Source organism: Adiantum capillus-veneris, chromosome 15 (assembly GCF_014529385.1).
Source record: "Adiantum capillus-veneris isolate H3 chromosome 15, ASM1452938v2, whole genome shotgun sequence".
NCBI classification, from domain to species: Eukaryota; Viridiplantae; Streptophyta; class Polypodiopsida; order Polypodiales; family Pteridaceae; genus Adiantum; species Adiantum capillus-veneris.
Window position 1 is genome coordinate 121,034,285 of NC_140945.1, and position 72,089 is coordinate 121,106,373.

The window sequence follows — 72,089 nt, forward strand, 5'->3', positions numbered from 1 at the left end:
CTTGGTTAGAGGGATGTGTCGTGCTTTATAGTCTCCGATTCGGTTACTTAAAGCCCTCAAAATCCTAAAAAAGATCTTTATATAATCGAGAAGAATGCTAAAATTAGTAAGTTCAAGGGGTAAATGTGAAGGGAAGGGTAGAGGACTTGAAGGACGTGTCTCACGTGCCCTCCCTTCACTTGAAGTGCTAGTCTTTAGTGTATATACTATATCATAAGACTGAGGATTGAGGTCTGGGACTGGGCTTGGGCTTGGGGGAAGATCCCAATCCCTTCCTTTTAAAATAATATTTCTTTCTTTTTCTCTTTTTTTCTTTTTTTCTTTTGTTTTTTTAATTTCGTTTTGGTCTCAGATTTTTCGGGCGTTTCGTTTTTTCACAAAAAAACTTTTTTGTGGATAATGTTTTACTGTGTGGCTTCGAGCTCGCGCATGCACACAGCTACACCTGGCATCTCTGTCTAACCTATCTACAGCTAACAAAACTAATTAACACTAATTAGCACTGCACACACACTGTCTAACACAGCAAAGTGCACACTGACAGAATCTTCAACCTGCTCACTGTCTAGGGTAAATGTCCCAATAAGCACACATGTCCCGATTTGAGGACAAAGATGAAGAACGTCAGGGCTCAACTTGGAGGACATCAAGTGTTGAGTGGTAGGACGGTTTACATGAGATGGCATCAATTGATTCGTCGTATGTTGGGTTCAAATATCGCATGCTGTTGTCCTTTTTCCTTATAGTGGGTATGTCCGCCTATGGAGGCATCATTTTTTTACATGGGATAGCGAAACAAGATATCGCGTTGCTTCTGTGCTGCACCGAATGCAAAAACGCCTACATCACCAGAGAGCAAATGTCCTCAGCTATCAGATGCATCCGCAAACAACACATTTAATGAGTCGTAACTCAGATGAGAGAGATTCCCAATTCAGTGTCCTTAACTTGGGACATTTACCCTACTTCTCATTGTCTACTTCTCACTGCAGAACTACACTAGCTAACAGACCTGCTAACACCTGCACATTACAGAACTTAGCAGATCTAACAAAAACCTGCACATTTTAATACTAACAGGTTCTAACAAATCCTACTAAACCTGCACATTACAGCCACTAACAGATCTAACACAAACTCGGACAAAAGCTGAAAACAAATGAAAGAATGGCTTCAAGAGGTAGCACTGAGTGCTCCTCAAGCTTAGTGCAAGGCAGTCCCCGGCAACGGCGTCAAAAATGTGCGCTTTTACTGCATGTGTCGGAGGTTGAGAACTTACCAAACATTGTGTGTGAGCCACGAATGGCTGCAAGCACACAACTAAATTGTCCTAGCAAGCTCAAAGGGGCAATGGTATGTCACTCACCGTTCAATGCTTTCCGTCGTGAAGGATCCTGTGCCGCGAAGAAGAAGGAGCCACCACCTCGCCACAATGCTCTCTCTCTCTCTCTCTCTCTCTCTCTCTCTCTCTCTCTCTCTCTCTCTCTCTCAAGCATGCATACACACACAGACACGCATCCGTGAGCACACACAGGAGAAGAAGATAGAGATAGAGCAAGAGCACTTTCTTAGCATGCACCTCAAAGAATGAGGATTTTAGGTCAAAATGAACCTTTTATATGAATTCGTCACATTCACACATGGACGCCCACAGTGGTCGGTCATTGCAAAAATACTGTAAAAATAAGATAAGTGGTGCGCACCTCTCTTCTATGATCACCTACGCACCTATTGGACCGACAAGCCCGTCCATGACAAATATTCGTCGAAGGTGATACGGTGTACGTAAGGGTTAACAGTTTTTCATAGCATTAATTTTTTGCAAGAAATTACACTATAATTTTTTTGAATGAGCTTAAATTACAAGATTCCTATGAGTTTGAAACCTTGAAAAATGCTTAGTTGGTGGTATTGGCCTGAAATAACATAATAGACCTTAAGTTTTGTCCCATAACCTCATCATGTTAATGAAAGAGGCCTTGAAACACCAAAATTTTCCTCTTTGTTAGCGTTTTCAAGATTTGGGTTTTTTTATTATAGCAAAAATCTAATCTCATACTAAGTTATGAAGCTCAATTTCTTGCTATAATAAGTTTTTCCCTGTCTATACACCTTTAAATCTATGCAAAATCTTTGATAAGAAGCTATATTCAATTTATGGAAATTTTATTAAAACTACAAATTACATCATTTCATGCGCTATTTTATGACCATATTAGACATACACATTTCCCATACAAATCTTATGTAACCTCCTACAAATTGCACTCCTGATGTCCTTTGATGTACTCACATCTTGGCATCATCAACATATTTGCAAGCTTGATCTTAATATTAAAACTGAGGTACATTAGCGGTGTAGACTTTATTTACTCGAGCACAAAATTTCTTACCCTTACAAGCATCCGACCGTTGTTTTTTAAGGTCTTCTACAAAATAGAGGTACATGTAGATTTCACAACAAATGTACCAGATGTAGGACAAGTCATTCAAAATATAGCCCTTTCATACTTTCATCTTGTTCAAAGAGAGCACATTTATATGTAAGATAATTTACAAACTATTATTTACAATGACAGAAAGCAAAATATTTTTATTTGAATAATTTAAATCCATTTGTTAGGGCTATAGTTCTATGTGATGAATCCCATCCATACATCCATAGTTTTAGCTTACTTTTATATTATTGAAAGAAAACACTTATCTTTGCATGTGTGGCATTCTTTCTTGTTAACAATTAATGGTATTGCATTATATTTGTTATTTTTGTTACTTCTTTAACTCCTTTTTGTTGAAGATGATGAAACAGGAAACAGAAGAAAGATAGCAACTCATAGTAGAAAGAAGATGGAGAAGGAGAAGACACAGAGCTTGCGTACGAGATCCTAAGAGATAAGGTGTTCTTTCACACCAGATGTCCAGGGGGAAAAACCCAGTGGGAGAAAAGTGCCCCTGGTGAAGCGCGTATACACACTAACACTACTACATGTCTACAAATCCCCCCTGTAGTGATAGTGTGAATCCGTACAAGGTAGCAGATCATCATGTGTATGAGAGTAAGCCCGAAGCTTTTTGAAAAGCTTCAAACTTTTCTCGTGATAACGCCTTCGTAAATAGATCTGCAATGTTATCCTGTGTAGGACAGTAAGTTAGTGTGATCTCCCCTGCATGTAGCCTTTCCCTGACATAGTGGTAGTGAACCTCTATGTGCTTTGTTCTTGCATGAAATACTAGATTCCTTGCAACTGCCATAGCACTCTGACTGTCAGTGAAAATGGTAGTGGGTGCCTGTTGACACTCACAAAGATCTGCCAATAACCTGCGTATCCATACACAATCAACTGTTGCCATGAAAGCTGTCCTGTACTCAGCTTCACAAGTTGATGTAGCCACTGTAGGTTGCTTCTTGCTTAGCCAAGATATACATGCATTTCCCAAGAAAAAACAATTCCCACTTGTGGAATGTCGTGTGTCAAAATCACCGGCCCAATATGAATCGTTGTAACCAAGAAGCTGCATAGAACTGTGCTTTCCATACATATCCCCCCTTGGAAAGAACATGGAAAGATTAGGAGTACCTGAAAGGTAACGAAGTATGCGCTTCACAGCCTGCCAATGATGCATACCTAGGCTGTGCATAAATCTGCTTGCTTGTGAAACCCCAAGTTGAATGTCTAGACGAGTGTTGCCTGCCAAATATATCAAGCAACCAACTATTGCTGCATAAGTATGTACATCAAAAGGTTCTCCAGCATTGTGCATGCTCAACTTTGATCCAGTTTCTACAGGTGTAGAGATTGGTTTACAATTTTGCATACCAAACTTGTCCAAAACTTTATGCAAATATTTTGCCTGCAACATGTATATGCCATCCTCTGATTGCACAAACTGAATACCCAAGTAATAATGTAGCAAACCAAGATCATACATCTCAAAGGTTTTTCTCAAAGCATCTTTAAACACTTCAATTTCATCTGCAGTATTGCCTGTAAGAAGCATATCATCCACATAAAGTGTTAGCATAATGAGAACTCCATCTCTCTTTTTGACATACAAAGTACTTTCTGTTGGACTATTCTGAAATCCCTGGCCAATCAAATAAGTATGTATCTTCTCATACCATGCTCTTGGAGCCTGTTTGAGACCATACAAAGCTTTACGCAATCTACATACCTTTTGCTCTTGACCTTTTACAACAAAACCACTTGGTTGACTTACATAAACTTCTTCCTGCAAATCACCATTCAAAAAAGCAGTTTTGATATCCAACTGATGCACTTTCCAACCATGATGAGCAGCAATTGCAACTAGTGATCTAACTGTGGACGCACGAGAAGTAGGAGCAAAGGTTTCATCATAATCTATGCCTTTCTGTTGCGCATAGCCTTTTGCCACAAGCCTTGCTTTGTACCTGTCAACAGTACCATCTTGTTTCCTTTTTACCTTAAAAACCCACTTTGTACCAATAGGCTTTTTACCTGTAGGCAAGTCCACTAGATCCCATGTATGATTCTTATGAATAGAATCAATTTCTTGCTGCATAGCATCTTTCCACTGAACACACTCTAAAGCTTGTTCAAATGAATCAGGCTCATCTGCATCACAAAGAGTGCTAAAGCAAGCCAAATCTACTTGCTCTCTGCCAAAAGTAGTACCAGCACGTGTTTTTCGTGGCAACGGTGCATCCAACTTGCTATCCTGCAAAGTTTTCTGGACCCATTTAGGCAAGGTTCTTTCTTCCCTGAGAACTTCTTGCTCTTCACGCACAATTTCCTCTACATCATGAGATGTCACATGCTGATCAAAAGATTGATCAAGATTATCAACCTGTTGTGATTCTTGATTCTCCACAAAAGAAGGAAGCAAACCTTCAAATACATCATGTGTCTACATATGAGGTACATCAAAAGCAACCATAGGTTGAGCAGTAGTTTCTGCAAAAATTACATCACGACTTTCAAAAATCTTGTTTGTAGCAGGATTGTAAAGTCTATAACCTTTACTTCCACTACTGTACCCCACAAATATACATTTGATTGCCTTATCATCAAGCTTCCCACGTAACTGCTGAGGGATGTGAGCATAAGCAACACAACCAAAAACACGAAGATAACTGACTAAAGGTTTTCTGTCATACCAAGCTTCATATGGAGTAATGGTCTTCAAGGCACGAGTAGGACACATGTTCAAAACATGTGTTGCACAAGCAACTGCCTCCATCCATAGCTTATGAGGCAAACTCTTAGCCTTGAGCATACATCTAGCCGTCTCCATTAAAGACCTGTTCTTCCTTTATGCAACACCATTCTGTTGTGGTGTGTATGGCATAGTGCATTGGTGTTTAATGCCTTTCTTTCCCAAAAAATCCTTAAATGCACCTGACATGTATTCACCTCCTCGATCGGTACGAAGAGTCTGTACTTTGCAACCTGCTTCATTTTCAACCATGGCGACATAATGTTGAAAAACTGCAAACACATCTGACTTTGCTTTGAGTGGATACACCCAACAAAACCTGGAAAAGTCATCAATGAAGGTCACAAAATAAAGGTTGTTTCCTATAGATGGCGTCCTCATAGGACCACATACATCACTGTGTACAAGCTGCAACTTTCGTGTCCCTTTACCTGAACCATCCTGCAAAAATGCAAATCTGTGCATCTTTCCAAGAACGCAACCTTCACATACATGTCTTGGTGGCATCTCCAATAAAGACAAATCATGCACCATATTATGACGTTGTAAAGTCATCAAACTGCCATAACTAACATGCCCAAATCTAGCATGCCACAACTCAGCATCCTGCATGGCTTGAGTCTTTGTTTCTGCAATACATACCTGAATCTGCTTTTCATAACGATCTAGCACAAATAGTCCATTTTCCAGCTTACCTGTAGTGATAAGAGAATAACCATTCTCTCAATCTCGTACAACACATCTGTCATCCTCAAAAATGACTCGAAGACCATTTTTTGCAAGAGAGGATACAGACAACAAATTCTTCTTGATCCTATAAGACATCTGGCAAGCATAAATCTGAACCATCTGAAATGGTAATCAAAATCTTACCAACGCCTTTGATTGGATAAAAAGCATTATTTGCACATGTCACCTTCTTTCCTGGTGGAGTTGTATCCAATGAAAAAAACAAATTCCTTCCTTGAAGTAATATGCCTGGATGCACCACTATCAAAGTACCAAATCATTTGTGTCTCGTCAACACTGTAAGCAGAAAAATGTGAATATACTAAGAAAGCATAAGAATCCTGCACAAAGTTTGCAGACTCTTCTTTAGCTGTAGAAGAATCACCAGAAGCTGAAACAACCAAACTTGACTCTTTCTTCTTTTCTTTAGCAATTCTCTTTTTACACTCACAAATGTAGTGATCAGGTTTCTTGCAGTAGTGACATTTACCTTTCTTCTTGGACTTGTCGGAATCACCTTTAGACTTCTCTGAAGACTGTCCTGCATCAGACTTAGAGTAATGAGCACTCTCTTTACCCTTGTTTTTGTTATGTACAACAAGATCATGATCCATACCATCCACCTGTAAAGACTTGTTCTTACGTGATTGATCCTCCTGCAATAGCAAAGCCACTAACTCTTCAAAATGAAGAGGCTCAGGATTAGCTCGCAAAGACAGAGTCAAAGAAGTCTGAAAAGTCAAATAAGATGGTGGTAGTGAATTGAGTGTTTTGGAAACCAAGTCCTTCTCTGGAATCACTTCATCAATGCTAAGCAATTGCTCTTTAAGATCCCTGATTTTTGTAAGATGCTCGACGATATCGTCACCTTCGTCCATCTGTATTTTGTCAAGTTGTTTCTTCAAAAACTCTATTCTGGCAGCGTTTCTTCCTCCAAGCATAGCTTGCAGAGTGTTCCAAGCATCCTCAGAAGTTCTGCAAGATCTGATATGTGGTGTGATTGTCCTCTTTATGGTTAAGGCAATCACAGCCATAGCTTGTGCATCTTTAGTATACCATCTCTTTTGCTCTGGAGTGACTTGTGAGGGTCCTGCACCAACAGCTGCACCACGACCAGGCGTGGCAGGTGCAATGCTACCTGGACGAACTTCATCTCCAGATACATAATCCCACAATCCTTTACCAACCAAAACATTTTTTGCCATAAAAGACCAAAGAGAATAGTTGGTACCATCCAATTTGTCTTCGGATGCAAACGCACCAAAAATCTCTTTCTCTGTAGATTGAGCCATATTGTGGATGCACACAAGAGAGCAAAAGAACCTCCAAGAGATTCACAAATCTCCTCTCCAATGCAAGCAAAACTCTACACAAAATCTCAGCACAAAGCTAAGACAAGCTGCTTCCCAAAAGAACTGTTTACCTGAAGAAAATCTGTCAAAAAGCACACCCTTTTGATCTAAACGCCTCCGAAAAGTAACTTCTGCTACGCTGCTCAGAACAAAATTCTGAGGGCTCGAACGACTTCAAAAGGGGGGTAAAACCACAAGTCACCTACTCAGAATACTCCCGGAACGTCGAGGATGCTCCCACGAACAAATTTTCCGAAAACTGCCTGAAAACTGCGATTGCGCACGCGGACGTAAAAACGCAAGTAGAGGCTCTGGAAATCACCTTGCTCTGATACCAATTGTTAAAGATGATGAAATAGGAAACAGAAGGAAGATAGCAACTCAGAGTAGAAAGAAGTTGGAGAAGGAGAAGACACAGAGCTTGCGTACGAGATCCTAAGAGATAAGGTGTCCTTTCACACCAGATGTCCAGGGCGAAAAACCCAGTGGGAGAAAAGTGCCCCTGGTGAAGCGCGTATACACACTAACACTACTACATGTCTACACTTTTGCCTTGAGACTTGACCACTTCCTAGAATAACTTTATGTTTGCACGAAACTCTTTGCAATTTTGATGCTAAGTTTTTCTCTTTCGACCACCATCATTGAAAAGGCATCTGGAAAACCACATTGAAGCTCTACCCAACGAGCTTCTTCAAGAGGCTAGTCTTGCTCTCTACATATTAAACACATTGCCATGTCTAATGAAACAGGGATACTCCTAAGCCCAATCTCCATAGGGTCCTAGCCTCTAATCTTACTCGTATGCCCTATGTCACGACATTACTTCTCTCTTAAAGAGTCTATGGGAAGAGGACGAAGTAATGTCAAGGAGGAGAGTTCGCATTTCTGTTTTCGAGGACAAGAACTACTCTTGGCCTCTAGGCTCTTAGCTATAGGGTATATGTCCTATATATCGTAGCAGTATTGTTCCATTGAAGAAGCATTTTTTAATTATGAAAACAATAGCGAGGATCTTTGCTTAAGAGCACTAATGTTTTCCAAGCCTCTAGGATCCTAGCCTCTAATAAGGTCCTAGCCTTATTTGTAGGCCCTATGTCATGGCATTACTACTCTCTTAAAGAATAGTTCTCATCCTCAAAAATAGAAGTGCGAACTCTCCTCCTTGACATTACCTCGTCCTCTTCCAATAGACTCTTAGCCTCTAGGCTCTTAGCTATAGGGTCTATGTCCTATATCATAGCAGTACTCTTCCGTTGAAAAAGTATTTTTTATTTTTTTAAACAATAGCGAGTATCTTTGCTTAAGAGCACTAATGTTTTCCAAGTGTAACATTCCTCAACTTTTTGCTTCCCCTTGCTAGTCCTGTGTATAGAGAATCAACTTAAAATCTCGAGATTGCAATCAAACTAAGAACTCCAAGATAAAGTCCATAGAGAATTTAGCAAGAATATTTTCCTAAGACCACTAATGTTTCTCAATTTGAACATTCCTCAACTCTGCGGTTCCCCTTGCTGATAGTCATGTGCCAAGATTGCAATCAAATTGAGAACTCTAAGACGCTTTGCCTTTTGTTGTAAGGGATATCATGTGAATAGATCTGACCCGCTTTTGAGGTGCTCCATCTAAGCAAAACTTACTATCCCAAATCCTCATTAGAAAGAGAATGGAATCTAGGATGACCTCTTTACTTGGTAGTTTAAGGAGTCAAACCTTTAGCAGTAAGAAAATAAACAAAGCAAAATTCTTGATTTCAAAATGGCAAAAGCGGCTAGTTATTTTAATTCAAATTTCCCTTCAAAATGAAAATTGAAATCTAGCGATGTCTATATTAACAGATCTACAGATAGAGCTTGGCATGTAGAGTTTAGATCTACAATCTATGCTCACATGGAAGATTTATGTAAAGTTATAGAAGGCTGAAAATCATAAAAATTTCCACCTCCCTAACATTCTTGCACACAAGGCGTACACCCATTTGTCAAAATTGTAATCACCTTTTTTAATCCCATGGCAGCTCAAGATGCCCTCCTAGACCCAATTTTCTTTTTAATGAAGCAAAATGGTTATACCCAATTCCACCCGCGGAAATTGCGTTCGATTCTTTCTTGTGAAATTAACCTTTTATCGGTGTGGACCATTCCTTGGAATGATAACTTTTACGCTTAGCTTGTTATAGACAACTTTTTCAATAACAAGTTCTTTTTCTCTAGAGTTAAGCCCCAATCCAATATGGTAAACATTGATAAATAATGTGCAAACTAAAGTCTCTTAGCAAAGGTGGAATCTGTTAGTTGTAAGTGATGAGACAAAGTCAAGAGCAATACAAAATGTATGTAAGTAGGCCCACACTTGTGTTGCTATTGATAGCAGAGTCTTCATAGACATTCTTCTTCTCTATCAAATCTCTTCTCCGATTGCCTCAAGACCTCTTAAGAGTCTACCAAGCACAATCATGGCGTCTTATATAGCTAATAACAAACAAATTTTAACTTTCCATGGTCCTTGGTTCCACTTTGTTTGGAGACTTTCAGCGACGAGAAGGTTGGTTGGCAACTTAATAGCTCGGAGATCATCATTGTTTCATACCCATCAATTGCATGACCCAAGTTTTCAAGCATAAACATTTATGATTACCCAGAACAACTGCAAACAGCGAAAAAACAAAATCTCATTGCAATACCAATGATACTTCAATAAATGGCACTTGAGTTTCATTGTTGCAACCACGACGTACACACATGCATAGCAGACTTTCAACCTTAATAGACGCAGTACTAGCGTATCTCTTTGTATGCTCTTTATTTAGTTGGAGGCTCATCATATCGTTAGGGGACAAGAGATACGGTGCCTACAATGGTTTCAACTTCCCCACTTGCGGTGGGGAAGTTCCAGGGAGAGGGGTCAGAATACAAGTTGAGTTTTTTGACAAGCCACGACGTACACACGTCATTGTTGCAACCACGACGTACACACATGCATAGCAGACTTTCAACCTTAATAGACACAGTACTAGCGTATCTTTGTATGCTCTTTATTTAGTTGGAGGCTCATCATATCGTTAGGGGACAGGAGAAACGGTGCCTACAATGGTTTCAACTTCCCCATGCGGTGGGGAAGTTCCAGGGAGAGGGGTCAGAATACAAGTTGAGTTTTTTGACAAGCCTCCAGCCATGGAGCTCCGACTATTAACAAGCAAAGGAATCAAAACAACGGTGCGAATTCATCTCTATATGCAAATAGCATTTTCAACGTGCGATACCACATAGCTTCGACCCCCCAGTAAATGGAATTCCACATACAAATCCCATCCATTGGAAACCTCATCCTGTACTTGGCATAAGGCACATGAAGCTGTAACGGAAGTTGCCAAACACGACATCGTAATGATAGAAAAACAGGCTCCTCTAGTAGATATCTTGTATTGCAGAAACTAATGACCATAGAAACTAAACCGAGTCCACGGAAGTCCACTCCATGTCCTCTCAAAAAACAATAAAAGAATAGAGAGGAGGCCCATCATGTGCATAGCTTGTGCACAGAGAGAGAGAGAGAGAGAGAGAGAGAGAGAGAGAGAGAGAGAGAGCGCATCACTTTCTGACTGAATAGCATAAATACATTGCAAAAATCCGCTCCCAACAACGAGACAGTGAGCAACAAATAAAGTGCAGCACCAAGTGACAAACAGCGGTTCAATTTACAGTAGTGCCTGGATGGGATAAAATTGCCAGCGGCACTCGACAAAAAGGAACATTGAAGATACATTGAATACTTGAAGAGATTGCAAACCTTTACAAAGTGCCGCTCGGAAGGGCAGCTTACAAAGTGCTGCTCGGAAGGGCAGCACCCCTCGGCTCGTGCTTGTTTCCCTTCTTTGGGTGGGGAGGGACCTTTTTTTGTGTGTGAGTGTGTTTGAGGGAGGGGAAGGGGCACAAACCATTGACGAGATTGAAGGCACTCGTGGCACTCGTTAGGCCACAAATTAGCACAATGAGAGGCCCCCTTGTTGATCTGTTTCTTTCAGCTGCCATGTTCCTATAGCCTGCCTGAGGGGGCCTCCGTAAACCTTCGCCTTCCTCCAGTGGCTACGGGAGCATCCACCTTTTTGAGAACTGCGTCTTCATGACGAGCCCTCCCTGTGCTTTCAGACGAATAGCCACCGCTAAAAGCATTACCTACGACCTGTGAGCTGAAACCTGTTACATCTTTTGAACGTATGACACCTTCCAGCTTCTTTGCTGATATTGCACCCCCGAAACCACCCATTTCATCTCTGGAGTGTATCACACCTTCAAATTTCTTGGCCATGCCCATTCCACCCAGCTCATCTCTTGAACGTATGACCCCTTCCAGTTTCTTAGTTGCCGCCGGTGTCCCAAATCCACTTGTTTTCGCAGGAGTATAGGATGCCAGCAGAGCTTCCTCTGGTGCTGCTTTGTTGACTGTCTGTTTGGTATGTATCACACCTTGGATTTTCTTCGGGACTGCTGTCGGAGTGATAGAAGCACCTGATGCTATGGTAGCGGCGGCGGCTTTGGTGGGAGTACTCTTTGATTTTTCATCATTCAAGGATGTCTTCGACGTACTTTGATCAAGCTGTGTGCCCTCCTTATTTTGCTTCCACATTGCAGCCATCCCACCAATCTTTGTCTTACTCGATGGCAAAAGAGCCTTCCGTGATTTTTCTTTCTTCATGGAGGCATTGGCAGCAGTGGCAGCTGCTTTCACCGCTTCTGCAAGTCCACCCTTTGCATCGTGCTCCACAGAAGTGGTTGAAGGGGGAGCCGAAATGACAGCCTTTCGGATTGTGGTTGCATCTTTAGACTTAACAGTTGTATTCGCTTTAAAGCTTGCGGATTGCTGATTAGTAGCAGCATCTTTAGTCCTTGCTGTCACGTGTGTGTTACTGGCGTCCACCTCTTGTCCTGCATACGGTTCATACTGTTGTGTCTCCTGGTTGTATGTATACCATACGCCATGGTTCCCATCATAGTACAAGCCTTCAGAAAAGCAGAATGGCAGTGTTATGCAAACTCGAACAAACCTAGGGGTTGGACTTTCCTACACAACTCTTACCACGATGGCCATCATAATAAAACCCCGAAGCAGCATCATAGTAATAACCCGAAGCTTCATCCCACACAAAACCAGCTTGTGGTGCAGCATTGGTTTCAGCCACGCCACCCTCGGTTGCTCCACCATCCTTTGATTGGTCAGGGTTGTACTCCTTAGGTGCCCACCCCACAGCATCATACTAAAAGCGGTTCTGTTACGTTAATAGCAATCCAAAAGAACAGAAAGGAGCAGAAAAGGTTCACTTTTCAGACCTGTTGAGCAAAAGTGGCAGCTTCAATGGCAGCCGCAGCAAGGCTGTTGCTAGCTTGCATATTTGAAGAGGAAGACAAGCCGGGTCCATACGTACTCTTAGCATAAGCCACCCTTAAGGGCTGGCCATTCTTATCCAATGTAGTTCCATTGCTTGCTTCTAATGCTTTTGTTGCATCTTCCACCTTCAAAAGAGCACGGAGGATGTTGATCATAACAGCAAAATCAGGAGTTTCCAAGTGGGCTCAATGCTCATTTAGGTCTCTGTTCCTTCTAAAGGAAGACTATTTTTCATCATCTTAGGCATACCGAATGAAAGTGAGCAAATGCAAAACCCTTTGAAATGTGTGTAAATTTATCTCTAACAAGCCGGAGGTCCTGCAGTACACACAAGTAGGTAAGCATTGGATTTTCCTTGATGCTATTAACCACATCACCATTTATTAGCCACCTTCAGTGGAGCATATTTAGAGAACTCATAATGTAGAATCTCCTCATTGACATTTTCATCCAGCCCCCGAACAACCAGTACATGAGTAGGCCCTACAACGAAAATAAGCACATTTGAGTAGGTTCAAATTTTTATGATAACACATTGGAGAAGCAGCTGGCATATACAAACCTGCTTCTGATCCCTTCTTCCCTAATGCAGAAGGTACAACTGTTGAAACATCTGCAGGAGGAGCATCATCGGTTCGCCCTTCATTGCACTATACGCCAGAATTGAAAGCAAACCCTTTAAATACAATCCTCCACATTTAATTGAACCCACCTGCAACTAGACTACTGATAGCCTTGTAGGCACCTACGAACCCCTCAATCATAGCAATTAATCTGACCTCAGCTTAGTGATGGTAGGCTTAGCTGGGACCAAAAAACCCCTTGAAGTGGTGGCAATTGATCTAAACTCAAACTTGGCATCTGGCTCGACTCAAAGCTAAGAACCCAGTGTTCAAAAATGCTGCCTCCCTCATGCTGGCACAGCACCCTATCTTCCCAATGCAATAAAATGATAATCAATGCCGTCCCCATCAGCTGGGGCCAGTGTTACCTGAAAGCATGAAGTTCTTCTTGCAAAATTCACACAGCCACAGACTAAGCACATCCAATCTACTGCAGATGCGGTAATGCTGCCATTGGTAGCGCCCACATCAGCTTGAGGCCCTCCAACCCCACCAGTTGGCTTGCTACTGATAAGTGCAAACACGAGAATCAAAACAACAATGTAAGTTATCCACTGTTGTACCTGCCCAAAATTTTGCTGAAAACTAAACCTTCCAACACCTACCTTTGCAAGTGGCTACGTGCGTGCGTGCGTGCGTGTGTGTGTGTGTGTGGAGAGAGAGAGAGAGAGAGGCAGGGGCCTACTTGGCTGACAATAAAAGAAGATTGGCATGGTGAAATCAAAACAGAGACTCATTTTGAAAAACCAGTAGTGGTTATCTGAAGCAAAAGTGCAAGAAGGTCCCAGCATACACGGTATAAAGCAAAGCCAAAGGAAGTCAAAGTACCACCAAATCACATCCTATTTAGGGAATTAAAACAGGTCAAACCATTCTCAGCAAGATTAAGCAGGCCTAAAAGGCTTTCCCTAATTTCACTTTACTAAATGCTTGAGTATAGCATAGTTAGAAATTCAAAGCCAGACACAAATGACAATGTTAAATCTCATGCATAGCATCCATTTCCTCACAGCCATGTAATCCTTCAAAGGCCCAGACAGTTAAGGAAGTCAAACCAGCACCTATGCAACAGTCTAACAGGCCATCAAGGCATTGCCAGGACCAAAAATTATTGCAAGGTTCAAAAGAGAAGATGTCCTGTGAAGATAATGGAGTAATCCACTAGAATAGACTTGCTTTAAAAGAGCCAAAAGACCAGTAGTGCAGAGAGGTAGAACCTCTAGAAAAGGAGTCCCAAAAAAAGGAAACCTCTTTTTATTCCTAAGTAAGGCTACAAAGTAAGGATGCCGTTCTTTTTTTAAAGTTAAAAACCATGAACAGAGTCACCAGAAAAGATCAGAAAAAAAGGTCAAAGTTTAGATAAGACAACCAATATCTTCTTTTATTTTGAGAGTGAGAGCAGTAGCTTTCACACAATTTTAATTTGTCAAGAGCTCCAAATGTCACAAACTGGTGACGTGGCTGGTCCCTGGACACGCTTTGAGTGGGGCAGCAGATACACACACACACACCCACCCCGGCTGGCAGCACCGAGAAACGCGGGAAGGATGCTGACGTGGCGATTCCAGGTTTCACGTCGTGATTCCCACTGACAGGCTGACATTGTATGCGTACGGAAATTCCGTGATTTGCGGGCAGCTGTATGGAAAATGCTTTTATGCAAGCTAATTGAGAAGCTTTTGCGAATAAATGCTTTATTTTACAAGCTTTTAAAGTTGGCAGCTTTTGGGGCTCTGCTTTTGGGCATCCCTTGTAACCTTTAAATACGTGGGCAAGGCCCTCACCACTCAGAGCATCTGGACGCAGAGTCTGAGAGTGAGAACCCTCCCACTCTCTTGTACTTTGAACATAGATTAATACAAAAAGAAATAGCGAAAGGGGCGCCAATCTTTGGGGCCAATATCTCTAGGCACGGAACTCCGCCGGGCCGTGTTGAATCAATTGTGAACTGTGAACTGTTTTGAAGTGAATCTCTGCTGTGTCGCGGTAGAATCTTGACTTGGGAGTGTCCAAGTTTGTTACAGTGGTATCATAGCGCGGTTGATTTCTCTTCTACCGGGAAATCCGACCCTTTTCTCGCGGCACTTATGGATTCCAACAACAAACAATCGACTTCCTCTATATCTAGTGATGCGGGAGGAGATCACGAAGAAGATTCTCACAAAGAGTACGGCCCGCCTCGGTCTACTCAGATGGAAATTGAAGAGATGGAACGTCAACAATTGGTTGACGATGTGACCAAGATGATGATCAATCTTGCGAAGGATCCGAAATTTGCAAAATTTTTGATTCAAACATCCTTTGACGAAGTGCACTCCCAGTGGCAGAAGGCCACAGAGCCACCCCTCAAACCGGCACTCAAGAAACCTCCTATTCCGAGGATGTTTATAGAGCGAGCATTGGAAGAGGTGGTTGATACACGGATTACTCAGCTTTTTTACACGAACAATAAAGCTAAAAAGCACGACAAAAAGCAGAAGAAAGGAATTGACTTCCCAATTATTTGGGTCGTCAATCTACTTTTGCCTCAGCAAGAAAGCAGAAGAAGCGTGTCAGATTTGAAGGAGTATCCACTTCTTCTTCTTCTTACAATTCTTCTAGCTCTTCTGACTCGGGCGAAGAAGACAGAAAAGAGAAAAAGCAAAGCTTTGGAAAGGGCGGGCAAAGAAGCCTAAATTTCGCCCAATTTCTAACGGTTCTATAGAGGACTCGTCTTCAGATAGTTCGGACTCCGACGATCACAAATTTTACGCCAAAAAGAAGCATTTTTATAAAGCCAACCAATATGACTTCGTCGAGGATAAAAGCAAGAAAGTTCAAGAATTTAAAGAAGGTGGACAGTCAATTAAGTTTGACACTTTCTCTGGATTCCGAGATGCTTCAAGGGCTTTAGCCCTTCATACAGCAGTTTGATATAGCTTTCTCTGGAGGGCATTACTCAGAGCACTCCAAGATTCGGAGGGCTACTTCTTTCTTCAAGGGAAATGCTCGAACATGGTGGTCCCACCTTCTATTGAACAAGAAAGCGCCAGTTAAATGGCTGAAATTTAAAAGGCTTTTTATTTGTTCTTGGCTGACTCGGGAGTAGAACGAGATATACGAACTGCTTGGAATCATCTACAGATGACCAAGAGAGATTCTTTGGACGCATATTGCGAGAGAATTTGGAGCTCTTTTCTACCAGCCTCTTCATTTAAGAAGATCTCGTTTAAAGAACAGATTGAGCGGTTTTGCTGCGGACTTCCTACGGAGATCCGAGATCACTGCTTAGAGCAAAAGTCAGATTCTATTCAAGAATCGATGGGGTTTTGCCATACATTCAAGCAGTCTGACTTACCCCACTGAAGAGATCATGACTCAAAAAACCGAACAGACTTCTAATAATGGAAGTAGACAGAAGAAGAGCCCCCAAGACAAGAAAGATAAGGATGCACGACCCCGGCTCACTCTTCGGGAGAAGGGCCAGCTACATCAAAGAGGGGAAGTGTTTTGGATGCGGGGAACATGGGCACATCTGCGCAAAGTGTCCTAAAAAGGCACAGAAAGAACAAGATGAAGAAAGGCCAGAGAGTTCGAAAGCAGTTGAGGAACGTGGACGAAAAGGCAAGATGAAAGCAGGCTTGGTTCCAGATTGCATGGATACTGACCCAAGCACGATTTATGAAAGTACAGAACTTTGCCGAGCTTGCGGCAAAGTGAAAGATCAAGAAGCCCAGATTTTCTTTGATGGAGGAGCCAAGGCCAACTTCATTTCACCTGAATTGGCGACGCGGCTCAAGATTACACCCGATCGGATGGGAGCACAAGCAGAGGTAGTTCTAGCGGCACCAGGCAGGGACGTGGCCATTACACCTGTCATTGGCAAACTTCGGTTGCATTGCCAGGGGTATTTGGGGCAAGAGGACTTCTACATAATGCCCTTGGAAGGTTGTGATGTTCTCCTTGGTACCATAAGAACAACGCCGTGGTCGATTATCGTGCAAAAAAAGCAAAATTGACTACTGAAAAGGGCCAAACAATTGTACTTGATGTGAAAGTTAAGGACGAGTCTGTCCCTATTGTATCGGCTTCGGCCGTTTCCAAATTAATGAAATCCAATCTATTTGTTTACTCCATCTTTTTGAAAGAGTTAAATGATGATCATAGGACAAATATGTCTGAACTTGATAAAGAACGCCAAGATTTTCTCCACACTCATGCCAATTGCTTTCTTGAGGGCTTGCTAGGCGAGTTGTCACCAACTCGTCCTGAGGATCATACCATTGATCTGATACCTGGAATCACACCACCGAACCGGCCACCTTACCGAGTGAGCCGAGCCTAGAATGAAGAGATTATGAACCAAGTGAAAGACCTCTTGGAAAAGGGTCTTATCCAGCCGAGTACTTCACCTTACTGCTCTCCAGTGTTGTTGGTTTTGAAGAAAGACGGATCTTGGAGAATGTGCATTGACTATAGAGCTCTCAACAAAATCACCATCAAGAACAGATTTCCGATTCCTAGGATCGATGATATACTAGACCAACTACACGGATCCTCTTGTTTCAACACGATCGATTTGACCTTTGAAGAGCGGATATTATCAGATCCGAATCACGCCGGGGGATGTCTACAAGGCTGATTTTCGGACGACCTTCGGTTTATTTGAATTTTTGGTGATGCCTTTTGACCTTACCAATGCTCTAGCGACCTTTAACCGAATGATGGACAGGATTTTCAGAGAGTACAGATCTTTTGTCGGCACTCTCTTTGATGACATTATTGTCTTCTCCAAGGATGAGGCAGAGCATAGAGAATATCTGCTACAGGTCTTTCAGGCACTACGAGATCACAAGGTGGTGATTAATGCAAAGAAGAGTGATTTTTTCCTACCAAAGATACACTTTTTGGGACACATCGTCTCAGCAGCAGGGGTGCAGATGGACCCGGCCAAGATTGAGACAATACGTGATTGGCCCGATTTGAAGAATGTCCATGAAGTTAGAAGCTTCTTGGGCTTATGTTCTTACTACCAGCGGTTCGTTTGCAGAGGTTGCTTCCCCTTTGCATTTGTTGACACAGAAAGGAGTCCCTTTATCGTGGGGACCCACAAAGGTGACTGCCTTTCAGACATTGAAAGAGAGATTGACTACAAGACCAGTTTTGACTTTGCCGGATTTGCAGAAGTCATTCGAAGTATATTGTGATACTTGTGGTCGTAGTCTGGGTGGTCTTAATCCAAGAAGGCCATGTCATTGCCTATGAGAGCCGATTGTTTTCAAGGTCGGAATTGAAAACGATGTTGTGCGTTACAGAGCCGTTGAGGGACAAGGTTCTAACTGAATGTCACTGTCCACCATTTACGGGTCACCGCGGCATTGATACCACCTTGAAAGGTGTGGAGAGATACTTCTTTTGGCCCAGACTCGAGAAGGACGTGGACGATTTTGTACGCAGTTGCTTGGTATGCCAGAAGGTCAAGTTTGACAGGCATAAAGCACAGGAATTGTTACAACCTTTACCCATTCCCAACCGCCGGGCGGAACGTATTGCAATGGATTTCATTTTTGATCTCCCAAGACTAACAGTGAGCACGATGGTATCTGGACTATTATTGACAGATTTAGCAAGCAAGCTCATTTCATTCCAGTGAAGGAGACAGTCAAGCCGGATCACTTATTAAGATTACATGGCATGCCTGAGACAATTGTCTCTGACAGAGATCCCCGATTCACGAGTTTGTTTTGGAAGGCTATTGTCACGTGCACATCTAACCCTATGTGTACGTGGACAAGCTACTTCATGACATGGGTTCAGTTCAATTCAATCAACCTAGATTAGGAAGTGTTCTGGCACTTTTGTGAGTCTGTTCGTAGACCGTGCATGCCCAGACACTTAGAGTAGATGCATATCCTCTAGTTGCACACAGCATGATCATCAGAACCCATCAGGAGCATTTTTACAATGCATAGACCTATTTTCCCTATTTTGGCCAATTTTCACTTATTATTTTTAGATGACTTTTGTTGGGAACTAGGTTGGGCAATTTTGACAAGAAAGTATATAAAGAAACTTAGCGCTAGCACTTTCTTACACAAGAGGTAGCAGGAGCACTTGCTCAACAGGCACCTTCTCAGCAAGACCCCCAACAAATGAACCCTAGCTTTTTGCATGACAAACAAGACCTATTGTTTTTGCATGACAAACCAAGCCTAGCGTTTTTCAACATTACAGAGCTTCCAACGTTTTGAATACTGATCAACCACGGCGACAGCAGTACAGTAGACCCTACCGTTTGCAGATTCTCCCCACAGAACCTCAAATCAGCCTAGCGTTTTTGGATCAGTCAGATCTTCGCAACAGAACCACAAGAGGAACCAGCGTTTTCAGTTTGTAGCAGTCAGACATCGCAAAAGAAGTCCCGAACCTCGCAGATCTCACCTTCCCGCAGCAGATCCTCGCCGCACGGTTAGATCCATTGAAGTTTGCAGATTCAGCCCGGAAATCGCAGATTTCAGCATCTGCGTTTTCAGCGCGTCGTCGCTGCATCGTCGTCATCGCCGTCATCACCGACATGGAGTCACAATTCAGCAGATAAAGATTTTTAGATTTCAGCCATTAGCATTTTCAGATTTCAGCCCGTCTCGTCGTCGTCGACACCGTCGGCTAAGTCCAAGCATTGTAGAGATTTATGCAATCAATAGTAGACCGCTCTCGCCATAGAGAGTGGGGCCTTCGGAGGAGGGTTTGACAACATTCTAGTGTCATATTCTTCTCTCTCTATCTCTCAGTCTCATGCACCTTCATTCACAGTGTTCACCACTTTGTTTGTATCCATTGCACTCTCTCACTAAAGGAAAGGAAGGCTCTCCCTTCCATAAGTAAAAGGAACCTTGAGCACAGTTCGGAGAACTCATCTTGAGCAAAGTTCAACATTCACTTCCGCTGCACCTTACAGCTATTTGGGAGAATATTGGCACATGGCTACAGTTCTCGTCATCTTTCCACCCGCAGACAAATGGGCAATTTGAGATTGCAAATTCAGTCGTACTAGATTTATTGAAGTCCTACATCTCAGATCTAGAGATTCAATGGGAACAGTATTTGCCCTTGGTGGAATTTGCCTACAATAACACGATTCACTCTTCGACGGGGAAGGCGCCATTCGAGATTATTGAAGGTGCTCCGAAGGTTCCACCCTTCTTAAGCATGAAAGATAAGATTTTTGAAGCCGACCAATACACGAGGGACTTGGACACAGCTTTTGCCAAGGTCCAAGAGGCTTTACAGAAATCTCAGGAAAGACACAAAAAGGCAGCAAATCGACATCGTCGCGATTTGAAATTAAAGGAGAACGATTGGGTGCTCTTACGTTTTGAGAAAGCACGCCTGAGAAAGAAAAAGGGAAAGGAGCGGCTTTTTCCAAAGCTTAGCATGAGATACTATGGACCTTTCCAGATAAAAGAAAAGATAAATGATGTCTCCTTTAGATAGAAGTTGCCCAGTACTTGGAGGATTCACAATGCTTTTCATGTGAGTCTCCTAAAGCCTTTTAAAGGCGATGTGCCCGATGATGGGGAGCCAGATGAGCAACCCGAAGTGGAGGAAAACTCGTTCCAAAACAAATATTGGCACATAAAGATAGAAAGATTAAAGGTAAAGCGATAAGGCGGTTCTTGGTTAAATTCGAGAACTATCCCGCATTGGATGCGAAGTGGATGGAGGAGGACCTGGCAGATACTCCTCAGATTGTGAATCTTTACCTTGAAGCATTCGGTTTAGAACCCTGATTTCAGCTTGGGCGGAATTTGGTGCGGCGGGGCTTGCACAAGAGGGGAGTCACTTCGCTCCCTTGTCAACAGATTGCCCCGAATTTTGATAATAGTCACTGATGTCCCTAATAGATTTCAAGGATAATGTGGGCTGACAGTATTCTGTTGTAATGACTTTAAGATTTGAAATTCCCGATAATATGATATTGATTTGTACTTGACTTGTTTAAGTGCAGGAACTGATAGACGAAATGACTGCAGCATTTTGGTATGATAAAATCTCTATAGACATGATTGCAATAAGGATTAGTTAATCGGGCATCTGTGAGGTCCCGACTGGATCTAGATGCGATTGCTAAATATGTTGCCGATTAATCATGGTCTGAGATTCGAATGAATTTTTGAATGTAATTTGTCCTGTGATGTGACCGTCGATTGGTATACTGTGTTTTCCTAGTGCGTCGGAACTAACAGTCAGTGTCTGCTAAGACAGTTTATGGCCTCTGTCTGTCCAGGGCGATTACAATGCTTTCAAGAGGGGGGTATGTCACAAACTGGTGACTTGGCTGGCCCTTGGACACACTTTGAGTGGGGCAGCAGATACACACACACACCCCAACTGGCAGCATCGAGAAACGCGGGACGGATGCTGACGTGGCAATTTCGAGTTTCACGCCATGATAACACGTACGGGAATTCCGTGATTTGCGGATAGCTGTACAGAAAATGCTTTTACGCATGCTGAAAACTCTACGCAAGCTAATTGAAAAGCTTTTGGGAATAAATGCTTTATTTTACAAGCTTTTAAAAGTTGCAGCTTTTAGGGCTCTGCTTTTGGGCATCCCTTGTAACCTTTAAATACGTGGGCAGGGCTCTCACAACTCAGAGCATCTAGACGCAGAGTCCGAGAGTGAGAACCCTTCCACTCTCTTGTACTTTGAACACAGATTAATACAAAAAGAAATACCGAAAGGAGCGCCAGTCTTTGGGGCCAATGTGAGGATTCTAAGTACTAATCCTTTATTAAGTACTTAAATTCATGATTAAGACTTAAGAAACTGAACTGAACTCAAAGAAAGACTCAGAAGACTCTGTGTTTGATTGATTGAACTGTTGAAAACTGAGTACAATAGGCTCCTTATATAGGAGACGAAGAGACATAAATGAAAAGACACGTCTCATGGTGAAGAGACGCGACTTTAGACGTAAAGACACATCCTTTCGGCGAAGAGCTGCAACCATTGGGCGAAGAGTCGTACCCATAGAGCGAAGGGGTGTGACCAGTCGTGGTGTGGCTTTTGGCGAAGAGGCACGTCTCTTGGGCGAAGGGTCGTGACCATCCAAGCGCAGGGGTCCTGCTTGGCATGGCACTTTGCGTATCTGCAACTAGGAGTAGATGTAATACTGCAACATAGTCACAATCGTGACATTCCCTCCCTCTTTAAATAAAACCCAAGGTAGTTGTAGAAACTCCGGGAAGAAGGAAATGTATTGTTGTAGTGCTTCTGCATCCAAAGCTCTTTCTGTTAAGTCCCATGTCATGGCACTGTTATTGACCATGACTATTTTTCCAAACTGAAAACTGATCATATCTGCAACTTGATAAGTGCCTTTGTCAAAGTCATTTGTAACTTCGAGCTTTGTCCAAGAAAAGATTGAATCTGTATCTGCTTCGAGTGAAATTATTGGTAAACTGACTTGAGTTTTCTATTGAGTGATGACCATTGGCTGGAAATCTATAATGTATTCTATTGGTTTGTTTGGAACAGTAAAATTCTCCTGAAGGGATGTCGTAGATTCAGACAGAGTAGTGTTTAAAGGAATATCCATCTGTAAAGGTTTATCTGTGGAACAAATTGTGTCCAACAATTCAGTTGCAACGACTAAAGTCGTGTTGCAAGAGTCTGTATCTGTTTTATCCTTTGCATCGTTGAAGGCAAGGAATGGAGTCTTCAAGTTTGAAAAATTATCATTCACCATAGCATCTGTTATCTGTTTAGAGACAAAGACTGTATTCTGCAAGGGCGGTGACGAGGCGAATTTTCCTGCCTAGATTCGGTCAAAGAAGGGTTTATGTGCTTGTTGGTTGTCACATAAGAATTGGAATCTTCTCACTGCCATGTCGAACCACCGAGACTTTAAGAGAGCATCTTGCATTGCACTAGCGTTGCCCGAAAGAGGTAATTTAACACATGTGCGGGGGGAAAAGAGGGAAAAATCTTGGGGATTTCATTCATTCTCTTCTTCCATACAACACACGTGCGGGTTGTCGAGGGGGGTACGCTGAGCGAAGAGACTAAGTGGTCTGCATAACCCACGGGAGGAGGAAAAAAATTTGCTCTGATACCACCATGAGGATTCTAGGTACTAATCCTTTATTAAGTACTTAAACTCATGATTAAGACTTAAGAAACTAAACTGAACTCAAAGAAAGACTCAGAAGACTCTGTGTTTGATTGATTGAACTGTTGAAAACTGAGTACAATAGGCTCCTTATATAGGAGACGAAGAGACATAAATGAAAAGACACGTCTCATGGTGAAGAGACGCGACTTTAGACGTAAAGACACATCATTTCGACGAAGAGCTACAACCATTGGGCGAAGAGTCGCACCCGTAGAGCGAAGGGGTGTGACCAGTCGTCGAAGGGGTGTGGCTTTTGGCGAAGAGGCACGTCTCTTGGGCGAAGGGTCGTGACCATCCAAGCGCAAGGGTCCTGCGTGGCATGGCACTTTGCGTATCTGCAACTAGGTGTCACAAAACGGGAGCGTACACGAGCACTTAGAAATCTGAAAAATAAAATACTTTGCAAATGTGAGAGAAGGGAGAAGATCGACACAGTATTGGGGACGGCTGGTCCCCCCCCCCCCCCCCGTCAAGAGTATTCTTTATTCAGGGAGAATTCGTATACAAGCACTAGAACCCGAGGAAACCCCTCCGTTCTGTAATCTTAGACCCGAAGGTTGTTCTTTCCCGTAAGGGACTTAAGCACGAGGCCGTACTTTCCCGCAAGGGACTTAGACGCGAAGCCGTACTTCCCGTGAGGGACTTCCCGTGTAAGGGAGATTCCTGCAAAATAAACCACACCAAAACAATACTCGCGATGTGTAATCAACAAATTATACCTGTTGCTCCTTGCTCGAGAAAGCGACTTCCGCACTCCATCGGCACACGAACACTTGCAGATTCTCGTCGCCAGCACTTGCTCCAGAATCCCTAGCGCTTCAGACTTCTGCTGCTCCTTGCCTTCTTCCAAAAACTGAACGCTGGCTGCCTTTTTATAGGCCCGTGCTCCCGGCAGAATTAGGGCATAAAAGCAGAAGCTCTGGCGCTTCTAGAGAGAGGAGAGAGAAAGCTCGTTGTTTCTGGCACTTCTAGAGAGGAGAGAGAAAGCTCGCTGTTTCAGCCTTGCGTAGCTTATTAGCGCTTGGTTTTTAACGTGGGCTTTTTTAGAATAGCCTTGCTTTATTTTATTATAAGAGGGCTGGTCACTTAAAAGTGACCGGCCACTTTATAAAATAAAGTGTGAACCTGTTCAAACTTTAAAAACTCACTCAGTTAGTGAAAACAATGCTACACGAACACATTCCAGGCATCCCCGGGTGTAGAACACGGACACAAATGAAATGCAGACACAGACTCCTCGCGGGAAAGCATTTGCCCTCCCGCGAATGTTCCTGCTTTTCGTAAAAAGCTTCTTTGAACCCATCTTTATTCTTGTGCTTGCGTTCTTACGCGTATTTTCTTACTCAGTTCGGATTTCGTCCTTAGCCTACGAAATGCCCCCTTATGGATGCACCCGTCACCCATCATGTGACGCATCAGGGGCACTCGTAACCCGGCTCTTTCCACCGAACTTACGGAAACTCCTTCGCGATGTTTACCGTCACCCATCAAATGACACATCAGAGTTGTTCGTTCTTGATGGCACTTCCTGTAGCTACAATCTTTTAACAGTTCTTAGTGTACACAATACAATATCCTAGAAAAAGAGATTAATCATTAAAAAAATTAAGAAAATAGTCCAATTAGCAACATCCCTCTGGCTTCTAAACATGACCTCAACTGTAGTGCTTGGACATATACCTCCAGTATCTCAGGATAAGCTGCTAATTCCTCCTACGTCATCCACTGCGCATCTAAAATTCGAATAGTTCTTAAACTTAACCAAATACTTCCGTGTTATTTTTCCGGACTTGAGGGGCCGCTCCTAATGACTTACTATCTGCTCTGGTTGGAGTATTTCTTCTGTTTCCTCAACCTCAGGAGGTTCCTCAACACTTGGCTGCCTCGGAGGCGGTCCCACATATGGCCGGAGTAACTGACATGGAAGGCATTATGGATCCTCCAATTAGGCAGTAGCGCTAATCGGAAGGTTACATCATTCACTTGCTCAGTGATCTTAAACGGCCCATAATAACGGGTAGAAAGTTTTACCACCTTCCCCTTATGAGACGCTTGTTTCTTAAGTCTTGCCTTCTCAAACTTGAGTAAGACTAACTGTCCGACTGTTAAGTCTAGATTCCTCCTGTACTTGTCTACAGCTTTCTTATGCTTTTCCTGAGAGCGTAGAATAGCTCTCCTGACTTTCCCGTAGGCTGTGTCCAAATCCCGGACAAATTCATCTGCTGCAAAGATCTTATCCTTAGTTAAAAGGATCGGTGGAAGCAAAGGCTTACCATAGAGAATCTCAAAAAGTGCTTTCCCCATCGATGAGTGTATGGTATTGTTATACGCATACTCGACAAGAGGCAAATATTTCTCCCAGTCAGATTGCCGGTCTGACACATAAGCTTTTAACATATCCAATACTGTGGAATTGGCTATCTCACTTTGCCCGTCCGTTTGAGGATGGTAGGCATATGAAAAATTCAACTTCGTACCAAGATTATCCATCAAGGCACGCCAAAAATTTCCTGTCATGCGAGGATCTCGATCACTCACAATAGACTTAGGCATTCCATGATGCTTAAAGATCTGTGCCAGAAAAACCCTGGCCATATGATCTGCTTTGATCGTTTTCTTGACTGGTATAAAGTGTGCTTGCTTGCTAAACCTGTCCACAATGGTCCAGATCGCGTCATTTCCAGTCTGAGTTCTAGGGAGGTCCATGATGAAGTCCATGGCAATACTTTCCCAAGGTTCATTAGGCACAGGCAATGGTTGTAGCAACCCAGGCGTCTTATGCCGATCATACTTCACTTTTTGGCAAACCAAGCATTCCTTGACATACTTATCAATGTCTGCTTTAAGGCTAGGCCAAAAGAAATATCTTTCCATTGCTAAGGTCGTAGGGAGAATACTCTGATGACCCGCATAAGGCGAAGCGTGTGCTTCATCCATAATCTTCTTTCTTAATGGTTCCGCCACACATATGGCCTGATGGTGGTAGAGATAACCGTCCCGAATGGAATAGGGAAACTCGTTCTCTTTCCGATGTAGCTTTCCCCAAACGGTGGAGAAGTCTGGATCATTCGGATACAAATCCGGTAGTGCTTCTAATTCTTGGTGATACACCAAAGTGATAGCGTTCACCCTTGGCCGCCTAGACAATGCGTTCGCGACCACATTCTTACTCCCAGCCGTGTGAAGGATCTGGAAGTGAAACATAGACAAAAAGTTTGCCCATCTCATCTGCTTCTCAGATAGTTTCCTTTGCGTAAGAAAATACCGCAAACTCTGGTGATCAGTCTTGATCACAAAATCTGCTCCTAGAAGATAGTGCTTCCAGTTGGATAAGGCGTGAATCACAGCCGTGAGTTCCTTTTCGTAGGTTGATGCATGCAACTCTGCATCCTTAAGCCATCTGCTTTCGTAGGCCACTGCATGGCCTTCTTGGTTTAACACTGCTCCGATGCAATCGCCTGAAGCATCGCAGTGAACCTCAAATGGTTTCCTTAAGTCAGGCACTATCAAAATAGGTCCATGGCTTAGCAAGTACTTGAGCCGATCAAAAGCTCCTTGTTGTCTCGATCCCCATCTGAAAGGAATCTTCTTCTTTGTCAAATCATGAAGTGGTCCTGCTACATGGGCAAATCCTCGGACAAACCTTCGATAATACGAACATAATCCCAGGAAGCTACGTACATCATGTACCGTAGTGGGAATAGGCCAATCTTCTACCACTCGGATCTTGGCAGGATCCATACTCACTTGATTGTGAGAGACTATATGGCCTACATAGTGTATCTCTGAGAGAAAGAACTCGCTCTTCTTTGCATTCACATGCAACTCATGCTTTCGTAATTCTTGAAACACTAGGTCCAAGTGCATCCGATGTTCCTCTTCTGACTTAGAGAAGATGAGTATGTCGTCAAAGAATACTCCCATAAAAGATCGATACGGGCTGAAAATGCGGTCCATCCTGCGATTGAACGTCCCAGGAGCATTGGTCAAGCCGAAAGGCATTACCAAAAATTCATATAGTCCAAAGGTTGTGCGGAAAGCAGTCTTATGGACATCCTCAGGGGCGATCCGTATCTGATGATACCCACTCTTTAAGTCTATGCGACTAAAGACACTTGCACCCTGCAACTTATCAAGTATGTCATCAATCCGAGGGATCAGAAAGCGATTCTTGATCGTGACCTTGTTTAAAGACCTATAGTCTATGCACATTCGAAACGTGTCATCTTTCTTCTGCACCAGTAGAACTGGAGAGCAGTAGGGTGAAGCACTTGGCCGTACTAACCCTTTCTCTAGAAGCTCGTTGACTTGCTTCAAAATTTCCTCCTGCTGAGCAAGACTCACCCGATAAGGGGGTTGATTGGGAGGCGAGCTACCGGTATGAGATCTATGCGGTGATCTTCCGGGCGTACCGGAGGTAGTTCATCAGGGAGTGTTTCCGTGAAACAATCTTTGTACTTTTCAATAAATTGAAAACGCTTAATTTCCAGACTAGAGAGTGGATCCCCACTAGTTTTATCCTTCTCACGTGCAAAAATCAAGTAAGCAGAAACACACTTCTTCATTTCTTTCTTAATGGAGATATGACTTACAATTGGGAACTGCCAATCTCCTACATCAGCATGAATCTTTATTTTCTTACCCCCATGATCAAAAGTGAGGGTCTTTACCACATAATCGGGGATAGGTGTCATGTGGAAGTGCCATGGCATACCCAAGATGATATCACATCCCTCAATGGGTGCCATCAAAAATGATTCGCGGTCCTTGTACTCGCCAATCTGAAGATTGAGCTGTCCTTGCACGGGAGTTGCATTGGTGGTCAACCCCTCGAATGCCGATCCGGATGTAACCGGTGTGCCAAGCTGAGCCAGTGTGAGGCACAAACGTTCCGCAGTATCCAGGGAGATGAAGTTATCCGTGGATCCTGGATCATAAAGAATCAGTACTCGCTGGTTGTTCAGAGACCCCCAACCCTTCAGAAGCTGACGCTTCCCCTTCTCCGTTGCTGTGTTTCCTTGAACATCTGGAATTGAGTTCGAGCTTGGTGGAGCGGGTTCCTTCCTTGCTTTATCTTGCCTCGTAGAGGCTTGTTCTTGCCGTTGCTGCTTTAGAGGGCAATCCGGCTTTATATGTCCTTTCTCTCCACAGTAAAAGCATCTTCCTTCCTCTCTGATGGTTTGGAGTTGAGTAGGAGAGAGATACTTAGTTCGCTTGCCATTGCCCTCTGGCTTCTTAGAATGATCATGGTCCCTAGATGGAGGACGTTTTCTTCCTTGGCCCCTTTGGTCATCGTAGACCCCTCTTTGTCTTGCACGGTAAGTGCTATGCTCCATTTTTCTGAGTGTCCCAGTTGAGTGCAAATCCTCAGCAATGATTGCTGACTCCATCATCCTCTGAAGAGTGTCATGCGGATACACTTTCATACTCTTTCGAAGCTGCGGTTGGAGACCCGCTTCGAACTTTCGTTTCTTTTCCTCGTCGCCAATCTTCATGAAGGGAGTGACCTTCAAAAGAACCGACCAATACTTGTCCACATAGGTAGTGACTCTCTCATGTTCCTTCTGGGCGAGCCAATCCCATTCCTTCCGTATGTCCTGCTCGAAGTCAAGCGGAAGAAACTGTTCATAAAATTCAGATTTGAATCTCTCCCAAGTTCTGGCCTGAGAACCTTCCAGAATCTTGGCTAACCACCAATTACTTGCCGTTTCCTTGAGGTGCATCCCCACATGGCGCAATTTGGATCTTTCTGTGAAGTGCCCATTGGTAAAGGCGACTTCAAACTGTCTGATGAAGGACAGTGCTTTGGAGATATCTCTACGTCCGTTGTAGGTTTCGAACTTGATGTCCTTGTCGCCCGATTTGAAGACTCTCATGCGATGTTGAGACTTACGACCATGCTTCTTGAATCGAGGCTTATCTTTGGGTTGATGTAGGGTAGTAGTAGTAGCGGCTTCCTTCTACTGACGAGACGATCGAGACGTAGAAGTATAATCAGGAGAGTAAGATGGAGATGAGATAGAGATGTCCTTGCTCTCGTCTAGCAAAGAGAGCGCTTTTTTCTTGGCCTTTCCTTAGAGTAGGCCGTTCATTCCGATCCGAAGATCCTTTGTGTGCCTCGGCACGTTCTTCTTCTCTTTCCTCCTGTGGTCTCACGCCAACAGTGTGGTCTGGATGCCCGGCTGCATCGGTTCCATTCGTTCTCTTCATTCCGCCCAAGAGCTTTTGGACATCAGGCAATAGTAAGACTTGTTGCAAATCCGCAAGCTGAGCTCGCACTTGTTGAAGCTCCTCTTCAACGCTTCTCCCTTGGCTCGACATGGTTCTTCCCGTTCTTCCCGGAATCGTCCTTCTTTGCAGAGAAAGAGAGGAGTCCGAGCTCTGATACCACTGTCACAAAACGGGAGCGTACACGAGCACTTAGAAATCTGAAAAATAAATACTTTGCAAATGTGAGAGAAGGGAGAAGATCGACACAGTATTGGGGACCAGAAGATGGGCTGGCCCCCCCCCCCCCCCCGTCAAGAGTATTCTTTATTCAGGGAGAATTCGTATACAAGCACTAGAACCCGAGGAAACCCCTCCGTTCTGTAATCTTAGACCCGAAGGTCGTTCTTTCCCGTAAGGGACTTAGGCACGAGGCCGTACTTTCCCGCAAAGGGACTTAGACGCGAAGCCGTACTTCCCGTGAGGGACTTCCCGTGTAAGGGAGATTCCTGCAAAATAAACCACACCAAAACAATACTCGCGATGTGTAATCGACAAATTATACCTGTTGCTCCTTGCTCTAGAAAGCGACTTCCGCACTCCGTCGGCACACGAACACTTGCAGATTCCCGTCGCCAGCACTTGCTCCAGAATCCCCAGCGCTTCAGACTTCTACTACTGCTCCTTGCCTTCTTCCAAAAATTGAACGCTGGCTGCCTTTTTATAGGCCCGTGCACCCGGCGGAATTAGGGCATAAAAGCAGAAGCGCCAGACGCTTCTAGAGAGAGGAGAGAGAGCTCGTTGTTTCTGGCGCTTCTAGAGAGAGGAGAGAGAGAAAGCTCGCTGTTTCAGCCCTGCGTAGCTTATTAGCGCTGGGTTTTTAACGTGGGCTTTTTTAGAATAGCCTTGCTTTATTTTATTATAACAGGGCTGGTCACTTAAAAGTGACCGGCCACTTTACAAAACAAAGTGTGAACCTGTTCAAACTTTAAAAACTCACTCAGTTAGTGAAAACAATGCTACACAAACACATTCCAGGCGTCCCCAGGTGCAAAACATGGACACAGATGCAATGCAGACACAGACTCCTCGCGGGAAAGCATTTGCCCTCCCGCAAATGTTCCTGCTTTTCGTAAAAAGCTTCTTTGAACCCATATTTATTCTTGTGCTTGCGTTCTTACGCGTATTTTCTTACTCAGTTCGGATTTCCTCCTTAGCCTACGGAATGTCCCCTTACTGATGCACCCGTCACCCATCATGTGACACATCAGGGGCACTCGTAACCCGGCTCTTTCCACCGAACTTACGGAAACTCCTTCGCGATGTTTACCGTCACCCATCAAATGACACATCAGAGTTGTCCGTTCTTGATGGCACTTCCTGTAGCTACAATCTTTTAACAGTTCTTAGTGTACCTAATACAATATCCTAGAAAAAGAGATTAATCATTAAAAAATTAAGAAAATAGTCCAATTAGCAACACTAGGAGTAGATGTAATACTGCAACATAGTCACAATCGTGACAACCAATATCTCTAGGCACGGAACTCCGCCGGGCCGTGTCGAATCAATTGTGAACTGTGAACTGTTTTGAAGTGAATCTTTGTTGTGTCGCAGTAGAATCTTGACTTGGAGTGTCCAAGTTTGTTACAACAAAACCCAAGTCTGTATTCGAAACCAGTAAATACACCATCTCTAAGTGCAAGAGAATAGGGTCCGAATCTCAATAAGGAAATGAACTCAAGTTTATCCTTACATCTAAAGAAGCCAAACTTTTTGTAGGCAAAATAATAAGGTTACCATGAAATGTTGATGATTACACACAACATGTAGCTAATCATCAATCTCATTTAAATCCACGACCAGAACGAGTACATAATATTTTGAAAAAGACCGGGGCCTCTTCAATAATCTCCATGCTGCAAAGCACACAGAAACAAATTTCAGAAATATAAAAAGGCTAAGTGGGTGAAAACCCTCACCTTAAATAGGGGGAAGGGAAAGAGTCACGCCATCCACCTCCTCTATGCCCAGCTATGTCAGTATTCCTTTCCCAACTAAGTAGTCTTGTGAACAAGAGGAGAAGGTAGGTGTCCATACAATGCATGGGAGACACCATGTGTCATTACAAAAAGAAGATAAGATGGGGAGAAAAGCCGTACCCATTAAAACTCAAGACAACCATCATGAGGGCTACATGATGTCACCAACATGCGGAGGGAAGAGACGAGAGCAGTTCCCCCATTAGTTGACACCTGCGTTGCAAAGAAGGGGAAAGGACCTTGCAAGACCCCAAGGATTGGAGGCAATTAATGCCTCCTCATTTTCCCAAGGCACGCCAATCAGCCAAGGAAAAGAAATCCAAGGACAAGTTCCCACTGCAGTGAGCAACCCCATATGCAGTTAAATTTTATGGAGAGAAGCCACCAAAAGAATATTGGCAAGGGATAGTTCCCCCTTGAGAGAGCACCTCCAAAAGGTTTTAACTCATGGAAAAAACCAATAAGGCACACTACATCCCAAGGCGAGGGATCATTCCCCACAGGAGGCAAAATCTGTGAGAAGTCAAAAGGTTTATAATGGCAGAGCCTTATCACACGGTGTAGGTTCGATTCCAAGACTTGAACCAAGAAGAGTTAAAAAGCTCCAAGAAAAGCTCCTATCAGAGAGGTTTCTCTGGTCAAAAGAATAGCTAGGGTTAGAAAGAAGCTAAGCCTTGATGAACACAGTAGGTAACAAAAACCAATGTTTTACCAGTACATCTGTGTGTGTGTGTGTGTGTGTGTGTGTGTGTGTGAGAGAGAGAGAGAGAGAGAGTAAACGAAGAAAGAACCGGGGGTTGGGGGGGGGGGGGGGGGGGGGGGGCGCTTCTTATCTGACAATAAAAAAGATGACCATGGTGAAATTATACCACCTTAAATTTAGCAGGCTCAACCCACATGTTAGGTCATCTACTGTTGTCTGTTTGTGGCTTATAGCTATTGCTTCTTCCAAAAGAGCAATATTCATCTCAACAATAAATACACTATATTCTTAGCTGAAAGAGGGCCTCTGACTCAACCTTACTCTCATAAACACTCGAGAGTGATTGTCTTGGTTAGACACGTGCATATCTCGTGCATAAAAGCAATACGCAGTTGATGAGTTTCTCAAAGATTTAACTTTGATCAAAGACCTGTCCTCTCACTTAGAGTTTGAGGGTCTTCTATTCAAGCATTCAGGAGTTAGATTGAATTCCCTTACTCCAAACTTTCTCCGGATAGCAATATATCCTTCGAGGAGAGGTAACAAAAATTCGTTGTTTCTGTGTTCAATGGTTCTCGTCCCACTGCGGGGATAGTATTCTATGTACATCAAGGTGTACACTTTCAGCTTTTATTGTTGACTCCACCATCTGCTGCAAAGTATCTTGCAGATGCGTTTACAAAATTCGGGCAAAAGTCCTTCGTTAAATTTGTTCACCTCTCCTCCCTCAGAGAGGGTCGAGAGAGGAGCTACCTTGGCAAGAGTGAACCACTACTTGCTTTGACTCACTCGTGTTCCTATTGGGCAAACCGATCCCAATCTTCTTGGATGCCTTCCTCAAAGCATAGAGGAAAAAAAAAATTCGAAAAATTCAGCCTTGAATTGAATCCAAGTCTTGTTGTAAGTTCCTTGCAGAGCTTTGGTATACCACCAAGTACTTGCAATCCCCTTGAGGTGTTTGGTCACATGTCTCACCTTCGACGCTTTTTTTCAGAAATTGCTGTTTACAAAGGCAACTTCAAACTTGTCGAATCAAAGCGGTAGCTTACGGGGCATCTTCCCTTCCGTCAAAAGTATCAAACTTGACTGAAGTGTTCCTAGGTCTAGAGACCTTCATATCCTTCCCGAAATGGCGGGATTTCATGGCTATAGTTCTGGATTGACGTTCATGGATATTTTCTGGATTCTGAAGGATCTCGAGCATTCCGCTCCTTGGATTCTCTAGGTTCTTGAGCATCATGCTCTTGTTGCCTTCTCAGAGAATCCCAAGTCTTGTGTCGACTTCTTGCAGAGAGAAAAAAAAAATTCCAACTCTGCGAGCTTTTCCTTGCAGGACTTAAGGTTCCGCCTGTCATGGCTTCTTCCCGTATCTTCCCAGAGTCGTCGTCCTCTACAGAGAAAGAGAGGAGACCATGCTCTGATACCACTGTCACAAACGGGAGCGCATAACAATATAAAATACATTCGGATAAATAGATTTTATCACTTATTACTGAAGCCAAAGGATATAGAGAGAAATAGAGAGAGAGAGAGAGAGAGAGAGAGAGTGAGAAGATCGACACAGTACTGGGGACCAGAAGATGGGCTGGTCCCCCCCCCCGTAATAGTATCTTTATTACTGAGGAGAAGTCTATACAAGCACTTGAACCGAACGTATTACCACGTTCATTCTAGAATAAGACTTGATGGTTCCTAGAAGCCTTAGCTTCTGATTCCTAGGGCAAAACCCTATTCCAAGGAACTTCCGTTCCTTATTCCAAATCCTTGAGAACCAAGGTTCTCGCCTCTGGATCTCACCTTCTAGACTCGGGGCATGACATCCCTGCAACTCTTTTCTAACTCTGTTTCCAGAGTCCTCTTAACTCCGCTTTCCTGGACACGAAGTCCTTCCCTTGGGAATTTCAACTTCTGGATTACATCTCGAGAGTCTACCTCTCTTCGATCCGTGGATCTACTTCCCAAACTTGGGTACGAAACACTTGGGCTGATCTGGCTCTAGTTCCTCAGAGCGCTTTTCTCGTGCAGAGGCTCACCCTTCCTCTGCTCCTACTCCCTCACAAAGAGGAAGTACACCTGCAATCAAATACTCAGAGATCATAACATGAAAATCGTTACCTTCAAAGTCTCGATGCTCGAAACGCAACTCGGTTCTCGAAAAACAATTCCCCGGAAGAGATCTCTACATAGAAAATCCTCTCTTCCAATCTTACACACAGACGAGGTGTGTTCTCGGGTTCCTTCTCGTAAATCAGCCCCGTCTACGACGTTTATGGGCTGAAAACAGAGAAAAACAGCAACTTCTCGCGATGGAAACACTCTCCGTAGACACTTCTTCGCGAGGGATCTCGCGCACTGGGTCTTGGCAACATTTAGTACACTTGGGGAAGCCATGGGCATCACCGGCAACGTCTTCTTTACGGCTGAAATCTGCAGCAGCATCTCCTCCTTGCAAAGATTGGTCTTCCCCCCTGAGTGAGGACATGTGATGCTTTTATAGCTCCTAGCCACGGGCACGAAAAGCTGCTCGCGTAGAGATCGCAGCCGTTTTTTTTTTTTTTTTAATAATAAATATAATTTCGTTTTTTCTTTTTGCTTTTTCTTTTTGCTGTTCTGCTAGAAAAAGAGAGAGAGAAAACGCTGGCTGATCTGTTGCCTTATTCATCAGATGGCTACCCACTTATTAAGTGGGCGGTCTGTGTATTTTAAAAATAGTATGAACTGCCCAAAAACTCAATAAAACCTTATAAGTTAAAAACAATGCTTTCACAGCACTTCCCAGGCGTCCCTGGATGCACTCACATGCACAGTTGCAATGCAGACATAGACTTCCTCGCGAAAAAGCATCTGCTTTCCCGAAACGCAATCCCGCTTTCTCAGAAAGCATCTATTTTTCCTCAAAGTTTCCTCTAAACCCATCTTCATTCAAGTGCTTGCTTTTCCTTGTGCACAATTCCAACACAGTTCGGAATTTCCTCCCGACTATGGATATTCCCTTTCAGATGCACCCGTCACCCACCTTGTGACACATCAGGAATACCCATCACCTAGTCATTTCCTACCGAACTTACGGTACAATCTCCTTCACGATGCTCTATGTCACCCATCCTATGACGCATCAGAGATGCCCGTTCCCGGATGGTCAAATACTTCTTCCCAATGCTCCCTGTCACCCATCCGATGTGACGCATCAGAAGTACCCGTTCCTGGTGGCCTTACAGATATTCCCTTTCACAGTGCTCCCGTCATTACTCTGAATGACGCACTAGGAATATTCTGTACTCGGATGTCTCCAGTGAGAAAAACCCTCTCACTTAAAATTCCAATAATTCATTTAGAATTATTTTTCCTTGGTGTTCCAAGCGAGAAAACCCTCTCACTTATAAATCCAATAATTCATTTAGAATTATTTTTCTGTCAAATAAAGCCAATTTCGCAACATCTTCCAAACAAGCGAATATCATTTTTGAACTAACAAAGCTATATCCTTACCTCAAAGATGTTCTGCTACAACTCAGACGTCTGGCCACCACTCCTCGATGTCTGGTCTTGATCAAAGATACCAATCCTAGAGAGAGATCTGGGGTAGGTGGTTAAAGCTAAGCATTCAATTGTTCTACAAAAACGAAATCACTAGTTTTTCTCTGAGTAAGACATATTGCTCCCCGTGATATGCTCTTGCACCTGATTTGTCTTTGGGTACTTCAAAACAAAGTGTCATCATTCCTTGCACACCCTACTGTGCTACAAGTTCCCAGCTTGGGTTGCCCCGCCCAACCTCCTTGCAATGCACAAAAAATTTAGAAACAAAAAAGATAGCCACCACTTATAAGTGGAAGCCAGAATTACAACACAACATACCAACAGATAGATAGGTAGAATTCTTTCCAGAATAGTTGTCACTTTAGCAAAGCAAGTAAGGGGACTTGTGTGTAGCAGAGAAGAAAATAATGTTTTCACCTCCACATTGAAACAAACTCCCCCTTCCCCATAAAGTGAATCTTGATTTCAGAATGTAACTGATGGCATTGACACAAAACACTATGTAACAAACTACATCCATCATCTCGGAGAATGTGAAACTTTTTAAGCATAAAGAGCTCAAGCAGATAATGAGAAAAGAATGAACCACTACATCTGTCAAGGCCATAATCTCTGCAATTTGTATTTTCATACACTTTCTAAGGACAGAAAGAAGAATCATGAAGCATAAAGTACAAGGAAAATGAGGCAAATACTAATTCACAAACCATCATCTTCTTGTTTTTAACAAAAGTTATTTATAGATGCAAATTAGTCAAAAGTGAAGACAGCCAATTGTCAACTATAAAGAGCTTCAATAATTGGCTTTTGGTCAGGAAAAAGCACAGATTCAAAGAAGAGCTTAAATTCCATGTGATTTCACTCTAATTGGAGATTTTGCAAATCCTGAGGTGATTGAGAATGACAGCAAGAATCAATACCTGTACTCAAAAAATAAGCGTCTACCATCAACCACCAATCCAGTGTCTCCGACATCATCCATCATCTTTCGAGCTGCATCCTATAATTGTTTTCGTTGTTCAAAAAAGTGGTTTAAGTAAACAGAGCACGTAACTCATGAAACACCAAAAATCACTTCTTGTAACCTTACCACGGACGGGAAATCTACAAATGCAAAACCTCGTGACGTGCCAGTAGACCTTTCTTTGATTACACGCACATGCCTCAATGGACCCCATTCAACCTGACAAAATTTCCATGTTATGCAGGCAGCTGAAACTGTAGGACTCGTGCCGTGAAAGGACAATAATTTACCAATGCTTGATAAATGTCTTCCTCAATAGTCCTTTGAGAAAGGCCCTTGACAACAAGTGTGGCTGATGGAGCCTGAACAACAGAAACTACAATGATTAGAAATCTCAGTCCCCCACTTACTTGCACAACAAAAATAAACATAAAGACACCACCAGTACCACATTGTTATAGTCGCGATGGCGCCTGTCATCTCTGGTCCGCCTTCTATCATTAAGAGAACTGTGCATAGCATCTTCATGACTCCTTTCTCGCTTGTCTCTCACATATCCCTGGGAAGTTGAGCGAGATTTCCTTGAATGATAGTCATGGGTACCGTGAGAGCGAGAGCGAGAACGAGATCGGGACCGAGACTGGGATCGAGATCGAGAATGAGACCAAGAACGTTCCCTGTGTCTTCCTCTCTCTGGACTTTCATCCCTTTCTTTGCTTCTCTGTTTCTCCCTATCCCTCCTTCGAACCTTCCTCAAATTCCGATCTTTCCTATCTTTCTCATGCTCTGACTCATACGCATCATCGTACCTTGAATGGCTATAGTCCCTGTCCCAACTTCCTTCTCTACTACCTTTCACAGATGAACGCTTATAGCTGTAATCATCACCATCAGGGCCTTGCCTGTGGGCATCAAAGAAACGTCCCCCTCGCTCAAACTCATGGTCTCCAAAATTGTCCCGCTCCCTGAAATTATCAAACCTTTCACCTTCTCTTAAGGTGTTTGCATCCCTATAATCTCCGGCCTCTCTCGGACCATGAGCGTCTCTGTAAGCATGCCTTTGTGGCCCCCGGATAACGCCAATTTCATCGTCATAGGCATTCCCTCTAGCAGGGGGCCAAGCTCCAAGGAGTGGTGGAGCCATCTGATATCGATCTCTATCCACGAGCATATCCCTATGGAAACCTCCGCGACCATAGCCATTTTCTCCATTAAACCCTGGATCTGGATACCCTCTTCCTCCATATGGACCACCAACTCTGCACATTGCATGATCGTGAAAGAGACCAACCATGGAAATTACAAAAATTAAACCTTGCAGGCCAAAAACTTCATATGTAAGCAGCAATACCTGAAATCAGAATTGTGCCCCGAGTTGTACCTCCCCAAGGCCTGTGCATCCAAAAGAATAAGTATAAGTCAATCAATGTTATGTGATGCCCAATAAGCAAATATCCACGAGTGGCCATGGGATTGCTTTTCTTGCTGTTTATATGTGATGATGGATTGAGAACCATGTGATCCACAAGCAAATCTTGAATTGCATGGGAGATCACTCCACAACCCATTGAGGATTGAAAAAGATGGATTATCATGCACATCGTACACTTTTATCATCCCATCCTGCTTGATGCAGGACAAACCTCCCCGCATCCATTGTGTCTTTTTGGTTCCACATCGTCGCAAGCGAACACCTGAGATCTCACTATCATGAAGATTGCAGCTTTCCAAGAATCCCTGTCCTGAAATGGATGCACACACAGAGGAGCTGTTATGCCAGTGCACCAACTATATTAAAACTTCAAGGCAGATGGGCTCTTCTTCCTCCGATAGGCCATAAAGACCGCATTCTCATCCTATACCTCAGCTTTATTTAAAGCCCATGTGCATTGCCTTTGCATCAATTGTCCAAACCAATTCTGTGAAAGGAAAGCTTTGTATTACTTCTTAAACCAATGGACAGTAGGCATCTGAACCAATTTGAACAACCCACTATACATAGGCAATGATCTTGCATATACAGATTGACAACTAGACCAAATTTATGATTATGACTTCATCTCTACGCAACGGTCCAGAACTAAGCCTGAATTAAGCATTCAAGTAAGTTTCCAGTTGAAATTCTAGAAGTGACAGCTTGCAGCACCTCTCTAGGCAGAATAAGCTAACCTTCTACAAACATCAAAGAATACCAAAGGCCTATGAACCGGAAGAGCAGGGTTAACGGCAAAAGGTGTGCCACAGCACGAGACTGCCACCAGGAAACGCAGTTAATACATCTAGAGAGAGAAGCTACAAACAACACGATCCAAGAACTTTAGAAAACCTATGTCGAGAGCCCAAAAGAACAACGAATGCAAAGAGAAAAATCGATCAGCGCAGACAATAACAGAAGAGCAAACCCTGATAGGAAACAGGGACGGAACTTACGTCAGTTGCGCAATCGAAGCTCCAGCAGAACAGAGTCGCAGCGGCGAATTCGCTTTGCCCTTCCGCTGTCGATCGTAGTCAAGGGTTCGAATCAGTCGGAAGATGGATGGCACAAAGAACATCAAATAGGTTTACAACGTCAGCTTTTTTGGACGGAGCTTTTTTGAAGGATATATTTTTTTGGTCGTCTTAAAAAAGCTTATGTTGTGGAAAATTTTTACTTGGTTGGCCTAAATCATCTTTCAACTCTTATTCGAAGAGAGCTCCAAGTCATCATGTTTCCATCGTCAATGAAAAAGCACATAATCCACGCATGTGGCCTTTTGCAAGACCTTCACATGGGTGAGAGAATTTGCAATAAGATTGGTAGTCAGGGGCTATTGGAGAAGCATGTTGTGCTTGGCAATGCTTTGGTCAATATGCATGTCAAATGTGGTGCCCTTACAAAAAGGTCTGGTGCACATTACATTAAAATGTGAGGCTTGGGTGATGAGCTTTTTGTTCGAAATGTCGTCTCTTGGAATGCATTTATTGCAAGGCATGCCCAACAACACAAATTTTCTTCTCCATTTTCGTGGTTAATGAATATTTTGTAAGTGTGTCCTTAGAGCGATGGCAAGTCCACCTACAAATCTAGGGAAGAAGCAATATTTGAGACACGAGTTAAACATATAGAAAGGAAGTGCATGATGAGGAGTCAAAAGCAATTAGGTTTTCTTTTCTAACCGAACTAAAAGCAATGAGGTTTTCTTTTTTAATCAAATTAAAAGCTTGTGCTCAAAAGAAGAATTTGTACCAACTTAGCATGATACACACTAAGCTAGGTTACTGACACATATTTAGGGACTTTTAACTATATTTAGGTTACTTCAAAAGGACATATATTTAGTTTTTGTATCTTTATTGTGACTTAACCTTTGGAACTTACACCTCTTTTGTCGTTTTTCATTGAAGTGAAAAGTGCATTGATAACAAAGTGCCAACATCAAATTACCAGAGAGAAATTTAGGTTTGTTATCTAGTTCTTGAATACCATGACTATGTACCGGCAAATGGACTGTAGGGCAAGGCACGGCATCTGTTTCTTATAAATTTTTTAGAGGCACTGCCAAATCTCCACCATCATTTCATATGGTACTCATGTAGGCCATGCACTATCTATTTTCTGAAAACTTTTCTTAGTACAAAAAAGCGGTGTTTTTCATTTTCTTTTGTAGCTCCTCAAAGGCAAGGATTTTGCCTTACAAACTTGTTCAAGTGAAGACAATACTCATAAAGTTAGTGCTCTATCTTGATAAAGAGACTACATGAGTGCTTTAGGAGGATTTTATTTCACCATGTCTTTCACAAAATTGTCTATGGCCGTTTGATTTATCTTTTTTGTTAAGAAAAAACTTATCAAGAATCAATAAAGTTATATGGCAAGGTCAACCAAGCAAGACTAGTTCTATTGGTAGGATCGTCACGCTTGAATGTCCTAAATTCATCATACCAAGTTAGTTTATAAGATTACAAACTTTCTATGAGATGATTACACCTTGACGACAAAATCCGTGTGCACATGAGATCGTACTCATTATGAGTTTAACTCCTCATGAAAGTAATGAAATCATGTGAGGGCATTAGGTCTCTCTCTCTCTCTCTCTCTCTCTCTCTCTCTCTCTCTCTCTCTCTCCAACCATGCACTGTGTACAATAAAGAGCCCCTTGAAGTGGTAGAGAACTTCCAGTACCTTGGTCTTCAGGTTTTGGTCGATCATAAATGAATGATTCTACTACGGGAAGAGAGCCTACTATGCATTCAAGAACTCATGCTGTAATGGAAATGGCCCATGAACTTTGAGGATAGCGGAATTAAGAGTCTAACTAGAATGAGCATTTTTAAGAGACTACTTTGAGAGCATAGAGGGTGAACTTAATTAGCGGTAGCAACATAACCATTATACTTAATTAACTTGGCATGAACAATACTTTTGCAAGAGAGAGAATTAGAGAACACAACAACAGTTGAAGACCGGATTTATGTGGAGTCGGTCCCCCCCTCCCATAGGCTTTTGTATTATAGATTCTCCCATAAAGAGAGACTTGGTACAATACATTGTGACCTAGGTGATGCAATGAAGATGGAAAACTTCATGCATCACAAGCATAACCTTTGTAAAAGCATCAACCATCCCCGGCCAGTCCCAAGCCCTCAAACGCCTTCAAAGGTGGACAGAGCTAGCAGGGAACAAGGGTAGGAAAGAGGAAGAAGAAACATTCATATGAGAAATAAATAGTTCCTCACTTATCATCACTCTTCTTGCTTAGCATAGCATAATAGCATAGTAACGAAGATGGATAAGATGGAAAGCTTATGCATTGAAGCATGGCTCTTGGTTGGATTTGCATTCCACAGCCAAGTGTGATGGTGTAGGCTCTCAACTTCTCAACAAGCTTGGAGAAGGAGATGGAGTTCTTGCACTTGGCACTTCACACAATGAGTGTGTGTGTGTGTGGGGGGGGGGGGGGGGGAGAGTATATCTTGCAAGCAAGCCCCCTCCTTGCTTGGGTCGACCCCCTCTTCTAGCTCATGCATGAAGCTCATTGGCTCTCTCAAGCCTAGCCAATCACAAGCCTGGGTCCAGTCGAGCAGTAGAGGTAATCTTTGGACAAGTGTCCTCCTTTCCCCTTTGAGAGAGAGGGCTTGATAAATGTCTAATCAATTAATTTAATTAGCTAAATCCTCATTGGACCCCTTTAGAGGCCAACCAATAGGCTTTAGGCACACCATGAGGGAAACCTAGCTAGGGGCTTGACATGCGTTCCTTTTGCCTCTTTCAGCAAGGGGTGCCCTTTGCATGAGGGAGTGGACACTCAAGCCCATCCCCTACTTTCATGGATCGCCCCCTCCTTTGTAGGCCTTGCTTTGACTTTTTGAAACACCTTAATCCTCTCTAGCACATTAGTCATGGAGTACTTTAGCACCTTAGTCAGCAAGCACGACAAGCACCTCAAGCTTGGGCCGAGCTCCCACCTCAAGCATAGCCCTAGCTTGCCTAAGGTCTAAGGACTTTTAACACTAACCTTTGGAGGTCTTTAATGAAGCTAACCCTAAGGTCTTTAAGCTCCATTCTAGCATTGCTCTTTGGAGACCATCTTTCATTTGGACCCTTGACTTTGGCCCTGTGTTGAGATAGATCCATAAGCACATGTCTATATTATAACCCTTGTTCTTGTTTATTCTCCCACATTAAATGATCATTTTAATATGGGAAAATCATTTGGGTTGGTTAGATATTAGATTTTATGACATTACCTCTCTCTTGAAATCATAGTCCTCCTCGACTATGAGGTAGAAGAGATAAAACCTTAGTCATTAGTCTATGTTTCTTAGAGGGTAGAGGATCCCTTTTTACCCTACGACATCATTCCAAGATGGATGACTAATCCATTTGGTGCTTGGGAGATGTAGCTTCCGCAAGCATGTCTGCACTTTAGTCCATATCATAATTCCAAAGTAGAGCGGCAATTTCTACTTGGTGTTTGAGAGACGTCATCAACACAAACATGATTTTATGCATGCATACTATTTAAATTTTGCACCATGAAAAGAGAATTAATATTATAAGAGAAAAACATTGATCATTTAAAAGAAACATGTACATTTACTTACTCTAATGTAGCATTGTAAGCATTGACAAGGTTCATACTATCCTTAAGTTGTATTCCTTGCATCCATTTAGCATCTTCAAAAGGATAGTTTTTGAACTTAATAAAATACCATCAGATAATTTTATCATGTCATAGTACCTTGTCTTCATACCGAAGGATAGCTTTGCATTGTAGCACCTCTTCTTGGTCTTCGATTTTTGGGGGGTCTTCAATAACTAGTTCTCTTGGTGATTCTCCTTTGTAGGGCTTAAGTAGTCTCACATGAAAAGCATTGTGTATGAGCCAATGGTTGGGCAACTTGAGTTGATGAGGCATGTTATTGATTGGCTTCAAGATTTGAAAAGAACCATAGTATCTTTTTGCTAGTTTAGCATAATACTTTTGGTGGCCCGTATGATTTTTGCCCGTCGTTTGCCTTAATCGAGCCTTGGGAAATTTGAGTAAGACCCAATCATTTTCTTCGAACGTTAAGGCCCTTCTGTGCTTGTCAGCAGCAACCTTTTGCCTTTTTTGAGAGATGGATATAGCCTCCTTAATCTTTTTAAAAGATTCTTGTAGGTCACGACTATACTCATCGGCAACGAAGATCTTTCCATGTACTTTAAGTAGCAAGGGACTTTTTGGTCTTCCCTCTATGATCTCAAAAGGTGCCTTTCTCATAGTAGTATGAATAGTATTATTGTATGCATACTCTACAAGGGGTATGTATTTCTCCCATTACGAACGTTGATCTACTTTTGTAACATAAGTCTTTAGTAGATCGAGAATCATAAGATTGGCTATCTCACTTTGGCCATCCATTTGTGGCTAATAGGCCGAAGAGAAATTCAATCTTGTACCTAGATTTTCAAAGAGACATTTCTAAAAATTACTGGTCATTCTAGGATCTCTATCTGACACGATGGATGTTGGCAACCCATGGTGTTTAAAAATCTGGGATATGAAGGGGGTTGCCATTTGGTGTGCCTTAATAGTCTTTTTGACAGGAATAAAGTGTGCTTGTTTGCTAAACCTGTCAACTAATGTCCATATTCCCATATTTCCATGGATAGACTTAGGTAATCCAAAGATAAAATCCATGGATATACTCTCCAATGGTGAATTAGGGATTGGCAATGCCTGGAGTAATCCAAGTTGCTTTCCTCTATCATCCTTTGCCTTTGGCATACCACACATTTTGAAGCATACTCTTGTATGTCTACTTTCATGGTAGGCCAATAGAAGTACGTCTCTACTCCTCAAAGAGTAGGTTGAATGCCTCTATGCCCCGCATAGGGAGGAGCATGGGATTCATACATGACTTTCTCACGAAGGGAGTGAGTAACACATAGCCTATTGCCATGGAGAAGATAACCATCTTGCAAGGTGAATGGTTCTTCTTTCTTCCCGAATGCAAGGGCTGACATTATGTCTTTAAAGTCAGGGTCAGTAGCATACTCATCTATCATAGATGATAGATCATTGTGAGTTGCTATAGACACCGCATTGACTCTTGGTCGTCGTGAAAGTGCATCGACCACTTGATTATGCTTGCCAGCAATGTGAGCAATATGAAAATAAAATTACAAAATAAAATTTTCCCACCTCATTTGTTTGTCGGAAAGCTTGGTTTACGTCATGAAGTATTTGAAACTTTGGTGGTCCGTTCGCAAAATAAATGGAGTCCCCAATAGATAGTGCTTCCATGTGTCTAGGGCATGCAGAACCGCTAAAAGCTCTTTTTCGTATATGCCCAAGACCCGTTCATTGGTATCGAGCCTTCGGTTCTCATATGCCATGGCATGCCCTTCTTGAAGAAAGACTACTCCAAGGCAATCACCACAAGCATCACATTGGATCTCAAATGGCATGTGTCTAGGGCATGCAGAACCGCTAAAAGCTCTTTTTCGTATATGCCCAAGACCCGTTCATTGGTATCGAGCCTTCGGCTCTCATATGCCATGGCATGCCCTTCTTGAAGAAAGACTACTCCAAGGCAATCACCACAAGCATCACATTGGATCTCAAATGGCTTTGAGAGATACAGAAGCATAAGCATTGGTTGGGAGGTAGGCTTCTCTTTAAGCTTGTCAAAAGAATTTTTCTCTTTAGCAGTCCATGAGTACTTAACGTTTTTCTTTGTTAAGTCATGTAATGACCTTGCTATTTGAGAGAATTTTGCTATGAAGCGTCTACATTATGCACACATACCAATAAAGATTCTTAGCTCACGTAGATTCCTTGGATTAGGCCATGCTTTTATTACCTCCAACTTTGATGGATCCATACGGATACCATCTTGAGAGATAATGTTACCTAAGTACTGAATCTCTTGAAGGAAAAATTCACTTTTCTTTTGATTGATAAAAAGCTTGTTCTCCCTTAAAGCTTGAACAATTACATGGAGATGTTGATTGTGCTCCTCCAAGGACTTGGAGTAGATGATGATATCATCAAAGAACACTCCAGTGAATTTGCTGTAGGGTCTAAAGATTTTCTCCATTAAACGATTGAATGTTACTAGAGCATTTGTCGGCATGACAAGATATTCATAAAGACCAAACAGTGTACAGAACGCGGTCTTTATGATATCTTCATTCACTATCCTTATTTGATGATAGCCACTTTTAGAGTCAATCCTGCTGAAGTAGGTTGAACCGTGTAGCTTATCAAACAGATCTTCTACTCGCGTTATGAAAAATCTGGTTTTGATAGTGATATGGTTTAGCGCTCGATACTCCACACACATGCGATATGTGCCATCTTTCTTTTGCATTAAAAGGACTGGAGAACAAAAGGGAGAGGAGCTAGGCCTCACCATCCCTTTGTCTACCAATTCTTGTTCTTGTCTCGTTATCTCCTCTTGTTGAGCTGGGGAAACTTGATAAGGAGGCTTGTTAGGCAGTGAGCTTCCTGGTAGGAACTCAATTCGATGGTCATCATCCCCTCGTTTTGGAGGTAAATCCATAGGGATATCATCTATAAAAACATCTTGGAATCCATTTAGAAAATTAGACAAGTCTAACTCTTCTTGATTCCTACCATCTTCATTTGATAAAGCATTAGGACCTTTTAGAGACTCTTTGACAAAAATCATGTACGAGGAAGCTGAAGTTTTCATTGACTTATCAGGGAACTTCATGTTGGTAGCCATGCGATTGAACCATGGTGCCCCTAGGATAACAACCTCATGTTGGAGAGGAGAGATAAAAAAGTCTTCTTTGTCGATGTAGCTTTGGACATGAAGCCTCAACTTCCCAATGAAGGGAGTAACAGAGGCTTGTTGTCCCTTGAAAGGTCCATCGGCAGTTACAGTATCTCCCATCTCAAAAGCTTGACTACCCAACTTAGTGGCCAACTCCGTTGATATGAAGTTGTGTCATAATAAGTAATATCTAATTCTCCTAAATAATTTTATCATGTTAAACTGATCATTTAATATGAGGAAGTACCAGGGGAGAAAAAGCTAGAATATTGGTTAAGCTAGCAGACCGGCCACAATAGGGATCCAAAGGAGGGAAAATAGGGATCCAAATGGGGGGGCATCTGAAAAAGAGCAATGTGCAACAATGGCCTTAAAAGACCCTAAGGTTCAGCCCATTAAGACTTCCAAAATGCTAAGGTTCCAAAATTCAAAGGTTGTGTCCAAAGGTCAAACAGCAGGGAAATTGGATGCTTTGTGTGTGTCCCAAAAAGTCTTCATGCATCCCTACATAGGAGGGGGCGAGCCCTAGAAGTAGGAGATGAGAGAGAAACACACACACATACACACTCACAAGCTTCCTTTACACAAGGGGAAAGAGGGACACATGTCAGCTCCCTAGCCTAGATGCCCACAAGGTGTACTCATTGGATGGCCATGGAGGTGGACCAATGAGAATTAGGCTAGAGTAAATCTAATTTAATCAATTAAAAAAACACTTAATAAAAGAACCAATAAGAATTAAGCTCTCTAGAAGACTATTGGACAATCTCCCAAGGTGTCCAAAGCATTCAACAACCCAATGGCTTGCTTGATTCCTATTGGCCAGGAGGCAAAGGGGTCCAATGACAATTTAGTTGCATTTATTAATTACCTAAAGCTCTCACAAAAGGGGAAAGGGGGACACTTGTCCACCCAGGCACTCTTGTTATTCTCATTAGGAATCTAAACTAATGAAATGCTCACTATGTTCATGCTATTTTCTGCTACACACAAGTTTCTAAGCCATTAACTGTTACATTGGTATCAGAGCACAAGGTTTCTCTTTTCTTGCTCAAGAAGGGAGGTCCTCAAGCTAGCTATAAATGGTTGGTAATATTAATTGCATGTGAGTGAGTAGAATAGGGATTTTTCAGCCTTGCAGTGCGCCTGCCTTTGTGAAGATGACGGGGCATCACCGTCGAGAGCTATGGTCTTAATAGTGGAGTCCTACGGGGCTTGCCTTTGGCTTAACCACTATTGAGCTATTAGAAGCTTGATAGGAGCTAGTGTTGTTTTGGTGTTGAACGACCCTCTCTTCTATTCCTTGCAATTAATGGTATTCGAGCCACGGGTATAGTAGCTTGAGTGTTTTTTCTAAAGGGGTAAAGAGGAGTAGCAACTAAAGCTTGAAGTGCCAAAGTACACTTAAAAAGTTTACACCTAAAAGTTGTTAGAACGGCTGGCAATAGTAAAGAGAGTGAATTAATGTTGATAACTTTAATTTTGCTAATGAGCGGGCTACTAATGATGCCCCTACGCTTGTTAACTACCTTGTTTCTAGGCTTCAACAAGCTATGGGCAATCCATCCCTCCAAAGTAAAGTGCAACAGTAGCTTCATGCTCATGGGATTCTCCAAGCTCCCCACCATGACAAGAGAGTACCTAGGAAGCCTCCTTGTGAGACTTCCAAAAGAAGCCTCTCTCTGATTTGGGAAGAAGAAGAGGATCCATACGAAGGGCTCAAAAATTTTCTTCTTGATGATGCATCTCCTTCCCAAAGGAGAATTCAAGAGCCTCCACCGAAGGAACGAGAAAGAACTGAGTCTCCTACCACCTCGGCCGAGATGGCTCCACGCAGACGGCGGGCTAAACGCTCTCCATCACCTCCAAAACGGAGAAGACCATCACACACTTCTCCACACCATACTTCAAAGAGGGATGACAAAAAGCAAGAGAAGAAAAAGGCGAGAAAGAGGACACTCTCTTCTCCATCTTCTTCATCCTCTTCCTCTTATGAAAGTGATGGTGCAGACAAAGAAGATCAAGGTAAGAAAAAGGCGAGAAAGAGGTCACCCTCTTCTCCATCTTCCTCAAATTCTTCATCTTTTGAAGAAAGTGATGGCGCGACCTTTGAACCATCAAAAAGAAGAGGCCATAGGAAATCCTATGCTACGTGGAAGAGGTCGTCCAAGCTCAAGAAGTTCAAAGAGGGAGGAAAGAGCATCTCTTTCCTTACCTACGATGGCACCTTTGGTGCTACGGACAAAGTCTTGGTCTTTATCCAACAATTCGATGCGGCGTTCGGAGATGAGGGCTTCACGGAGTCCTCTAAGCAACACCATGTAGCTATGCACTTTCAAAAGTCACCCGCCAGACAATGGTGGTCTAGCCTACGAGTCAACGGTGAAGCTCCACGAACATGGAAAGCTTTAAGAGCTTCCATTATGAAGCAGTTTTTGGCCACCAATACCAAAGACAAAGTACTCACCGAATGGCGAAGCCTGAAGCTCACTCCCTATGAATCCATTCACAAATATGTAGACAAGTTTTGGGACCTATAACTCAAAGCCACTGTCTTCAAAAAGTTGGATTTTGGAGAGCAAAAGCAACAATTTTGTGCGGGCTTAACTGAAGAAATGGCGGAGTATGTCAACTCCCAAAGGCCACGCACCATATCAGCGGTTATACACCATACTATGGTGGCTTCTCAAATCTATTTCCAAACAGGGGCTAAGAGAAATTCTAAGCCCACGGAAAATAAGGGTTCCAATGAGCCTAAGGGGAAGGACTATGTCCAAAAGTCTCCTAAGGGCAATTCCAACAAAGCTAAGGAGAAGAGAGTTTACAAAGACAAAAACAAATTCTCTCTTGAAGAGTTTGAGCGTTATCGCAAGGATAACCGTTGTTTCAAGTGCGGCGAGCAAGGGCATGCGTATCGCGCTTGTCCCTAAAAGAACACCCATCATGAACCTCCTAGAGCTACCTTGGTCGAAATCCAAGAGGAGGAAACTCACCACAAAGGATCTCCTCTATGCCATGCTTGGGGAAAGGTAAGAGAACATGATGCTTTTATTCTCTTTGACCCTGGTTCCACTCACAATTTCATATCCATAGAGTTGGCCACCAAGCTAGGCATACAAGCTTACGAGATGGGAGATGTCCTACCCACAGACGGTGCTTTCAAGGGGCAAGAAGCTTCGGTTACTCCCTTAATCGGGAAACCGAGGCTCCATGTCCAAAGCTATGTGGACAAAGAGGACTTCTTTAACTCTCCTCTCAAGCATGAGGATGTAATCCTAGGGGCACCATGGTTTGATCACATGGCTGCCAATGTTAAATTCTCTAAAAGGAGAATATACTTTAGGTTCAGGGAAAAAGGTATGTACATAGATGCCAAAGAAATGGGTAACACTATACCCATTGCACATACGCAAGCTTTCAATAAGTCAATAAAGAAGTCTATTCCGTGTACATGATTTTTGTTAAAGATTCTCAAAATGAATCTAATGTTTTAGCAAAAGAAAATATACACACTCACAAGGAATTAGAGTTATCCAATTTTCTCAAGGGGTTTCAAGATGTCTTTATTGACGACATCCCTTGTGAGCTACCTTCTAAACGAGGCAATGATGACCATGCAATTGAACTTCTTCCGGGAAGTTCACCGCCTAATAGACCTCCTTATAGAGTTTCTCAAGCTCAACAAGAGGAGATTATGCGGCAAGTGCATGAGTTAGTTGAGAAGGGCATGGTTAGGCCTAGCTCATCTCCATTTTGTTCTCCTGTGCTATTAGTGCAAAAGAAAGACAACACATATTGTATGTGTGTCGACTATAGAGCACTAAATAGGATCACTATCAAGAAGAGGTTTCCTGTTCCATGGGTAGAAGACCTATTTGATAAGTTACAAGGGTCCACCTACTTCAGTAGGATTGACCTAAAAAGTGGCTATCATCAAATAAGGATAGTTGATCAAGACATTGTAAAGACCGCATTTTGCACTACGTTTGGTCTTTACAAATATATAGTCATGCCTTTTAGCTTGACCAATGCACCAGCCACATTCAACCGCTTGATGGAGAAGCTATTCAGGCCTCACCGAACCTTTACTGGAGTGTTCTTTGATGATATCATCATCTACTCTAATCCATTAGACAAACACAAGCAACACCTCCTGGTAATATTTCAAGTTTTAAGAGAGAATAAACTTTATGTTAATAAAAAAAAAGTGAATTTTTCTTACAAGAGATTCAATATATAGGTCACATTATCTCTCAAGATGGCATCCAAATGGATCCATCAAAATTAGAGGTAATAAAAGGATGGCCTAAACCAAGGAATCTTCATGAACTAAGAAGCTTTATAGGTATGTGTGCATACTATAGACGCTTCATAGAGAAGTTCTCACAAATTGCAGGACCATTACATGACCTAACAAAGCAAAGCGTTAGGTATACATGGTCTGCCAAGGAGAACAATGCTTTCGAAAATCTTAAAGAAAAGCTTATCCCTCAACCTGTGCTTACACTATCGGATCTCTCAAAGCCATTTGAGGTCCAATGTGATGCTTGTGGTGATTGCCTTGGAGTTGTTTTGCTCCAAGAAGGGCACGCCATAGCCTATGAAAGTCGAAGGCTCGACCCTGTTGAGCAAGCTCTAGGCATATATGAAAAGGAACTCCTTGCAGTTCTACATGCCTTAGACTCATGGAAGCTCTATTTATTGGGGACTCCTTTCATTCTGCGAACGGATCACCAAAGTCTTAAGTACTTCATGACGTAGACCAAGCTCTCCAACAAACAAATGAGGTGGGCAAATTTCCTTTCGCAATTTCATTTTCATTTTGCTCACATTGCTGGCAAGCATAATCAAGTAGCCGATGCACTCTCAAGACGGCCGAGAGTGAATGCGGTTTCCATAGCTACGGCTTCATCTACTTGGTTTAGAGGGAGGACATATCTATATCCAAAATTGAATCCAATCAATGGTTCTATGTTTTTTGGATTTCTCTTCTACTCTCTCCTCTGCCTTCTGCTTCAGTACCTTGTGAATTGTTTGTCTTGAAGGTGCGACCAATCTAATTTCAACTTTAGCTTTTTGTCTTCTCTCCTCTTTGAATCCGTCTAGCCTTGCATCTAGCTCTACATCATTTGAGTAAGATGGAGAGGATACTTGCTATGTTTCTTCTACTTTCTTCTTTTCCTTGGCTCTCTTTGCCAACCTCTATTCTCTTAATCATTGAGGCTCTTCCATAGATCTATGTACTTGTGATTTGGGAATATTCTCCTCCTATTGTTGCTCCTTTTTTATGATCATAGGTATTTTGGAGTCCCGATGGACTGATATTCTGATGATATGTCCTCTTTCCTTTTAATCCCTTTGTGAAGCTCAACATCCAATTCAGTTGATTTGTTGTATTCTCCTCTTGGTGGGTGTTGTTGAAGAATTTCCCACAACCTTGACCGAGTGCTTTGACTTGTGAAGGAGGTTTAATTGAGACTCCACCTCTGTTAGATCTTCGATCATGCCCAATGCTTGATATGAATGCGCATGAGCATAGGTCTGACATTCATGTAACATTTGTTTCTATTGTTGCTCTTTAGACTGGCTTTGAATAGATTCTCATGGATGTAGTTTTTGAGATTGCATGTGATGATGTGGCACTCTGCCAGCCCAATTTCCATGACCACTGGTAAGTGTAATAAGGGTTCCATGAAGCGGGGTGGCGTTTGTACCTTAAGGTGTTGGGAGATCAGCCCTAGGGGCAGCTTTGTCTCTGAATATATCAAGTCTTTGTTGTAAGTCAAGCTGTGCCCTTGTTGCTTGATGAAGGCTTTGCCATTGTTACTGGTCTTGGTCCTTAGGAGCAGGTTGTGACTGCCTGCTAATAGGTGGAGTTCCTGACATATGATGTTGTTGGTTATCTCTCCTTGGATGGTGGCTCCATCTTTATCCGTAAGTGTTGCTTTGCCATTGTACTGAATGCTGCTCATCAACTCATGGGCTCTCTGGAAGTATGTTTCCCATGGAGGTAGTTAGAAGAAACTATCCAACTATAAGTACCTCGCATTGTCTATCACTTCTTGCTTTTGATGCAAAGAAGGATTGTGGCTTTGACTTTGGTTCTGACTTTGGTTCCATTGATTGCTTGGAACTTTTTGATGAAGATATTGGTAGGGATTTGCTCCAATTCCTCATCAGTGACACGTGCCTTTTCGTTGGACGAGATGTTGACTATCTTGTAGGGAGCTACTTTCCACTCCTTCTCTGCACATTGACAAGGCATCCTGCTAACAGAATTTAGCCTTTCAGTGTCCAAAAATTGATTAGAAAGTTGTCAAAAAAGTTGCTGTAGTGCAACTCGACCATAAATTGAAAAATGAGCATAACTTAAGCACAAAAGTTCCAAATTTGACCAAACTTCACCAGTGTGTCTAAGACAACTATAGGTACTAGGGCAAACTGGTTCAAGTCATTACTAGACAAGAGGTACATGAATTGCGATCCATGTTAGAACACATTTTGAGTGATCTTTGCACCATCTGATTCAGCATGATGAAGGGATGTTATGGGTGCAAACTTTTGTGATTTGGATCTATGGTTTGCACTCTAAGTCAATTTTTTGCAATTCTTCTATACATTTAGAGTTTTTTGGGATTCTCACAAGGATTTTGGTGTTCAAATGACTTAAAAATTTAAGGTTGGACTTCATATGGCATGTGGGTCATGAGGGCTAGGTTTTGGTTCAAAAATCTAGAATAGGTGAGGGCTATTTTGTGGTTGTGCACGTGCCTGTTCACGGTGGTGCACTTCACTATGTTTCTCACCTAGTAGGTTGGCATGAGATGGGACCCTTGTTCCTAGGGTTTCTTAGGGTTAGAGTCTCAAGTCTTCTGTAGTCCTGCTACTAAATATGTGTCCCAGATCACTTTCAATGAGTTTACATATTTATTAGCAATTTTAGGCCATTTATGGGATTGTGGGGTTTTTTTGGCTGAGGTAGGGAAATTCCTTGGAATTGCCTATATAGGCAGCCCCCTAGATACTTTTGGCATGTTATTCAGTGCAAAGATCCAACGTTTAGGGCTCTCTCTCTCTCTCTAGCATTTCTACTTGCTAGCATTTTGTGTGCCTGTGACCAACATCTCTCTAGCATTTTCTCTCTCCACATCAACCTCACCTCCTCTGGCGTTTTTCCTTTGCAATCTCTCTCTCCCTACCTAGCACTCCCTTTCTCTTATAGTCTACACACCCTCTCAATGTTGCATCGTGTGCTGCGAGTTCGTGTGCCCGTTTGATGGGTGGTACGCCCTAGGACTTTGACGACGAGGAGATCCATCACGATAGATACGGGATCTATTGGCTGCTCGATACGTAGAGGTGGTTTTCTCGCGGTTGCAAACAAATTCATTACCCGATTCACCCTTTTTGGCTACACCTACGACGTGCTCTTGAATTGGATCGATGATTTGTGGGAGTTTGTGGTCCTAATTTTTCGCAATGAAAAGAGACGGTTTGGTGTTCTTCTACGTTTTTCACTCTTTTGGGGCTGATTTTGGTTGTAGTGGACATATTTTTAGATTTTAACTTCCACATCGACCTACCCTTAGCACATGACTAAATTATCAGCACCATGGAGAGGAGTGATGATTCTAAACCAAGTTTAGCGTGTGATGGCAAAGCACGCCATCAACAAGGAATGGGGAGATTGGTCCCAGCTCTACTCCAGTGTAGGTGATCAATCAATCAACATACCTACCCTTCCTACCTTTCCCTTGGATTGGCAATTGAATGGAGATAGCCATTTGGAAAGCTACCATGATGGTGGTCTTTGACTCTTATGACTTGGAGGTTTTGTCTTAAGTAACTTTCAAAAGCAAAGGATCCTGCGAGAGTAAAGCTATGGGAGCGTGTCAATGCTCGGATCCGGTCTTTCATTATCCTCAATAGTACATCATCAATTATTAGTCACATCCGATTGATGAAAGATGTGAAGCTGATTTTGGGATTGGCTTTCTTCCCTTTATGATTGAGTTTCTCCAATGAAGCAGAAAGCCCTCAAGGTGTAGTTGAGGACCTTGGAATGCAAAGCACTCTTCCATGCAAGATCACATTAACAAGATGCAGAAGCTTCAATAAGAGATACTTCATATGGGAAAGCTTATCAGTTCAGAGGACATGGCCATCTAGCTTTTGGCCCTATTTCCTCCTCGATACTCCAACTTCTATTCTTCTTTGATTACGAGTGACCGACTGAATACTATCTCTTGAGCGGAGATTGTTCCAATGGTATTGGACCAGGAGGAGCGATTCAATACGGGGAAGAAGTCAAGCTCCAAAGCCTTGACTGGCTCTTCCAACAACAACAAGAAGCAAAAGGATAAGAAGAAAAGAAACAACACCAAAGAGAAGAAGAGTGATGCCAAGCGTGAAGCCTTGGAGGCCGACCGGCATTGCACCAATTTATCAACCCTTATGGAGCCTCCACGACCTAAAAGGCTATTTTTAATGAAAAAATAAGTCCCTTATTTGCATAATTGAAGGAATCGTCAAAAGGGAACCTAACTATGGTTAATTACCTACCCTAGTCAAGTTTAACCTAACCCAAGGTTTTGTACAGCTATAAAAAGGCCCTTTGGCAAGCACAAAAATACACACACCTACTCCATTGTTGCAAATAAGCTCCTCTAAGGTTAGGGAAGCCCTAATCTCTCTCTCCTCTTGTCTCCCTATCCATTTCCTAAGCTCGCTATCATAAGCGGCACCATAGAGAGAGCATCAATATGCTATTGCTACCATTCTCTTGCAAACATTTCTCTTATCATACTTGTCCCTAAATAAGGATTGTAGATTCTATATGAGAGCAAGGATATCAAGTTCAATGATCTATCTCATGGTTTGATCAACAAATTGTTGCAATTGGGGTGTCGTCGTCACACTTTTGCTCTAAACGCATGTAAAATTGGTAAGCCTATCTTGGCAGCTTCTCATATTTTGTGCTCATTGGGTTGCTTGTTTGTTGAGAAAGTTTTTTGTGCACCATGGTGTCTATTTGCTTGGCTTCTCTCCTTATGATGTGTGTAAGTAAGTCTTGGGGCTGCATAGATGGAGAAGAGCTCTCTATGCATGCCGCCTTATGTGTGTAAGTAGTCTCTTCTTTTGGGAAAGGAAAGGAGTTGTCAAGTATTTGTGCATTATGGTGTTCTGAGTTTTGAGGTTTTGTGCTTGCTTTTCTTAGAAGTATATGAGCACTAATATGGTGAAGGTCAATCTTTGCATGTGAGTTTGTGCAGTGTTCAAAGGGATTGCTTAAGGAGTGTGTGTTGAATGGTTGAAGGGCATTTTGTGTTGAAGCACATAAAGAAGGTGTGTGTGTGTGTGTGTTGTATATGGTTTGTTTTGGTTTCCTTCTTTCTCCATAAAAGAGGGTGGTGCCCTTAAGAAATATGCGTATGTAGGGTCTCACGGAGTGGTTGTCTGGTGGGAGCTTTGAGTTGAGCCCCATCTCAAAAAATCCGCTCTCAACATTAAGTCTAAAAACCAAGTTAAATGGTGTCGTTCCAATTGATGTTTTGTAAGCTACTCGATAACTCCTTGATATGCCCTCCCCCTAGTGTGCACACTATCCGGCCGTGCCGATGGCCTTGCCCATAGGACCCATGTCCTTACAGCATCTCTTCTCCCTCTAATGTTGCAAGCTTTATTGCTCCACTTGATGATATTTCATGAATCACGAATGGGCCATTTCCTTGGTTTTTTAATTTCTGGAGTGTTCTTTTAAGGTGTAGACTAATACATAGTCACCCTTTTTGAACTCCTTGCTGATTATATGTTGATCCTGAAACTTTATTAGACATCATTTTTGCGCATAGATGCGTACGATAGCTCGCAAGCGTCTGATAGCTCGTGACCAATCCACTCTAAGTCCTTGACAACTTGTAGTGTGTGAATCAAGAAAGCTATGGGCAATATAACATTAAGTCTAAAAACCAAGTTAAATGGTGTCGTTCCAATTGATGTTTTGAAAGCTACTCGATAACTCCTTGATATGCCCATAAAGTTGTGACATTTAATGCACAAGTAACTTGTGTGTAGCGGAAAATGATAACATAGTGAGCATTTCATTAAGAACAAGTTCCTAATGAGCATAGAGAGAGTACTTAGTTGAAGAAAGCAACATAGCAATTACATCTAGCTAGTTTGGCATAGACAATACTTGAAAAGAGAGAGAAATAGAACAATTGATAAACAATTGAGGACCAGATTTACATGGAGCCGGTCTCCCCTCCAAAAAGGCTTTGTATTATAGCTTCTCCCGTCAAGGGAGACTTTTGTACAATACAATCTTTGTGTTTCTTGACAAAACTCATTGGTGCAATGAAGATGGAAGCTTCATGCACCAAATTATGCTTGAAAAACACACTTGGTGGGCCTAGCCTTAGTCCCAAGACCTCACACACCTTCAAATATGGTGAGAGCTAGTAGGGAATGAGGAAAGATTGAGAGGAAGAAGATGTATCTTACAAGAAAGAAGTATTCTCCTTACATAATCACTCTTATAGCATAGCTTAGCTTAGTAATTAGCATGGTAGAGGAGATGAGCATGCCATTGAAGCTTGGCTCTTGGTTGGATTTGCATTCCATACCCAAGAGTTGTTTGTGTAGGCCTTTACTTCTCAATGCTTGGAGAAGGAGATGGAGTTCCTGCTCAACACTTGAGTTTTGTGTGTGTAGAAAATTAGTTAGCCTAAAAATGCCAACTCTCTCTCTTCTTGGTCGACCCTCTTCCCATTTGCTCTTGTTGGCTTCCCATTGGCTCCTGCAGAGCTTAGCCAATAGCAATTTAGAAGCATAGCTGATAGTCTTGTGACACGTGTCCCGCTTTCCCCTTTTGTGAGAGCTTTAGGTAATCAAAATAATTTTTTTAAAACTCTCATTGGACCTTTTAGTCTTCTGGCCAATAGGAATCAAGCAAGCCATTGGGTTGCTGGATACTCATTGGACCCCTTGATAGATTGTCCAATAGTCTTCTAGGGAGCTTAATTTCTATTGGTTCTTTTATCAAGCATTTTAAATTGATTAGACTAATTTTACTCTAGCCTAATTCTCATTGGTCCACCTCTATGGCCATCCAATAGGATTTGAGGAGAGATTGGGGGCATCTGGGCTAGGAGCCTGCCATGTGTCCATTATTCCCTTTGTGTAAAGGGAGAACTTGTGTGTGTGTGTGTGTATTTCTCTCTCTTCCCCTACCTTTAGGGCTTGTCCCCTCCTTCTTAGGGATGTGGGAAGACCTTTTTAGTCTTCCCATAACCATCCAATTTCCCCACTTTTGGCCATTGGACTTTTTAATTAATTTTTGGAACCTTAGTCTATGGAAGTCTTAATGGAGATGAACCTTAGGTCTTTTAAGCTCCATTGATGCACATTGCTATTTTGGAGATTGTCCCCCTTTGGATCTCTATTTTACCTCATTTGGATCCCTGCTGAGACCGGTATGACAACCTTACCAATATTCTAGCTTTTACTCCCCTGATACCGCCCCTTATTAAATGATCAATTTACCATGAGAAAATCATTTGGGAGAAATATATATAAGTTTTTATGACATTACCTCTCTCTTGAAATTGTAGTCATCCTCGACTATGAGATAGAGAAGATAAAGCCTACTCATTAGTCCATTTGCTAGCGGGTAGAGGATCCCTATTTTACCCTACGACACCATTCTAGAACGGATGACTAGTCCATTTGGTGCTTGAGAGCCTTAGCTGTCGTAAGCATGTCTACACATTAGTCCGTATCAATCTTCCATAGTAGAGTGACAAGCTCTACTTGGTGTTTGGTAGACGTCGTCTCCACAAACATGATCCTAAGCATGCATACTTGTTAACATTTGTGCACAATAAAGAAAAATGGAGTCTTATAGGACAAAACTTTGTTCATTTATACATTTTTACATTTGCGTATCCTAGGGAATCATTGTAAGCATTGACAAGGTTTAGGTTATCCTTTAATTGTATGCCATGCATCCATCTAGCATCTTCAAAAGGATAATTTTTAAACTTGATAAGATATCGTCGGATAGTCTTACCGCCTCTCAATACCTTGTCTTTGTGTCGGAGAATGGACTCGGGTTGCAATACCTCTTCTTGGTCCTCGATCTCCGGTGGGTCTTCAATGGTTGCTTCTTGAGGTGACTCTCCTTTGTAAGGCTTTAGTAGGCTCACGTGGAAAGCATTGTGTATAAGCCAATGGTTGGGCAACTTGAGTTGATAGGCCATCTCATTGATCGGCCTAAGAATCTAAAAGGGACCATAGTACCTTTTTGCTAACTTAGCATAGTACTTTTGGTTCTCCGTAGGATTCTTGCCCGTCTCGTGCCTTAATCGAGCCTTGGGAAACTCAAGCAAGACCCAATCATTTTGTTTAAAGGCTAGGACTCTTCTGTGCTTATCAACAGCAGCCGTTTGCCTTTGCGGAGAGATGGATATAGCACCCTTAATCTTTTGAAAAGATTCTTGCAGGTCTCGGCTATATTCATATGCAAGTGAAGATCTTCCCATGTAACCTTCAGTAGCATGGGACTTTTTGATCTTCCCTCCATCAGCTCAAAAGGTGCTTTTTCCGTGGAAGTATGTACAGTGTTATTGTAAGCATACTCCACTAAAGGTAAGTACTTTTTCCATTGGAACTTTTGATCTACTTCTGTGACATAAGCTTTTAGTAGATCAAGAATTGTTAGGTTTGCTATTTCACTTTGGCCATCTGTTTGGGGTTGATAGGCCGAAGATAAGTTTAGCCTTGTACCTAAATTCTCAAAGAGACCCTTCCAGAAATTACTGGTTATTCTAGGATCTCTATCAGACACTATGGACATTGGCAAGCCGTGTTACTTGAAGATTTGTGATATAAAGAGGATTGCCATTTGATGGGCATTGATAGTCTTTTTGACAGGTATGAAATGTGCTTGTTTGCTAAACCTATCCACTATCATCCATGTTCCTATATTCTCATGGATAGACTTGGGCAATCCAAAGATAAACTCCATGGATATGCTCTCCCATGGTGAATTAGGGATTGGCAAAGGTTGAAGCAATCCAGGTTGCTTCCCTCTATCAAACTTCATCTTTTGGCATACCACACATTTTGAAACATTCTCTTGTATGTTTGTTTTCATGGCAGGCCAATAGAAGTATGTTTCTATCCCTTTTAGGGTAGACTGAATCCCTGTATTCCCCGCATAAGGAGGAGCATGAGATTCATACATTATTTTCTCACGTAGTGAGTTAGTAACGCATAGTGTTAACCCTCACGGACACCCTATCACCTACGACGGACGTTGTATTATTTACTTGGTAGAGTCAGGTACCGGGCTTGTCGGTCCAATAGGAAAAGGGTAAGAGTGATCGCCGATGAGAGGCGCACTCTAACTGGAACATTCAAGGGATTAGTTGGCTAAGCATGGGCGCCCAAGTGTGAATGGGGCGAGCTCATATAAAAGTCAACTAAACCTAAAATTCACTCATTCTCTCATTTGTGCAATTGAAGAGTGCTCTTGCTCCATCTCCATCTTCTTCTTCTTCATCTCCTTGTGTGTGTGTATGAGAGAGAGAGAGAGAGAGAGAGAGAGAGAGAGAGAGAGAGAGAGAGAGAGAGAGAGAGAGTGCGATCGAGCATTGCGGCAGCATGATGTCAGCGAGGCGGTTGAGCACGGCGTAGCGGCATCTCCCTCTTCTTCGCGGCAAGGAATCCTCCACGACAGGAAGCGTAGAGCGGTGAGTGACACACCAACGCCATCTTTGAGTTTTCTAGTTTAGGCTTGTTGTGTGCTTGGAGCCGTTTGTGGCTTGCACACGGTGTATCAGCAAGTTCCTTGCATTGACACGTGCGACATACGCACACATTTTTGGCGCCGCTGTCGGGGAATGCCATACAATAAGCTTGAATGGCACTCTGTGCTTCTTTTGTGGTGCAATTTCAATTGTAGGAAAGGTAAGGAAGGAGGGCGTGTGTGTTGAGAAGAAGGTTTTGTGTTACTACTGCGTTTTTGTTTTTTTTTGTTAATGGAGTTTTCAAAGGTACTGTGTTTTTCTCTGTGTAAGGTGTTAGTATTAAAGTTGTTAGTTCTCTGTAATGTAATGTACATTAAGTAGCAAGTAGATCTGTGAGAGCTAATAGAGTGTGTTAGTGTGTAATAGTAGGTGTATTACTTGGAAGTAGGTAGGTAGAGTGGGTATGTGCTCTGGCACAGGCCGCGACGACCTTATCCTTATTAAAAAACATAAAAATAAAAAAAATAAAAAAAATAAAATAAAATTTAAAGGTAGGATCGGGATCGGGAATATCTCCCAGACCCAAGCCCAAGCTCACGCTCAGGCTTAGGCATCTATCACCTTTTAAAATTACGAATTTTAGCTTCACACGTAGCTAAAAATCGACTTTTTGAGGACCAACGGAGCTTCAGGTGTCCGAACATTGTGCTGAAAAGCACACCGCGACCCTCTGAGTGATACGCTTGTTTTGAGCTATCACACACTTTAATCAAAAAATTGAGTATTAAAAACACATTAAAAACGTAAAAAACACGAGTGAAAATGGACGCTTAAAAAAGTAAGCGGTTAACTTTCGAGGTTATTCGTTGACGCTTGTAGGGTGCCAAGGCACATGCATCTGCGCTCTGGTCGTGTGCTAGAGACGGAGCAACTAGAGAGAATTTTGACTTACGCAAGTTCTCAATATCCACCTAGTTTAGGTTCCGGGCCCTCAGCGGACACCCAAGGTAGTACAAACCAAGTCCCGAACATAGCGGCTAGTGACTCTTTCTCTGACTACGACGTCATGGAGGGTTTCCCAATGCCTAATCCCTATAGCTCAAGCCAAGACATGCATGCCATGGGCCTGCGGTCCGGGCCGAGGGTGCTTAGCCGCCTGAAGGAAACCTTTAGTAGAGCCACTCGCTCCGAACATGAAGCTAATGATGTAAATGAGGGGAGTGGGGAAGTAAATTCTCCATTCATGACCAATGTAGACCCTATACCGTTAGAGAATGTGCATGTGAATACTTCATTCACTGCACCTCCTGACTCTTCAGAGTTATTTCCCTCCGAGGTCATATTACCCGATGGTAGAAGCCTTGCCGAAGTGCAAGAGGTTGAGCGATATATTCTTGCAACGAGGGAAAAGGAAGTCGAGAGCTTACGTAAGGGGGAGCAACGAAGAGAGTTAAAAGCGAAAGCACCTATGTCAATATCCTTGCTAAGAGAGCAATCGAGTGCTCCTGACTTAGCAACCGCTAAGGGCCAACCCCTAGAAAGTAACATTGCATCTAGCTCAAAGGACACCCGTAGCACCTCAATCCTAGATGGAGTGTTCCTAAATGAGAATTGGGAGTACAAACTACAAATGGAAACTCTAACAGACCTATACATAGGTCACACCTATCACGTGGGTTGGTTAGATGTCCTACAATCCACAATGGGCGCTACTAGTGTGGAGGATCAACAACAAAGAGTTTGTGAGGTCATCCATAGGGTCATTGAGTTAGAGAGACAGAACAAGAGGATCAACATGCCTTCAACGGGTCTCATGAGATTCTTAAATACAAGAAAGGCTAAACAACCGACCTTATCGCAAATGGAGACTCCCTCGGCAAGTCCGATGGATCCTCCATATGTTGTTTCGCTAGGGGTCTCAGTGCAATCTGAGCCCACAAGTGATAGCTTTACCTTTCCAAGTCTAGCTCATCTTTCCCTTGATGACACCACGGCCACCATGCCTACCCCAATGATGGGCATGCCAAGAAACACACCATGGACCTCATTTGTTAGTAAAGTGCCGCTACATGGTAGCTCAATGCCTGCAACAGTACCTACAAGTGTGTACCAATCGTATACACCTATGGGTCATCGCACTCATGTAGTCCCTACCCCTCCCATTGTTTCAACAACCTATTCTCCACAACCACAACACCCAAGTTCTTATTTCCATGGGACTATACCGGCTAGCATTAACATGTCACATCCAACGTCTGCTATGTCTAGGGCCACACATATGAACTATGGACCACCACATGACACAACATCGTACCCAACATGGAACCCAAGGGCTTCCTATGCGCCAAGCCCAATGCCAATACCTACTCCACATGTAGTCTCTGGAGCACCTTCACCCACGGTGCCTGCTCACTTAGGTGACTTGGCAACATTTGCTCAAGCTATTGGTCGATCTATTGCTGAGAATATGCGTAACACGCCTGATAGAGATCCTAGAAGTAAGGTAGTACAAATAGCCAAGCTCACACAAAAATCTAGTGGAGACGGGGATGTGAGAAAGCATATCGAAGTGTTTGAACAAATATGCGATTCTCTAGGAGAGCACAATGACCTGCATAAGAGTAATGCTTTAAGCCTAACCTTAAGTGGGAAGGCAGGGGATTGGTATAGAACCCTAAGGGTGGAGGAAAAAACTATTTACCCTACTCTTAGGAGAATGTTCTTGAAAGAATACATACGAGAGGGAGTGCTTTGGGGTGTAGCCTCTCAGCTCCAGAAAGCGCAACGAGAGGAAGGAGAGTCGGTGAGAGACTTTATTAGTCGCTTGAAGCATTTGAATTCTCGTTGTAATCCAAATGAGTGCTTCAATAATAATCAATTGCTTGATAGATTCATTAGGGGATTACGACATGAGGATATCTACAATGGCCTAGTCATTAGAGGTATCACCACTTGGGAAGCAGTCACCACCAATGCGATCCAATTGGAGGATAATTTAATGATTCAAGGAGAAAGGGTGTCTGTTGATCTTAAATCTATTAGCTCACAAGCATCAGGGCATCAGCCAATGACCCTAAAGCCTATTGCTAAGGAGCCAAATATATCTGAGACGACTTTAGCAGATCTCACCAAGGCTATTCAAGAGAGTCTTAGAGACAATTGTGCTCCGCAAAACAATCATATGTATCCAAGAAGGGAGCAACAATGGTGATCAGTATGCTATGGACCGCATAGTACCAGTGAATGCCCTACTTTTAGAGTAAAATTCAATGGGAATTGCAATGCCTGTGGAAGGTATGGTCATCAAGCTAAGGATTGCATAGTATTTAAGCATGCGATGGCCAATAGACCAACCTTAGCATGGACAGACACACCTCGAGTGCCTGCATTGATGTCGGCCCCACCTCTTGAACAAATATCACAACACATGGTCCCTAGGGCCCAAAATGTTGTTCAAACAACACCCTTACCACCTCTAGTGCTAGGACCGCAACCACCATATCCGATAATCACTTTTGTGAATCAAGTGGGTTGTGAGTTATCTATTTCTGGTTTGGAAGGCTGTGAGGAAGATATAGATCCTAATATTGCCTATGGGATGGATGTGCTTGAAGAAAGTCCACAATACTACGTGGAGGACTATTGGGTACAAGTCAAACCTATATATCAAGTAGCTACTCTTGCGGCAAGATGTCAAAATATCAATTACACTGCTAAGAGACCACCTCTTCGATGCTATGAGTGTGAAGGTCCGCATCGTGTAGCCGACTATCCTATTAGGCTACAAAAGAACGCCACACTAATGCAAACCAGTCAAGCGAGCACATCTACAATGCCGATACTCATGTGTAATCGATGTGGCATAGATCATTTGATTGCCCAATGTCCAAATAATCCAAATGCACCAAAGATCATGCCATTAAACTTGATTGAAGTTACCGAGGAGCCATCACAAAGTACACATGTGGTACCAGTAAACGTACTCACACGATCGATGCTCCAAAAACAAAATTATATTCTTGAGGAAAGAAACACGGCATCAATTGTCCAATGTGAGAAAAAGAAGAAAACACGAAGGAAGAGATCGCAAAAAGCAGCGAAGTCAGACCCTAGTTCAAAGACCAACATAGGGACTGGTGACGACCACGTATATATGAATGACGGTGAAGAGGATTCTGATTCAGGAGAAACCATGGAGACCAAAACGACTACTAAGATAGAAACCAACAAGGAAGATCTTGATGAGCCACAATGGCCAGGATCCAAGAAGAAGATAGGAACTTATCCAAACCCTATAGAGGAGATTGAGCGAGTCAAGCAATTAAGGAGTTTTGTAGAAGATACCCAAAGGGATCTAGAACCAGCACCTAGGAAGATCCAGATTACAGACACCGTGTTCCCTACGCAACAACAACCTCACCAAGTCCATAGACCCTTAGCCATACCTAGTGTCATCCAAGAAGAAAGTGACTTAAAGTCATGGGAAAGTGGGCGTACTCACTTCTTGATGGAAAGAATGTTTACAGAGGGACTACTTGATCCTATCGAAGAAATGAAGATCCCATCTTCCCCACGTCAAGGGACTGAAGTACAAAAGGTGTCATTAAACATTGCCAAATTGATGGATTTCATGTCTTTAGAAGTTAGAACCACCATCATGTCCAAACTATATAAAGACCCTGAGCTAGTCTCAGCTCTTCGAGCCTTCCTCAATGGAGAACTAAAGTTTGGGCTACCACAATTTGCACAGATGGATGGAGCTGGGGAGATGCCAATAGAGGAGGAACACTTAGATCCACAACCCAACCTAGATGAAAACCTTGTTATAGAAATACCTGTTAACAAGTTGGGATAATACTTTGAGGATGATGAATCCAATGCGACCATACCAATCACTACTAAGGGATTAACTGTGAAGGGAATCCTTGATGGTGGCACTGGGGTTAGCATTGTGACTAAAAATTGATGGGAAACTATGGGAAGACCTCACCTTGCGACCACAACCATAGTAGTGAAGATGGCCAATTGGTCTATCGTTAAACCTATTGGGATGCTAGAAGATCTGAAGATCAAGGTCTTTGGACATAAAATAAGGATTACCTTCATTGTTATGGATTTCGCCAAACACACTATGGCATCGGAGATGATCTTAGGACGTCCTTTCATGAGGGAAGCAAAAATGGTGCATGACTGGTCTAAAAACCATGTCTAACTGAAATTCCAAGATTCTGTCATTCGAGTGGATCTTGTGACGGGTCAAGCACATCCTCTAGGAAACAGGTTTATAATTGATCATAGATCTGACACCACAATTTACTCGGCCCCATTGCAGTATTGTTACACGTGTAAAGCGGACACTGATGTTGGGGAAGATTCTCCTTATATGGATGTACTACCCGGGATGGCTGAGTCGGACAATGTGGATTGGGTCCACCTAGCAGCAACCATAGACACTTGGGGAAATAGGGGGACGACCTGGGTAACACCTGAGGGGGATGAAATGCCCGTACCCTTAAATATGCTACAAGCAATTCATATAGCTTATGACAAGACTCATTCTAATATAACGAAGAAAACATACAAGTGGGTCCCTAAAGCTTCTTTAGCAACCATAGCCAGTGCTGACAGACAGGTGCCTGCTAAACGACGTCCCATTCGCCCCAAGAAATGTAAAGAAACGTTGCGTTGGATTCCTAAAAAACTATTGGAAGCCCAAGGCTACTATGAAGGAAATGATCAAATCTGGGTACCAAAACGTAAAATGTGCTCTTACTTGTCACCGGGCCCATGTGAGCTCGATCCTGTGGCTCCAAAACAAATTGAAGATCGCAGAAAAGAAAAAATCACGGAATGCTACATACCTGCTCTAGAGTTAGTTTGGGTACCAAAGAAAGAACGATTTGTTCCACCTAGCTCAGGAACAGGGAAATCAAATGAAGCTTCTTGCTCTTCAATTAGTTCCTATATGGAAATAGAAGCTTCAACACAACCTCCACCTACCATTGTACATATCCATACAAGCAAGAAAGAGTTTGTACCTCCCGTTGTATGTTCTCCACCTACAACAATGCTGCAAATAAAATCATGGGAATGTACCTTACCACCCTTGCAACTAGATAGGGCGGTCAAAAACTATTGGTTAAAGCCTTCGTCTATAACAACTTGGAACAACTCGTTTCAAAGGGTGACGACATCATTTCAAACGGTATGATCTACCCAAGGAAGGGGGGAGTGTTTGCTGAAAGTCATCATTCACTCACTTCCCTCTCAACCTTTCTCCCTGAATTCTTAATCTCCAATCTTAGGGAATGTATATATAAAGCCTCATACTCACAAAAACAAGATAAAAAAGTAAAAGAGCAAGAGCCATAACACAAAATCATAAAGACACATTATGCACAAGAACACAACCCTTGTAATATTTGCACTCTAACCATCATCTATTTGCATATACAGATATGGCTAGTACGCTAGAGTCATCCACTCCCGCCTTGGGTGAGAGGTACCCTCGTTACTTTTCACAAATGTTTCACATGGTCTTTCCGGTGCTTGCATGTGAATGGGATTTGGTAGGTACGCTAGCCTGTGAGAGGAATTTTGAGGAGTTAGAATGGCTGATACGTCTCTTGACCAAGACTGATCCATACTTACTAGAGAGCGTTTCTCCCATTGCACAAGCCTACCCTTTTGACCAAGATGACTATAGGCATCTAGTCACCTTCTTAGTAAACATGGGTACCTATGATGAAGAAGAAGATTTACATGACTACACAGATGGCACATATGGTCTCATGGATGATGAATTTGTTTATCTCGACACGAGGATAGGGGTTTAGCCTTAGGGTTTCCTCCCAATCTCTACAATATCCTATTCCCTTGACTCTCTAAGGGGAGTGCAAATAATTAGGTTAGGGTTCCTTATGTTTTTTAATTGTTTTCAATAAGTGTTGGTACCTTTTCCACTGATGTGCCTCCTAGAGGTATTCTTTTTGTTTCCTCGGGTGTACAGGAACGTGTTGCTGTTGTTAGGATTTAGACCTTCATGGAATCTTTCTCTCGTTCACACTTCAAATCAAGCACGACCATCAACACAAACAGGTGTTTCTTGTCCATTAGCATTGTCCCTTATCTTTTTGCATCCATGTTTGTCTGCTTCAATTGTGATTGATAGCATAATATCCATCACATTTGCTTAGTATCAAAAATTTAATATTTTTTTTCATAATCACTTGTCTAGGTTTAAAAATCAAGCAGTCTGACTAAGCTAGTTTGACCAAGCTAGGTGTTAGAGATCTTCTCTTTGTACCATGGGGAATGCCCTCCTAATTATCAATGGTTACTTAGGTTCTTAATCCGATTTAGGAAGCATTGTGTGAAATGTACTAGGGCTTTCTAGTGGGCTTAGTCACTATTGACCTTTAGCTTAAGTATTATAAAGGGAGTTTACTAGTGTGATGAGCCTGGAGAGGTGTAACAGTGTTATATGACCCCCCAAAAGTGACAAAATTAAAATGTTGAAAAAAAATAAAAAATCAAAGTGCCACAATGTAAAATCTTAAGCTGGAAGAGAAACCTCAGCTTGATTTGGTACTTCACTCACATGTATCGCCTATGGTACTAGAGCCCTAGAGGTTCCCAATGTGGGCGCGTTTCCTTGAAAAGCAATAAACCAAAGGCATACAAAATAAGCACACACATCAAAAGTAAATCAATGAGAAAAGACTTTTGGGGGGTCAAAGAAAAGGTAATCAGTTAGGCGATGATTTCATGAGAAATTCCTTTTATTGTAGCTTAACTACAAGGTCTTCTAGGTATAGCCTCTAGTCAGCCCTTGGAGATGAAATACTTGGCTCTCGTGATTAAACAACTTAATTGACTAGAGAAAATTGAGAAGCTTACCCTTGGTATTAATAGTCGATCTTTAGTGCCTTTTGATCGTTGAATTAGCGACGCCAGACTTGTTTAATTTTTTACCTTTACAACTGTTTATGCGTTTGATTATATTGCAATTTAATGTTTATTTGCTGACAAATAGTTTAGAATTATGCTACCAATCAATTTGTCTGCCTAGAATTGCATATACTTTTTAATTGATTATGAGAATGCAATTACTATGCCAATGTTGTTTGATTTTGCAGTGATTGAAGAAGGCTAAGGACATTCATCTCAAATGATCTTCCACCTCGACGAACGAGCTTCAACTCAATAGCTTCCGAGGACGGAATCTACATCAGGAAGGGGGCATGTTAACCCTCACGGCTAACGGACACCCTATCACCTACGACGGACATTGTATTATTTACTTGGTAGAGTCAGGTACCGGGCTTGTCGGTCCAATAGGAAAAGGGTAAGAGTGATCGCCGATGAGAGGCGCACTCTAACTGGAACATTCAAGGGATTAGTTGGCTAAGCATGGGCGCCCAAGTGTGAATGGGGCGAGCTCATATAATAGTCAACTAAAGCTAAAATTCACTCATTCTCTCATTTGTGCAATTGAAGAGTGCTCTTGATCCATCTCCATCTTCTTCTTCTTCATCTCCTTATGTGTGTGTGAATGCGAGAGAGAGAGAGAGAGAGAGAGAGAGAGAGAGAGAGAGAGAGAGAGAGAGAGAGAGAGAGCATTGCGGCGACACGACGGCGGCGAGGTGGTTGAGCGCGGCATAGCGGTGTCTCCCTCTTCTTTGCGGCGAGAATCCTCCACGATAGGAAGCGTAGAGCGGTGAGTGACACACCAACCCCATCTTTGAGCTTGCTAGGTTAGGCTTGTTGTGTGCTTGGAGCCATTTGTGGCTCGCACATGGTGTATCGGCAAGTTCCTTGCATTGACATGTGCGACATACGCGCACACATAGCCTGTTGCCATAGAGGAGATAACCATCTTGTAAGGTAAATGGTTCTTCCTTCTTCCCTAGTGCAAGCGCTGAAATCAAATCTTTAAAATCGGGATCAATATCGTACTCATCTATCATAGAAGATAGATCATTGTGAGTTGCTATGGATACCGCATTCACTCTCGTCATCTTAAGAGTGCATCAACTACTTGATTATGCGTGCCAGCAATGTGAATAATATGAAAATGGAATTGCAAAAGGAAATTTTCCCACCTCATTTGTTTGCTGGAGAGCTTGGTCTGTGTCATGAAGTACTTAAGGCTTTGGTGATCCGTTCACAGAATGAAAGGAGTCCCCAATAAATATTGCTTCCACGAGTCTGGAGCATGTAGAGCTGCTAAGAGTTCCTTCTCATATATACCTAGAGCTTGCTCAACAAGGTTGAGCCTTTGATTTTCATAGGCTATGGCATGCCCTTCTTGGAGCAAAACAGCTCCAAATCAATCACCACAGGCGTCACGTTGGACCTCAAATGGCTTTGAGAGATTTGATAGTGTAAGCAGAGGTTGAAAGATAAGCTTCTCTTTAAGATTTTTGAAAGCATTGTTCTCCTTGGTGGACCATATATACCGAACATTTTTCTTTGTTAGGTCATGTAATGGCTCCGTAATTTGTGAGAATTTTTTTATGAAGCATCTATAGTATGCACACATGCCTATAAAGCTTCTTAGTTCATGTGGATTCCTTGGATTAGGCCATCCTTTTATTACCACTAATTTTGATGGATCCATTTGGATGCCATCTTGAGAGATAATGTGACCTAAATACTGAGTCTCTTGTAAGAAAAATTCACTTTTCTTTCAATTTAGATAAAGTTTATTTTCTCGTAAAACTTGAAATATTACTTGGAGGTGTTGCTTGGGTTCGTCTAATGAATTAAAGTAGATAATTACTAGTAAAGCTTTGGTGAGGCTTGAATAGCTTCTCCATCAAACAATTGAATGTGGCTGGTGCATTGGTCAAGCCAAAAGGCATGACAATGTACTCGTAACGACCAAACATAGTGCAAAATGCAGCCTTTACAATGTCTTGATCAACTATCCTTATTTGGTTTTTTAGGTCAATCCTACTAAATGTTGGAATTAGGGTTGCAGAGAAACATGTTAAGTATGGAGCCTGATTTACCCTTGTAATTTTCTGTGGTAAAAGCGCACATTTGTAAGGCCCCCATTATGAGGAGAAGCCATCGTGCGTGAAGGAAAATCACTCACCGGAAACCAAAATTTTCACGGACAAGAATCAGGGGCAACTTTAAAGGCCTCGGGGGCGGAGGCCCCCTGAGACTTTTTTTCGCTGGAATATTCTTTTTTGCCGGAATATTATGGCCGGACGGCGGCTGGAAAGTCATCGGAAAACAACCGGTCGGTTGGCCGGTAGTCAGTGGCCGATGGCCGGTGGTCGGAAGTCAATGGCTGGTGGCCGGTGGCCGAATTCAAATGCGGACTTGTCTTCTCAAGGGCGGCCACACATGGGCGGATTGGAGGGTCCGATTTGGACTTATTCGCACAAGGGCAGCTACACATGGCTGTCTCTCATAAGAGAGGGCAGCCCTTTTGGCCTATAAAAGGAGGCCATTTCTACACACATTTCAGAGTGTGTGAAGTTGATGCAACAAGGTGAGTGTGAGGTGGTGAGAGTGAAGCAAGGCGGGAGCTCCATTAAGGGTATAATCTCTTTGTAAACTACTTCTTGTTTTGAAGTACTAAAGCCATTGAGTGGCTGCTTTCCCGTGGACGTAGCCCACATTGGGTGAACCACGTATATCGTGTGTACTCTCTCTCTCTCTCTCTCTACTCTATAATCTCGTGTATATAAATCTGTCTCTCTCCATTAAGTAATCTACTCAATTATCTATTTAGCTACGTCTTATTTCCTAACAACTGGTATTAGAGCAAGGTTTGCTCGTAGCTAAATTATCTCAAGGAAAGGGTTCCTTGAATTGAGTGGGAGTTATGGCGGAGGAAGGGAAGCTCAAGATTGAGAAGTTCAACGGTAAAAACTACCAACATTGGAAGATGCAGATTGAAAACTATCTCTACCAGAAGGACCTCTATTTGCCACTAGGCGGTCTTGTAAAGAAGCCCGCAACGATTGCAGATGAAGCATGGATTGTCCTTTATCGAAAGCACTAGGAACAATCCGGTTAAGCTTGGCGTCAACGGTGGCCTTCAATGTTTCGGAGATGAAGACCACAGAGGACTTGATGAAGTCACTTGACGACTTCTACGAGAAACCATCGACATCCAATAAGGTATTTCTTATGAAGCGCTTGTTCAATCTAAAGATGACAGAGAATGGTTCAGTTGCAGAACACCTAAATGACTTTAACACAAACATAAGTCAACTTCGATCAGTGAAAATCAATTTCGATGACGAAGTGCGAGCTCTCCTTATACTATCATCTCCATTCAAGGAACCGTCCATGTTTAGCCTGGGGTGTAGATAGAGAGTGGAGGAGCTCAAGAGTTGCGAAAGTGAAAAAAGTGAATGAGTTATGCGGCCCCCCTTTTATAATGGTCCCTTTTTTAAAGACATTAAAAAAAAAGAGGCACTTTCACCAAAAAATGATCGCTCATCTCAATGCGAAAAATTATATTCAAAGACATGATTTGCCAAAGCAAATCATGTTGATTACATCGGGGATCGTTTTCAAAATTACAAGAGTTACAAAGTTATAAGAGTGATAGCATAGCTCCATCCATCCCCTAGTCCTCCTCGACCTTCAATTTGTCTTCCATTCTCTTCCCACTCTGTGGACATTCATTACAATAAGCATCCAATGATTGACAAACTATGCTGTATTGAAAATGTGGTGGAAGGATTCTCACCTTGTGACCTTGTACACAAAATTGTTGAAGGGCCTCAAAACCCATAATAACCAAATGTTCTTGCACATTACTAAGAGTCCAATGCTTGTTCACTTGGACTACCTTCAAAGCATCATTAGGCATCTTCACTGCAATGTCAAAGCTTGCAATAGCGCCGTCTACACTCTGCAAGGGAGTCCACACTCCAAGCTTGCACATCCAATGATCATAGTGTAATCGTATGTACAAGGAGGTGCAGATTTCAAATAGCACATTCCAATACCTGAAGCTTCAACCTTACAATGGTACCGGTCCCCATTGTGCATGCCCTCCATAAAACCTCAATCCTCTTCTAAAAGCCTTCCTACTTCCTCATAATGCACATCTTTACATACAAGCATTGTGGTAGCCTCCACAAATCCAAACTCTTTAACACAAACATAAGTCAACTTCTATCGATGAAAATCAATTTCGA

General features: G+C 42.6%; 1 protein-coding gene across 5 annotated transcripts; it reads right to left on the reverse strand.

Annotated features, from left to right (window-relative positions):
* Positions 1–11,020: 11,020 nt before the first annotated feature.
* LOC147441400 (SUPPRESSOR OF ABI3-5-like) lies at positions 11,021–39,475 on the reverse strand. 5 transcript variants are annotated; one of them, XM_086483047.1, is made up of 15 exons: positions 39,329–39,445; positions 38,761–38,817; positions 38,505–38,640; positions 38,250–38,290; positions 37,347–38,157; positions 37,189–37,260; positions 37,025–37,117; positions 36,855–36,934; positions 13,654–13,792; positions 13,225–13,312; positions 13,054–13,145; positions 12,912–12,980; positions 12,605–12,787; positions 12,354–12,531; positions 11,021–12,277 (listed from the first exon to the last, which is right to left on the reverse strand). In XM_086483047.1, exons 3-15 carry the CDS (start codon positions 38,574–38,576, stop codon positions 11,313–11,315), a joined length of 2,883 nt encoding a protein of 960 aa, XP_086339173.1. In that variant the 5' UTR covers positions 38,577–38,640; positions 38,761–38,817; positions 39,329–39,445; the 3' UTR covers positions 11,021–11,312. The 5 variants fall into 5 exon arrangements, with proteins under 5 accessions (XP_086339173.1, XP_086339175.1, XP_086339174.1 ...); XM_086483049.1 differs by lacking the exon at positions 38,761–38,817 and having other exon boundaries at positions 39,329–39,475; XM_086483048.1 differs by having other exon boundaries at positions 38,505–38,817.
* Between the last annotated feature and the right edge of the window lie 32,614 nt (positions 39,476–72,089).

What these genes read in the sequence shown, in the direction of transcription:
- LOC147441400 (XM_086483049.1), bottom strand. Translation starts at nt 38,576, where the DNA reads ATGTGGAACCAAAAAGACACAATGGATGCGGGGAGGTTTGTCCTGCAT. An exon ending in ATCGCGACTATAACAATGTG is followed by an intron (nt 37,261 to 37,346) that starts GTACTGGTGGTG and finishes TCTGTTGTTCAG; the next exon opens with GCTCCATCAGCCACACTTGT. An exon ending in TTATTATGATGGCCATCGTG is followed by an intron (nt 12,278 to 12,353) that starts GTAAGAGTTGTG and finishes GCTTTTCTGAAG; the next exon opens with GCTTGTACTATGATGGGAAC.